This window comes from Salminus brasiliensis, chromosome 10, assembly GCF_030463535.1.
Source record: "Salminus brasiliensis chromosome 10, fSalBra1.hap2, whole genome shotgun sequence".
Taxonomy (NCBI): domain Eukaryota; kingdom Metazoa; phylum Chordata; class Actinopteri; order Characiformes; family Bryconidae; genus Salminus; species Salminus brasiliensis.
In genome coordinates this window covers 9,935,144-10,007,232 of record NC_132887.1, presented here as the reverse complement: position 1 = coordinate 10,007,232, position 72,089 = coordinate 9,935,144, and the positions used below count along the sequence as shown (strand labels likewise).

Below are 72,089 nucleotides of genomic sequence, written 5' to 3'. Positions count from 1 at the left end.
GTAATGAAGTAGTATGTGCTGGTAAACACGTAACAGTCTGTGTGAGGATATCTCAACTGATTCTACCGACTCAACTGATCAACTGACACAGCTGAATCAACCGACTCAACTGACTTGGTATGCTTTAAAGAAAAATATTTATATGAAACTATTTAAGATGTGATGCCACAAAGTTAACACACTTTCTAATTTAATAACTACTGTGTATGTAGCCCTAAACTCTCACCATGGCACAGAGTGGAAACTGTTTGTCACTAAATATGAATCCTAGTGGTAACCTAACCAGGATTCAGTTACTTGTAGGAAAACAGAACAGATGGCAGCCAAAAAACCTTTTTCACTTTTTGCCGATTTTCACTTTTTTGAGATAATTTGATTCTGGCAGTTGTTCTTTATGTTGTGTCAAACATTTTTATGATGAATGGACCAATGAATCGTTCAAGGAAAGTCATTATGTGGGCTCACATAGATGTAACATGGGCTAGTTGGGTTCCAGGTGGGCATGGGCTTTGAGTGAGTTTGTACATGTGTTATTACTGGGACCAAGTTGGGCTTTCCAAATGGGTCCCATTGTTACAGCGCACTTTAATCTCACATGGGGCTTAGATGATGTGCTGTACATGCAGTGTACACAACCCAGATGGTGCCCATGTTTCTACCTTCCTTGTTCCATCACTGACCCTGGTGAGCATTCATATGATGGGCCACCTTTCTGGTGTTCAAGACCATACTGGCCTTTTATGGGCGTGTTGTCTAAAAAAAGTTAAGATAATGGTTCTATATAGAACCAAGACAACTGAAAGACCCATTGGATGGTTAAATGGTTTCTTGATTGGTTAAGTGTTCTTTGCATTGGTGAAAAACCTTTGGTAAATATTTTGTAGAAGCAATTCTTCATTGCTTGCTAAAAGTTACAGTAAGTCATTGTTGAGATTTTTAAAGCATGAAATGTCTGGTAATATTCGAATATTTGAAATCCACTAATTTCCAGTTTGATGCTGCATTGATTTTAGACATCATTGAGAAACTCACTGCTTTCGGAAAGCTTGAGAAATGTGGGTGATCGGTAAGTTATTCTAGATACATTATTTTAGTGTAACTATGACAAAAGAGCAATTCTGTGATATTCTACAGTTTTATCCAATGTCACATTGTCCTTTTAATCTGAGATGTGAGAGTTTCATGTAGGCGTCATCTCACAATATCACAAACTTAATATCTGTGGAAGACGTTTGGTGCCAAGCCTGGTTTCTGTATGACATCCATATTAGCCTTCATTTTAACAGTGAAAAAAAGTGCTAATCTAATTATTTTCTTGTGATGCTCTATTCAGAGCGCCCTTCCCAAACCTACCTCAATTAAGTGTTAACTCATAGCTGTCACGTTTTAGTGTACACGAGAAACTAATCCTACAAAAAACAACTCTCCCACAAAGGCAAAACCACCAAGAATGGGCTTGTCTTAGCAACGCCTGCCAACTCGAGACATCCAAACCTCATCACCCTGTTGCTTGAGGCTTCCCTGATCTGGAACAACAGGCAGTCAGCTATGCTCTTAGAGAAATAATACTGAAAGAATGTACCCTGCCTTAACTTAAGCTGTGTACGCTTCTTCACACACGCTGAAATGCACTGATTTGCTGTAACAGTGTGACAAGCAGTGTAATGTACACCAATAGGGGTTTGGTTATGGTCTATATAAGTGATAGAGCAGTGTACTTGAATCAGGTATACACACACGTACACACCACACATTCCCCTGTAGGCCCATAACCATATCTGCTGGTTTCTTGTTTCTTGGTAAAGTTTGGATAGTAAAAAAAGCACACAAAAAGCATTGCCTCGTTCCAAATGTGAAAAGCATGAGACTTCACTCACACCTTCTACTGCATGTTGTTTGAAATTAATGTAGTTTAGGGAAGGAAAATACTTCAGTAAATACTTCCTTACTTATTTAGAATGACATTTACCCCATCCCTACCCAGAGTGGTGGGCAGCCATCACTGCAGCTCCCAGGGTTAAGAGCCTTGCTTATACAGCAGCTTGTCGAGCCCAGGTATCAAACCCACAACCCTGCCGTCAATAGCCTGGTGCTCTAACCACTGAGCCACCACTGCACCACAACTATGCTAATTTGCGTTTGTACAATCTTGTATATCTATGTCTTATTATTCATCCTTATGTTTCTATAATCATGGTCATAAAAGTGCCTCCTCAGATTACACCAGGGGTGGAAAAAAGTGGAGACAAAAAAAGCCAGAATTTAGACAGTTATCCCAGTTCATTGTTCACCATTATTTTCTTATGTAACACTGCAGGATGGATCACCTGTGTTTGTCATGTGAGAGGTCTGTGATCATTTACTGTATGTACATACATAGTGAAATATGTGACAAAGCTATAAGTGATTTAATGAATGAAAAGAATAGACGTTTACTTTTTACTTGGAGGTATTTTAATACCCTGGATGCTTTTACCTCTCTCTCTCTCCCACAGTGCAAGGCCAAGCCGGTAAACAACTATATACATAGTATGTATCTCATTGAGGCCTGAGTGTGGTAAAACCTGATGAAAAGTGCAGTGTGGAGCAAGGTTAACTAAACAATACCAGGAGATCTTTCTCATGCTTGGGATATCTACATTCCACCCAGGATGCCGCAGGAGCTTCATGCCAGGAATTCTTGTGTGAGATCTCCACGCCCATCCAATCAAACTCGCATTAATATCATCTCTGAAAACAAGGGGATCTCCAGAGCCTCGTCGGTACACAGCTATTCTGGTTTGCACTGAGCACTGAACTAGCTGACTTTCACTGATCACTGTTCTGCAGATTTGGATATGGACTGGTTATTATGTAGAGGGCAAATGATGAGATGTTATGTGTTGTGCTTCTGAATCTCACTGCGTTCACTATTCCTGCCACACTGGTGTTCTTCAGACAGTCTCTATCTGAGGGAACACTGATGCTGTATCACAGTAATTCGATCTATACTAAGATGGGTTGTATCAGCTCTGCTTCATTCCTCCAACATGGCAGTACTGTATTGGGGTGGACTGCCATTTACAGAGGGCGGGAGTTACATTGTGTTAACTTTTAAATTTCTGCATAAACCTCCTCATACAGTACATGCCGTACTGTGCAAGAGTCTTAAGGCGTTTTCTCACTTGTCCCAAATACACAAGACCGCACCTGGACTGATTTTGGACTTGTTCTGGGGAGGGGCTCATTATCACTGGTAAATAGTATGGCCTAGATACATCCATTTATTGATGTTTAATTTTTCATATTTTTCTCAAAGAGCAGCGTTTTTCAGCAGTCATGGCATTTCACCATGTAGGAACGTGTGCAAACAAGGACTCAGGTTTAGGTTTTTAGCTGGAGCCAGAGCTTCGTTAAAAAAAACATGTGAAAAAATGAATCAATCACGCAACCCCACTCACTGGGTCAGGAGAGGATAGCTTCCACACCTGCACCTTCCACATTTTGTTGGTCAGTCTTGCCCCTGCCTTTGTCTGTGTTCCTTCATTTGCATTCCCCTATGTGCTTCTCTGTTTATGTTTTGTTCCTTGACACCTCCCATTGTCTTCACACTAGCCCCGCCTTGTCATTAGTGTTTCCACCTGTGTGTCATCTGTAGCCCTGCTCCCAAATCATCTTTCCAGGTGTTTCTAGTCTAGTCTGGAGTATGCATGAGTAGTTTTTCTGTTTCAGGGTTCTCTTGTCTGGTCTTGTGTCTACATCCATTTCTGTTTTTTATATGTTGTGTTTTCTTTGTTTGTTGCGTACAGCAGTTTGATGAAAATCCTTACATTTACAAAGATGAGAGCAGATATCAAAGATATCAAATATTTATACAAAAATTCTTGTCTTGTGGGGTTTTTTTTGTGTGTGTGTGTGGGGGGGTGGTACACGCCCTCATACACCAATCAGCCATAACATTAATTAGGTGAAGTAAATTACATTGATGATCTGTTTCCAATGGTACCTGTCAAGGGGTGGATATATAGTATTAGGCAGCAAGTGAACAGTCAGTTCTATCAAAAGACTCCAGAGGCAAGCTTAAAGTCTTCTGCAGTGTCTGCGGAGCCAACCCCGGGCAACCGGACAGGAACAGGAGGCTGTTAGGAGGAAGGAGGAAAAGCATCAGCTTTTAAAAAGTAGAGATCTTTTAAAGACCTAGAAGCTGGGGATTGGTTGAGATGATAGTGAATGGGAAATTAAAGCCTCATAGCAAAACTTGCTCTAAAGCTTTTATTTATTTAAGGTGATGTGTTGGTAGCTGGAAAAATGGGCGCGCGTTTTGGTGGCATGAGGGAGACCTATATAAATTTGAATGTTGATTGGCTGATTGGTGTAAATAGCTTTACACATCATTTTCTGAGTTTCCAAAGACTTGATGAACAAGTCTCTGTTCTTCAGAGACAGATAAGAGCTTGATAAGGCAGAGAGGAGTTTTGAGCCGTGTTTTAGCAAGCCCATCATGCCTACATTAAACTGAAAGAACAGCAAGAAGAGTCTTATATGGAGATCAAAAATGTGAAGATACCAGGCATCAGTGACAGGCTGGCCAGTAGAGGTGACAGATTGAAATCCGTAAGGGAAAAGGGGCCGGGAGGGGGTTGTAGAGGAAGAAGGACGGATGGAGAGACTTTGTTGCTCTGTAATGATCAGATATCCCTCAGCCTCATTTCCTCTTCCAGCTGGATCAAGTAGATCAAGAGGAAAGGCCGTTTCATTCACACAAGAGCGGAAACTAAAGACATACAATGCATTTCATTTCTGGCTGGGGGAAATAGATTGTAGGACATGCCTGTCATGATTTACAGTCAGGTCCAAGAATTTGGACAGTGATATGATTTTTGTAGTTTTGTAAACCAGCTCAAAGGTTTTGAAAGAAAGCAATCAAGACATGATTGATGTGTAGACCTTCAAAAAAATATTGCACCAACAATTTAGGAATTATAGCCCCTTTTACATAGGGCTCAATCAAGGGTAATTCAAAAAGATTTGAAGCATTGCTGTGAGGTTTTGATTGCATTCAGCGACAGGAGCGTTAGTGAGGTCAGGATGTTAGATGGTTACCATCACACCTCCTCAACTAATCCCAAAAGTATTGGATGCTGGGGGCTTTACACCCCTCTAGCCCACGCTTGGCATTAGGCATGGTGCCAATAGGCTCTATATGAGTTTAGTTTAATATACACATGTGACGTTTGCAAGCATTTTATGCAGATCATATAATGACCACTATATTACATTTACGTTGATCTATTGTACAAGTAGAGTTTGGAGTTGGCCAGATGTTTTCAGCATACCTGCTACTCTGTGGAGAAACATGGCCTTGATTGATGTGATTTTGCTGAACATTTGGCGGGAGATCCTTTGTCCCCGGCCCACTTTTATCCAGGAAAAGTGTTCACATGTCATCATTAGAGCATGTCGCCCCCGGGCCCTCCTCCACAGCTCGTGGTTTTATGGTGAAAATGCTCACACACCAACCTGGCTCGATCAAAAGGGAAAGGATCTCCACATCCTTGCTGGTCTCCATTAACAAGCCCTGGAAATGGGCGCAGGATTTATTGGTCACTTTATGGAATGGAGTTGGGCTGCTGTTGAGCCTCGCAGGCCCTTGAGCAACATGCATAAAATGCCCTCACGACCTGAGTTATAGCACAGACCTTTTAACAGGCTATCATGTTGCAAAAAAGGCATGTGAAGCAATAATCACTTTTGGCTTTTTTTCAGAGGGATGACGTGTCTTATTGCTTCTCTGTTTCTTTCTTTCTTCATTTTTCATGTTCTTACACAATTCATTTCAATGAGCTGAGATATGGAAGGGTGACATGAAGGTCATCAGCATTTCGCAGTGGACATTTTTGACTTCTGGGGTCATTCACGCCATCTTTTTGCAATTGTTGTCTTGTATTCTCCAGGGTTTTGTAGACATCTAGGACATCTAGACTAGAGAAAATAAGGGTACTTCAGATGGTTCTTTGAGCATAGCCACTTTCGCTTCCATAAAGAACCGTGTTTGGAATAGAGATGAGTGTGAAAAAAACATTTGAAGGTCTAAAGGACTTTAACTAGACAAAGGTTCTTCGCACTCATTGTGTACATCTTTATCACAAACAGTTCTTCATGGAACCAGAAGTCAGAAGTGGGTCTTCTATGGCACTGCTCAAAGAACCATTTAAAGCACCATTATTTTTAAGAGCGTAGGACAGTATATTTCTGATCACTTCTGGAGTAAATTTTAATCACTGCTCTTTCCAGCACTGACCTTCTGTCCTTCTTTTCATTTCTGATCTTGACTCTTCCTCTTATCATCTTTCTCCTCCTCCTCCTCGCACCATGGCCCGTCACTCACACCCGGATTTATGAGCGGCTTTCCCCGTGTGATAAATAAACAGGCTTTTTCAACACATAATTAATGCTGCCATGCATGGCTTTAATGGCGGAGGGAGCCGTGCTTTAAAGCAGGTTGTTCTGGGTACCAGATGGCCGGGCTGAGGGGTCAAAAAGAGAAATATCAAAGGCCTCCGGGCTGTAATTTATTGTGCGGGCTGCGATCTCACACTGCTCCCTGAGCGGAATTTCACTGGTGTTTGGCAATTCCCTTACTTATTCCATATGGAGGCTTCTACTGACTGTCTCATCTGAGTCTGCTGGAGATGGCTGATCTTTACCACATCCCTGACTCTATATTAATCTGCTAAGTCTGCAAACTCCTTAACGTGGTCGGCATGTGTCTTTGTGTGTGCAAGCATGCATGCATGCGTGCGCGTCTGTCTGAAAGGAAAGATCACGGAGGCATTTTCGCTTCATCTCTTGCGGTTGCAAATGTTTTGCTATTCAAATGGAGTGAACTGGAAAATAAAAGAGAGCCTTTACCTCCAGGGTTGACAGAGAGTACACTAAACGGCTCATTTTCTGTAGACCTAATACAGATCCAGCTGGCATAAACCAAAACCAGAGTAGAGATAGGGAAGGGCTGATTGAAGTGGAGTGCTAAGGCATGAGCTCATTAGAATGAATGAAAATGTAGGTGTACAGTAGCTTTTTTGTGCAAAAGTCTGAGACTAGCCTTTAGTTCCAGTCTAAATAGCCATTACGTACAAGTTATTCATTTTTCAGGTGATCATTTTGAGGAGATTAGAGATCTCTGAAAGAGACGGAGGAGAAAATCAGGCTCCACTCTGGCTTCTGAAAACATCCACAGGTGGTTCTGGCCATCCTTCCATTTTGCAAAGATGACTTAACACTGTGAGTCTCAAAGGATGTGGAGCTGATCGAGAAGCTCTTACTGAGGAAAGCAATCAGACAACAAAGGAGGACATTTGCAGATCAAACAAAGTGAACAATAGACAGGTCCAAAGTCCAGACCTCAATATCTTTAAAAGTGTTTTGAGATGTAGAAACATCTCCCCACACCTCATCCCCAACTCCCCAAATTTATTCCAAAAGTATTGAATGGAGCAACAGCCATCATTCCAGAGAACACAGTTCCACTGCTTCACAGTTCAACGCTGGGGGGCTTTACACCCCCTGGTATCAGACATTGTGCCACTAGGTTCATACTCATCTGCTCCAGAGAGTCGTATTCTATTGCCAATACTAATCTATAGGGACTAGACAAGCCGATTGTGTGTATTTGCACATCTGTGTCAGCAATTGGTGCAACTTAAAGTAGCTGGATACATTCTTTAGAAGGGGTGTCCTCAAACATATGGACATATTTTATAATTAGGGAGTGACAATGGAATCAATCAATCATATTTTGAATTTCAGAAGGTGGGGCCAAGTTTGTGAGGGAATCAGCCCTATATATGTCACTGACCGAGAATACCAGCAGTAGCCTAACCAGAGGGTCTCGGAATATGGCAGAAGTAGCAGCACCTCTGAAATATCTGCATAACTGCTAATCTAGAACAGCCTACTTGTGTATTGCCGTATTGTGCATTAACATACTACTAGACTCCCATTCGAGTGCTAGATGAAAACTATCCTTATTTTTGCCTGAGTTTGTACATTTACCCTACTGCAGGCCCAGCTCTAATAGTACAAACAGTGTAAATGTACCCTGAGTGCTCCAACATGGCTAAGGTCCTGTTGTGGCTCCCTAAATTCACGAATCTGTACCTTTAACATAAATAAAACCTGAAGCTGAGACAACTGCAACCAAATAAAGTTCAGCTACACTATACGTCCAAATGTTTATGGACACCCCTTCTAATGAATGCATCCAATAAAGAAGTTGCACCCACTGCTGACACCGATGTGCAAAGCTTGTCTAGTCCCTTTAGAGATGCACTGTCAATAGAATAGGTCTAATAAACATGAACCTATTGGCCCATGCCTAATGCCAGCCAAGGGGTCTAAAGCCCCCCAGCCAATTGTGCTGTGGAGCAGTGGAACTGTGTTCTCTGGAATGATGGATGGTGCTCCATCCAATACTTTTTATCCACACAATGTATGCTCCCTTACTAAATGTGCAGAAGATGTAGCCTTGAGGACCCATGACACTGACAGCTTTCATGCAATAGCTTGTTTTCATGTAGGCCGAGCAAGAAAGAGAGAGAGAGAGAGAAATCTGGAGCGCCATTGTTTTTTCCAAGGTAACACGCCCTGCAGGGTTACCATACTTGTCAGCTATCAGGCCCAATCTGTTGTGAACACAGTGCCTTCATTCTGAAAATATGAACAAAGCACAAAGCATTGTCAGACATGTAATTTCGTGGTAATGCCTTGTGCAAAATTTTAATTGGCTCGGAAGTCATTTCCGCAATCCGGGCTCAATCATGTCCGAGACGTTTAAAACCAAAACAATAACTTCTTCACAGCCAGGCTGCTCCGCTGGAGTGCCGTCGTCAGTTGGATCTTGTCCAGTGCTGGGCTCCTCTCTCACCCTCCTCATGTTTTGAACCCAGTGCAGCACTGTGCTGTACGGTGATGATGTAAAGAGGAAGCAGCAGTCTTTAATAGAGACTTTACACACGGTGAGAGCATCCTGTTTACTCCAGCAATGTACAATGGTCCCGCAGGAAAGGTTCTGGAAGTATAGTGGAAAAAGGAGCAGGCAGGACAGCGGGTGGGCCGAGGCATGAGGGTGGGTGTCCCCTGACTTATATTATAATGTTCTCTGTTTGTTTTAGCTTATAACATAGAAGTGAATAAATCAAAGACCGTTTTTCTGTTTTGAAATATATGCCGAAGGTAACTGCATATGAAGTCTACAAAGAGGGTAATTAGTCTGAGCATTCACAGTGTAATTACCTCACGAACGCATACACACACTCAGAACACACAGGGTGACTAAGTCTTGATCTGATCCGGTCAGATGACAAGACCAAACAAAGAGAGTTTAGGATGGTAAGAGCATGACAGGGCTGTACACTTTCCAAAAGAAAGGTGCTGCAGCTCTTTGAGAGGATACCATAGGAAAACCATGTTCGGTCCCTTAAGAATCATGTGTCTAATACAGACGTGTGAGGGTGAAGAACCTTTAAACTGGATTAAAAAAAAAAGAAGCACATTTTCATAAAGTAAAGGTTCTTTAAAGCTTTCAAATGTTCCTCACACTCCTACTTTCTATTCAAGAAATGGTTCTTTAGGGAACCAAACATGGTTTTCTATGGCAGTGCTCAAAGAACCCCTTGAGCACCTTTATTTTCAGTAGTGTAAACTACTGTAAAATGTACGTTTTGTGATCTTGATTGTAAAACACTATATTGACAAAAGTATTGGGACACCTGCTCATTTATTGCTTCTTCTGAAATCAAGAGCGTTTAACAAGAGTTTATCCTGCTTTTGTTGGAGTAACTGTCTCTGCTGTTCAGGGAAGACTTTCTACTAGATTTAGGAGCATTGCTGTAAGGATCTGATTGCATTCTGCATTAGTGAGGTCAGGATGGTTGATTATCACAACCTCGTCTCATCCCCAACCCCCCAACTCATTCTGGAATGATGGTTGGTGCTCCATTCAATACTTTTGGGATGAGACTTCTGACTTCACTAATGCTCTTGTCACTGAATACAATTAAATTGAATCACAGCACTAAAATGTAGACAGTAACGACAGTTACTCCAACAAAAGGAGGCCAGCCTCTTTTTTAATACCATTGATTTCAGAAGAAACAATGACTTAGGAGGTGTCCCAATACTTTTGTCCATATAGTGTATAAAGATAACATTTGCAGTATAAAGACAAATTGATGAAAACATGAACCCAAAAGACGTGATTTATTACTGAAAAGCTCTGAAAGCGTGAGGGACGTGTAGCACCAGCTGTGTGGAGCCGTGCTTCATCACAAACACTGAGCAGGTTAAACAAAAGGAGTTAGAGACATGATGCCGCCTTCAAAAGCAGAGAATGACTGGAATGCATGTGTGTATAATGAGTTTGTGTGTGTGTGTGTGTGCGGGTTTATGTGTGTTTGTGGCGTGGTGTGTGTAGCTTTGAGGCGCCGTATCCCCGTCCACAAGCTTTCAAGCACTGCCAGCACTGGAGCAGAGCTGAAAGTGGAATGTAGGAGCTCAGAACAACGTTTCTCCAGAATACTAAACACACGCATGCACATCATGCACATGCACACACACACACTGCGGGGTCTTGATTGAACAGTTTTGGGGCATTAGTATACTAAGGGCTAAGGCCCTTAGTATACTAAGGCCATATGTCCAAATATTTGTGGACGCCCCATCAAATGAATGCATTCAGCTACTTTAAGTTGCACCCACTGTGTAGTCCCAGTAGAGAGGTACTGCCAATAGAATATGACTCTCAGGAGCAGATAAACCAGACGTAGCCTTGAGCAGCAAGTACGCAGCATTGAGCTGTGTACTTTCAGGATGACTTGAGGAGTTGAGGGGAATGAGGTGAGGTGAGGTGCTAACTATCTAACATCCAGACCTACTAATGCTCTTGTCGCTAAATGCAATCAAATCCTCATAGCAAAATCTAGTAGAAGGCCTTCTCTGGACAGTAGAGACAGTTACTCCAACAAACGCAGGATAAACTCATTTTTAATACCCTTAACTTCCAAAGAAACAATAAATGAGCAGGTGTCTCAATACAGGCCCACAGCAGTTCTGCATTCTCTCATAACTGCACAACCTGCACATTAGTAGACACTGAATAATGGGTCTTAAAATTACCAACCAGATAATGAGCTCAGGTTTACGGAGTAACGTGCCCTTTGCTCCTTTAATGCCACTCAACCTGCTTCCAGACAAGCCCTAACAGTAATTACCAATACCAGTAACACCTCAGAAGATGCAGAGCCGGGGTGTTCCCTTGCTTGTTTAAGGCATTTAACTAAGAATGAAAATGGCCTTAGTTAGCAGTGGCTCCATATGTATGGTCAGAAAGTCTACACTACTGCTCAAAAGTATAAGAACACCCTCATTTTTTGCACTAGTCCACTGGCAGTGCTGCATGGCCTGCTTTTCTTATTTTGCCATCTTAGTAATGACTTTTTAAGTGGTTAATACAGGCAAAAATTTAAACTTTTTCTGTAAATTGTAAACTTTAATTGCTATAGACCAGCTGTAAGTTGTTAATCAATGACCTGTTCCCCTTTTAAGAGTCTTTTTAGGGAAGACCCTTTCTTAACTGCTTACCTTTGTACCATTTCAGGTTAGTCACTGGACTGGAAGTGCTAAAATGTCAATAACTGTTCTAAAACTTTTGCCCAATAATGTAAATAACCTAATGTGAATCAGGAGCTGGACTGCAGGTTCCTCGTCTTTCCTTTACTGTATGATAATACATGAATTCGTCAGCTGGGTGAGTAACACTGTTCAGCTCCTGACTGGGACACTATGCAACAGAGGAAAGCCCCTCAGCTGGGAAATTTACAACAGTTATGGGAGTCATACATGTGATAAATTAAAGTGTAACGTGTGTCTGTTTGCTGTGTCTGACCATAGTCTGTAAATTATATCCACAACCCACACCATGCTCTGTTTATGTACTGTTGTGTATCATTGTTCTGTGTGTATCAAGCCTGATTTATGTGAGTGCTGGTCAGTGCTGCTGTCGGTCTGTTTTCATTCCTGCCCAGACAGGAACTACAGTTAAAAATAATTCTTCAATATTCTTCTTGGCTCTGTACTCCACATATTTTATATATATATATATATATATATATATATATATATATATATATATATATATATATATATACCTCTACCAATCTGATGATGGATAATTAAACAAATCCTATACCTGACTAAAAGTAGACATACCTTGTTGAAAATATTACTTGAGTAAAAATGGATGTCTTATTCTAGATATTATTCCACATAGTTATTTTATTATATATAAATATTAACATTAACATAACCTAAACCAAACCTACTACACCTAAACCCAGTGTAACCTCAACTTAACCTAAACCTAACCTAACTAGTGTTATTTTATTACTTGAACCTACACCTACATATAAACTTAACCTACTACAACTAAACCTAGTCTAACCTTAACCTAACCTAAACTTAATCTAATCCTAACCAGTGTTATTTTATTGCTTAAACCTGAACCTAAACCCAACCCACTACACCTAAACCTAGTCTAACCTCAACCTAACCTAAACTTAACCTAATCCTAACCAGTGTTATTTTATTGCTTAAACCTGAACCTAAACCCAACCCACTACACCTAAACCTAGTCTAACCTCAACCTAACCTAAACTTAACCTAATCCTAACCAGTGTTATTTTATTGCTTAAACCTGAACCTAACCCTAAACCCTACTACAACTAAACCTAGTCTAACCTTAACCTAACCTAAACTTAACCTAATCCTAACCAGTGTTATTTTATTGCTTAAACCTGAACCTAACCCTAAACCCTACTACAACTAAACCTAGTCTAACCTTAACCTAACCTAAACTTAACCTAATCCTAACCAGTGTTATTTTATTGCTTAAACCTAAACCTAACCCTAAACCCCACTACAACTAAACCTAGTCTAACCTTAACCTAACCTAAACTTAACCTAATCCTAACCAGTGTTATTTTATTGCTTAAACCTGAACCTAACCCTAAACCCCACTACACCTAAACCTAGTCTAAGCAATTTCGCAAAACAGCGCCACCGGTGGACGGGAGCTGTAGTGTGACACATGTGTGTAAAATATGAACAAAATATCACTTTTAGTTATACGTATATGTCCCAATTTTATGAGATCTTGTTGCTCACACAGCAAATACAGCTTAAGTGCGTTCAGCTGTCCAACGTTAGCATCAGGTTGTCAGGTTTCATGTGACTCGAAGGAAATACCTGCTAGCCTTCACCTTCCCAGCACTGGCTGCATTGTGTGATAGAGGGAGTCCTAGTCAGAGGGTGGAGAATGTCAGTAATAAAATTTGGAGGTGAAAAAAAATGATTCAGAAACAGGTTCAACAAACCTCAGTAGATCTTCTGTACTGCAGCATTACTCCCGTACGTTACAGCTGTGCCCTAAAGGTTAGAGAAGCAGACTGGAGGCAGAACCGGAAGCTGGCTGGTTTGATACTGGTTTGATAGAAAGTGGAGTAGAGAGGAGCAGAGAAACAGCACTTTCCTGTCCCTCAACATTTACAACCGATGTGCCCTTGAGCAAGACACCTAACTTTCTTTTGCTTCCCCTGCTTTGGGGTGTGAGTCGATCGTGGGAGTGTGTTTGTGAGTTCACTGCCACAGTGAGGTTCAATGTCGGGGCTGAATATTGTTAAACTGCTGTGGGATGGCAGTACATAAAGGATGATCTTAAGGTGCAGTACAGTCGATTCGTGTTTGTGAAAGGTGTGGTGTGACTGGGTTGTTTCAACTGGAAACTTGGATCCTTTATAGGCCAGGGTTCTCTTTACATTAATTAAAGTGATCACAGAAGGGACTGGGGTAGATGTAGGACGGTTTACTTTGAAATGTATTTGAGTGAAAGTAAAAGTAAAAAAGAAAAAAGTATTGGGACACCTGCTTATTTACTGTTTCTTCCAAAATCAAGGGTTTTAGAATAGAGTTTGTTCTGCTTTTGCTGGAGTAACTGTCTATACTGTCGAAGGAAAGCAAGGAAAGATTGTGGAGCATTGCTGTGAGGATTTGCATTCAATGACAAAACTGACATTAGTGAGTTTAGGATGTTGGATGATCATCTCCAGTTCATCTCCAACTCATCCCAAAATATTGGATGAAGCACCAACCATCATTTCAGAAAACATCATTCCACTGCTCCACAGCTCAATGCTAGGGGGTTTATACCCCTCTAGCCCCTCTGGTACTCTGGAATGATGGTGCTCCATCCAATACCTTTGGGATGAGTTGAAGATGACGTTGGGGTGGTGATCATCCAACATCCTGACCTCAGTAACACTCCTACAATTGAATACAATTGAATTCTCAGAGCAAAGCTCCCAAAATGTAGACAGTAGACTCCTACAAAAGAAGGCCTCTTTTTTTTAATACTCTTGATTTCTGAAGAAACAATGAATTAGTAGGTGTCCCAATACTTTTGTTCATATTGAATCAGGGAGTAGAGAGCCATTAAAGACTGAGTCAAAATTATGGCTGGGAATTTTCAGAACAGTGCGATACACAATAACCCTGGAAATGAAAGAGAACCCTTCGGCAAAGCCATTGTGTCTTCTCCAGCACTTCGCAGTGTGAATTTGTCGTGCTAATCTCATGTGTCAGGGCTCGAAATTTATGACCGCTGGAAAAGTAAGCCTTGTAGCTGAGAACAGGCTGTCCAGCTCAAGCTGTTACCTGTTGAATTTCACAAGTTCATGGGGTCTGGGCAGAGGGAATATGATGATCCCCTCACGCAGACTAGAAAAAGAGTGAGTCCAGCAGCAGACACTGTGATAAAAGCCGTTTAGTTGGGTGGCAGCCAGCAGCAGAGTTGCATCATTACATTGCTCCACTGATGGCATAGTAAGATACTGGTGAGATGTCTTGGTTTTACTGCCATAAACACACACTTCCCCACACATTTACCACACTTCTTCCACATTACAGCTATGCTGAACTTACACAAAAGCAGCAGCAGCACTATCGAGATTTAAATGCCAGCAGATTAACCGTCCCAAATGAGTCCCTTATTGCATAGAGCAGTGTAATGTCCTTTAACTGCCCATCTCTGACAAACCACAGAATTCCTCTCCTAATACTCCAGTCATCTAATACTGGATTCTCAGCTCCTGGGCTATCTGAGATGTGACCCTTTCAGGCCAGTTCTCTCAGCCCCAGTGAAGTGTGGGAAAGACGCATGAACAGACGCTTTGTTGAGAGGGCTACTTTACATGGCCTCATCAAAGGCAGACTTATGCTGGTGAAGTCCAGAGTTTCAGCACTTCTGCCAGCTCTCAAAGGAGCTTTCATGTGTCCGGCAGATGAAAAGAGCGGAACCCAACAGAACTTCATTCTTGATTGGATGTAGCCGTAATCAAGTGAACAGCAGGTCCAGAGAAAATAGGCCTGTTTTACAGTTGCCTCTTTGAGAGAGATGTCTCTAGGTAAGGCCCTTGAAGGCCAAGTTCAACTGGAGTTAAGTAACACTGCCTTTTCAAACACTGTGAGTCCTCAGTAAAAGCCAGCTGCAGAGTGATCAGAGTACCTTTACCACTTTGGCCAGTTTACGTCACGCAGCTTTGGCCAGTTTTCTTGTTATTTCTTGTTATTTCCATATGTGTTACTGCAGTTAGTGGACCATGTTCGACTCCTGGTTAATAAGGGTCCTCCATTATTCTCAATCACAGTCCGTAAGTCATTTATTATTTTAATTCTTCAACCCAAGTGTTCCCCTCCAAGTGTTCAAACTCTTTCATAGATTGAATTGGTGTGTTGTAGGATTGGGGTTGGGGTAGGATTGGGGTATTTCAGGACCAACTGAAACAATCAATGAGCTTCATGTCACGGAACACTGTTGTAGGGCTCTAATGCCATCTAGTGGACATGTCATCGAAACACTGTGACTTAAAGGTGGTTTAATTGATTGATTGCTTGCTTGATTGATTGATTTACCAGTCCAAAAATATACAATACATGTTTGGGACACAACATATATAACAATCAATAAACATAATTATTATACTGCCATCTAGTGGATGTGTTTTAGAAACACAGCAATTTAGGTATGAAAGAAACATTGTGAACTTTCAACCTTATACTTTTAAGCAAATTGAATATTTTATTTGTAATACTATCCACCTATCAGTCATATCAGGATTAAACATGGCCTTATATGGTATATGGGCCCACTAACTTTCATTCCGGGTTAACAGATTATTGTCGAATCGAGAATCGTAAAATTTAAAATGAAAATATGTTTTGTTAGAAGACTAGATCTGAGAATTGAAATTCTCATTGAATTGAAAATGAATTCAATTGGAAATAAATTTGTTTATTTGTTGTTACTTAGAAAAAAAATTATAGATTGATAATTAGGATGATTGGCTCCACTTTCCACTCCCCCCAGGAAGTTTATAGGATAAGGCATGTCAAAGGCCTTCAAATATTCTCAGATCCAGAGCCGGCCCAAGGCATACTTGACTTACACGGTCGCTTAGGGCCCCAACGCCACCGGGGGGGCCCCAAGAGCACCAAGATATCATGATAAAAATATATATATTTTAAAAATTGAACAACCTATTGAATAAAAAAAGGAAATGGTGTTACACAGGTGAAACTTTCATAGTTGCACACCGATACTAGGTTCACCAGTTTCTGCTGTTGGCTGCTGCCACTCTTGGCCAAATGCAGATATGGGTGGTCGTATTGCACAATATCTCTTTCCCTATGAAATGATGAAGCATCTGATGCTGAGGTAGTGGTATGGGGGCCCCAACTGAAAATCTGCTTAGGGCCTCATAAAGGCCTGGGCCAGCCCCGCTCAGAGGATGTTCTGTAGAACACCCTTAGACATAAATAAAAAATTTGTGTCATTTTCACTGTGGAAAATTTCCACTAGATGTCCTCAGAGGACTTCTTTAAGCAGCAAACATGGACTGTATGAAAGACTGGCAGATAACAAATAGATAACCAGCACAATATCAGCACACTTACCATATGGTGAGATGCCATCGTAATGTCACGTCAGTTTGCATTACTCTGACTAGATGTTTACTGGGACTTACACAAGACAGGATCGAATAGTGTTCAATAGAAAGTCCTACATTCTTTATAAAAGGGGGGTTTGCTTAAGTGATTTGTTACAAAAGGAAGTGGTTCTATATAGAACCAGTTCTTTACATGGTTTAATGGTTCTTCACATACAAGCAAAGCTGCTTATAGATACTTGTTTCTCTGTCTGAGGAGAAATTAAGCAGATCTCAAAATTGTTTCAACAATTCAACCTCAAAATCAACCTCAGCACTTAACTGTGAGGGGTTTTGGACACAAATGAGAAAAGCATGAGATTTCCTTCTGCCCTGGTAGACTGCCGAAAAAGCTCTGAGATGTATACTGCTGATGGACGTTAGGAGGTTCTTCAGTTTGAAACTGTAGAAGAACCTCATAAGGTGTTTTGAGGAACCTTTAATAACATTTTTAGAAGAAAATCATGAAGGTTCCTTAAAGCACCTTAAGAGGTTCCTCCACAGTTTCAAACTGAAGAACCTCCAAAGGTTCCTCAAGAATCTTGTACTTTTCACAGTGTAGAAGAGAGCTTCATAAGAAATGAGGAGATCTTACCCTTGTGTTATAGGAATCTTGTTCATATCAGAGACTGAGCTGAGATCAGTCCGAGCAGACCGAGGTTAGGCCCCCTGTGAGACATTATTTTGAACCCAAGGGCTGTTTCTCAGGAGCTGGATTTCAGAAACAGGAAAAAGGGCTTAAGTCTCACACTGGTCTCATACAGGAGAAATAATGAGAAATAAAAAGAGTAACTTTTTTCTTTAATTATTTCTTCTGATCAGCACCAAAAGAGAGTTATCTACCGTTAGCAGATAACCAGATGTTCAGAGATTTAGCAGAAAGGAGCATGCCAAATATGGACATGTGTAACTACTTGTGTATGCGAGATGGTATATAACCAATACATTTAAATACTGTCAGATTAAATATGGAGTGACTGATTATCTACAACCCAGAGACAGACAGAAGTGTCCTGTTCAGCTCCTCAGTGTTTGGATGGTGTCTCAGTTTTAGCTGCTTTGGCTCTGTCCGCCAGCAGATTGGGTTTGAAATGAAGAGTTTCTGAGAACAACACAGTATCACCAGGGGAGATGCACAGTGTGTGGTCATGTCTATGGATCACAGACTTCATGCAGTCATGTAATAACCATGAGAATTTGAAATATATTTGGGGTTCATTTGTTCAATAATTTATTGGAACAACAAAAAAAATGTGTCAAAGCAGCTTCATACAGCAGGAGAAGGTACAATCATTAAAGGATCGCAAGCATTTTTAAATAGGGGGAAAGAGATTGGGGGTGGGGGAAAAGTTAGGTGGTTGTCTTAAAGCAACACCTTCATGACCCCTTAAAATGAGGACTATGAAAAAGAGGTGTGATTTGCCTATAGTACATTCCATATTGACCAATAATAAATATATATATATATATATATAATATTTGGTGCCTTTTAATGTCCTAGTCTTTGTTTAATTGCAAGAAAAAAAAATAATAAAAAAGGTGCACTGAAAAGTATTCAACCAAAATTAGGTTTATTAGCAAAATGTACAAACATCCAGCTGTTTGCAATAAACCAATCAAACAAGGTTTAATAAGCTAAACACCACTAATTTAAGTAATTTTATCTCCAAATTCACCACAAAATGACACTTCTGCAGTCTCAGAATTACTCAACCTCTTAATGACAAGTGTCTTTAGTACTTAGTAGTGCTTCATTTTGCTGTTTGACCTTCTGCAAGCATGATGGATAGCCAGACACCAGCTTCTGGCAGCGTTCCTGAGAAATCTTAACCCATTCCTTATGGGCAGTGCCCTCCAGTTTGCTAATATTCTTGGATTTGCTGCTGCAAACACCCCCTTCAAATCCCACCAAAGATTTTCTATGGGGTTCAAATCAGTCAACTGTGACGACCTCTCCAGAGTCTTCCAGAACTTCTTCTGAAACCAGGCCTTGGAGGACTTTGAGGTATGCTTGGAATCACTGTTCTGTTGGAAGATCCAATGACGCCCAAGCTTTAGTTTTCTGCTAGGAATTCCTGATACCTGATTGAATTCATCTTGCTCTCTACAAGCTGCAGGTTTCCAGTGCCAGAGGAAGCAAATCAGCCCCAGAGCATCACCGAGCCACTGCCATGCTTTACTGTAGGCAGGGTGTTCTATTCACCACATGTTTTGTTATTCCCCTCACGTCATACGGCCTTACTCGAACACCATAGACAATCTTTGTTGGGATTTGAAGAAAGTGGTTACAGCAGCAAACCCGAGAATATTAGTGTACTGGGGGATCACTGCCCTTGAGGAATGGACTAAGATCCCTCAGGAACGCTGCCAGAGCTGGTTTCTGGCTATGCATCATGTTTGCAGCAGGGCAGAACTAAGTCTGAGACTACAGTACTCATTAAAAGTGGCCTTTTGTGTTGAATTTGGAAAAAGCTTCAGTTAAATTAGTGCTGTTCAGCTTTTTAAATTGGTCTTGTTTGATTGGTTTATTGTAAACAGCTGAAAGTCTGTATGTTGTGCTAATAAATTATTATTTGCAATGAAAGTGCATCTTAATGATCATTGTAAAACATTTAATTAGGAATAAAACCCTACACCATGTTGAGGTTCTTTGGACTAATGCTCACTCAACTCATTTAAAAGAATTACTCTTTAAAGAATCATTAAGTCAAGGCTCTTTACAGGACCAGCAGTGGTTCTTCACTCTAAAGAACACTCCTTAGGCCCTAAAAAACCTTTATTGTTAGCAGGGAATGCGCTGGAAAGCACACTACAGATCTCAGCACATGCTACTAAAACTTTTAAATAAAAAAAAACTCAATTGAGCTGTGAAGAGTCCAGATCCCTCTGTACTCCTACAGTAATGATCTTCTCCTAATAAAGCTACCATATTCCCCTGACGAATTCTCTAGTGGATGGTTCCAAAGAACATTTTGCTGGTATTGTGAGGAACTACTGCTGCCATGGACACAGAGTCTCCTGAGATACATTATATAACATGTATTATGTAGCCTACTTCTTCCATTAACCTGCTCTATTAAAAGAAATGGTTTCAGGTCAGACCACTTTTGGGGGCTCTTCAACTGGTCTCTGTAGAGAAGCCACTTTTAGTGTCAGGAAGGTCCTGTTCTTAGACGTACTAGAAGGATTCATCACTGAATGTACTAAGATGTTTTTAAACAGCACATGGAAACCACTGTTATTTTTCTGTAACAGGTTGTAGCATGTCTACTTCAACCGTAAAGCTCGAAGCAGGGCTGGGTTCCTGGGGGCGTTTTGGTTATGATACAATGACATAATGAAATAACTGAAAAACAGTGAAGGATTAAAAAAAAAAGTGAGAACTACTTAGAAGATCTACCCAAAATTATTGTTATTGAATTCTAGTATCATTCTGATAAATGTTGTACATGCATTCTGCCATATTCATATTATCCACATAATGTGCCCCATCTATCCATTGCACCCATTGCTGACATAGACGTGCAAATGCACACACACACACAGCTTGTATAGTCCCTGTAGACTAGTATTGGCAATAGAATAGGACTCTCTGGAGCAGATAAACTTAAACCTAGTGGCACCATGCCTTATGCCAGGTGTGTGCTAGAGGGGTATAAAGCCCCCCAGCACTGAGCTGTGGAGCAGTGGAATAACTGTGTTCTCTGAAATGATCAAGCTCCATCACGTATGTTTGGGATGATGATTTGAGAGTTTGAGAGTTGTGGAAGAGGTGGGATGGTGACCATCCAACATCCTGACCTCACAGATGCTCTTGCTGCAGAATGCAATCTAGTAATCTAATCTATAGTGTATCTATCCATTCATCCTTCCAGCCACTCACACACCCAAATGTCAGTGCTATTGCCAAACACTATCACTATCACAAATCACACGACAGTTAATCAGTATATATATATACATATATATATATAAAATAAAAATATTAGATTAGATGTAGATTTTTTAAATAATCTATTATAACCTACACTGAATCAGTGCTGCTAGAACAAAATAAAGAGGTCAAGAATCAAGTCAGGAGTCATCTTGTCTCACTCCATCACTGTTACTCTGAGATCTAGCCTAACTGACTCATCTTGTAAAACAGTCTTACATAATTCATATAGTTATATAGTTATGTATTCATAAAATCATACATTTAAACCCATTCCTAAAATTATTCATAATGCTGTGCCATGCAGCCTCATGTTTATGAATGAATCACTTCTACAGGAACTGGAGACAGTGACAGGGTCATTAATTTAAATGTAAAATATATAAACTTTATATATGTGTGGTAATATTGGGGGAGAAATACAGAGGGTTTATGAATACATTCAGCACAGTGTTCCAGAGCATCTCAATAAATAAACAAAAATAGATGAGCTGTACAGGTATAACACATTATTGATAATAATGATGATGATGATGATGATGATAATTGTGAAGAGGCTGATGAGGATGATGATAATAATAATTGTGAAGATGATGATGATGAGGATGATGATTATGGTAATGAAAAAAGATGCTAAATTATGATAAATACGAAGAAAGGATGATGATGGTGACAATAATGACGATAAAGAAAAAATACGCTGAAGATGGTGAAGAAGATGATAATAAAGGTAGTGATAAAGAAAAAGATCATTATCAAGATTACAACAATGATGAAAAAATTGATAATGAGCAAGACGATGAGGATGTTGTAAAGCATGGAGAAAAAACGATGAAGAAGAAGGGAGTGAAGATGATGATGGTGATGATGATGGAAAATATTGTTGTGTTGTGAAGCATGGAGAAGAAGAAGGAAGAAAAAAGGAATGATGATGAGGAAAGAGGCTGAAAAGGTGATAATGATAATTGATGGAAGAGATGGTGTTGTGAAGGATGGAGAAAAAACGAAGAATTCGAAGGGAATGAAGAATGATGATGATGATGATGATGGGAAAGATGGATGATGGATGAAGATGGATGTTATAGATAGTGTTGATGAGAGGAAGCAGAATCAAATGAAAAATAAAAACTATGAAAAATAAGAAACGATGATGATGATGATGATGATGATGATGATGATGAAAAAAGACAAAAACTATAACGACAAAGGAGACTCAGAAATTGATCTTCATATAATTAAGATACCGATGATGATGATGATGATGATGATTGCGTCACTCCCATTCTCCGCCCCCCCTGCCGTGGCGTCCATTCAAAGTTGTGGAGCTCGGGCTGGTGGTCCAGCGCTGGGCTGAGCGGCTGACTGGAGGTCTGTCTCGGTTCTTGCTCACAGGTGAAGCAGAGCCGCTGTATCAGACCGGGGTTCAGAGCCGCTGAGCCAAACCGAGAGCAGCCCGCCCTGCCAAGGCGCTTCTCCCACTTCCTCTGGCTCCTCTCTGCAGCTCAGGCGGATTCACGCTCGCTCTGTTTGGGCACTTTTTTGTTCGGACTTTGGAGAGGAAGATGCGCTCGTGTCCACGGCTAGTGTAGGCTGGTGGAGGCGAGGGGGCTCGTATGGGTGTCTGGACGCGTCTTCTGCCTTTCATCGACTTGCAGCGCTCAGAGAAAGTGAACTTGTGGACGGTCGTAAGTAATCCATTCCTCTTCTCGCGTTTTCCTCTCGCCAGTCGAGGTTAGGATAGGGGCTGGCTGTTCCTGAACACTCCTTGTTTTAGCTGCAGGCGAGAATTTCCTCCAGCTGGTGCAAATGTGGAGGTCATGAAAACTCTCTCTGGACACATGTAAGTCTTGTCTCTCCCAGTTTCTTCTGACTGGACAACTGGAGTGTCCCTGGGACGTGTTTTCCAGGCTTCCTACCTTGCAGTGGTGGATTGTAAAGTGGGTTTAGTGGTTATCATACACATATTAACATAAATATGTACAGGAAGAGAGTAACTGTGACTGAAGTGTACTGTAATATTACTTACTTTCCAGTACTGTGATTTAGTTTTCTCCTTTTCGTTTTTATTGTTTTGTTGCAAAATATCTCAGAAAGGTTGTTCAGGAACAGACCTACCAAGTTCTACCAAGAACATACCGGCAGTCTGACCCCTGTGTTAGAGTCAGTCCTGTATTAAAGGTCCCATGTTTAGTGAGTATTTTTATTTGCTGTTCAAAGTTTACAAATTTGACTTTGTTTAAGCCGAAAAATGTACAGATCTCATTTAGCAAACCGATTTACCACCCTGTTGTTTTGCCTCAAGATGAAACAGGCCTGCTTTCCTTTTAAGGAGGACTTCTGGGGGACAAAACAGCACTATGACGTAGAGCTGAGCAATATGACAAAATAATGTATTGTATCGTGATGCATTTTGTTATCATGATACACAATAACTTTTCTAAGCATATCGAGGATATCGGCAGTGCTTAAATAATGCTTACACAATGCACTTTTTTTTTTTTTTTCACAAAAGGTGTAATATGTCCTGGTTCACTGGATGAAGAGCAGCACATTTTGTTTTGTGCGGTGGTAGGTGTGGCGCAACAGGTAAAACCACTAGCTGCCAGTGAGCTTTTACACCATGTTGGAGACCAGGGTTCAATTCCCAGTCTGGGTGCGCTACACCAATAAGAGTCCTTGGGCAGGACTCCTAACACTGCATTGGCCCTCCTCTGTAATATGAGTACCCATGGAAGTCGCTCTGGATAAGAGCGTCAGCTAAATGCCGTAAATGTTTTAAATACATTTTTAAATAAAAATCAGCGTTTCAGTACTAGGTTTTAAGAGTCTGTGGCCACTGATGCATTTTTTCTGTAATCATGTGCATCGTGATTAATATTGTGTATCGCCCAGCCCTACTATGACTGGTTCACAGAAGCCACATATTATAGTTTTATCACTAAAATGATCAACTCTTACCAATGAATACTGTTGCTGTCCTCTCATTGTGTCCTCTCAGCGCGATGTGCTGTTAGCAAGCTGAAGAGATCATAGTCGGTTATCTTCATGGCCTTGCCCCCACTTACTTCCCTGGCTTTGGCTTATTTGAGGCTTACCAGTGTAAAATAAAATGCTGGTACTTTCCCTTCTGGTGTGTGTTTAGCTCCAGCTTGGTTCAGCTGGGGTAATCCAGTGTGTTTAAGGAAGAGACAAGATGGTAAAAGCTAGCATTAGCACTCGGCATGGTGCAGCTCCCAGTTTTTTACTTTGTTGTGTGTCAAGTCTGAGCTCTATGTTTTGCGGACATGGTAGAAAGCTGCAGTCCTGTGCTCTCAATTGAGTCTGGAGGTGATGTGCTGCTCTCCAGTATCAACAACCCCATTGTCACGTTTTACTGTTCCTCCAGAGTCAGGTCTTTTCCCCAGAGTTTTTTTAGGTTTTGCAGTTGGTCCTTTTTCAGCTCTGTTTTGGTTGTCCCAAATTTGCTTGTGTAGGAGGTTCATGGTTTTTCACTTCCATGCTCTAAAATCTATTTATTTAACTATGCCAACATCAATACAGTATAACCTTCTAGGTAGTGTTGGGCAATATGACGATATTTTTGTATCGTGATAAAATGCGTTATTGTGTAAAACTGTATGCTTTTCAAAGCATATTAAAGATATTGTCAGTACACTGATCAACTAAAAGTTTCATTACAAACAGTGTAATTATATGTGTTTAATTAGAAAAGGTGCAGCAGCTGTTGAATATAAATCACTGTATTTAAAATGGTAAAGTATCTAAACAGTAGATTTTAAGATACAGCCACTGCTAAAGTATTTAGTCTGTGATTACATGTATCATGACAAATATTGTGTAACGTGAAAATGTCTTTAAATATTGTGATCTTAAATATCGCCCAGCCCTAATCCACCAGGGCACCTTTTAAAGGGTGTGACTTGCCATAGATTGACCTTGGGGTCAGCAGCAGTGATAGCGCGAACAAACACATGCCCGGGTGATAAGCTCCTGTTACATTATACTGGAGTCTTTATCAAACTGGCATGTAATCAGCTGCACTGTTTCTGGGTACTTTGCTGTTTGTTAGGTGGATGTCACTTTTGCGGTCACTGCACATGGGGTCTAGATGGCACCAATGTGAGATTAGGATGGCCTGTAACAATGGGTCCCAGTTGGGAAGCCCTGGTAAAACCACATGTACATGCTCATACTCCCATATTTTCAGCAGCTCACGTACACACCTCTAAGGTCACACAACCTTGATCTCGATCACGGGGGGCAGCTACTTCCCACATTTGACCTGCTGTGGCGTTTGTGTCATATTTTGTGCTCAGTATGGTGTGGATCTGGGTTGACTGTTTCTCAGAGCTCTGTACAGGAATGAGCACAGCTCTACAAATCCAAAAAAGCATGGGTTTTTTTTTTGTTTTTTTTTAAATATCAAAACAGAGCAATCTCCCAGTTTTGCCGTTAATGGCATGCCTTTTTTTTTTGGATAAAGACCAGCCAGCATTGAACACAAGCCAAAAAGCAGTAATGACGCAGTTACCGGGTTTTTTGGCTTGATTCGCTTGGGATAGCAGTGACCAAGCCTATTAAGGTCCATCTCTGCATGGTTACTGTTGGCCTGTTTTATATTAGCTCATTGTTTTATGATTTTTGGTTCATCTATTGTTGGAAAAGGAGGACTGTTCTACAGTTTTTGGACTCCAGTTCTAATTGTAATCTTGCTGTTGCAGTATCAGCTCTGTATTATTAACTTACTGAGGCAGTAGGGGCTGAGTAGAGACTGGGGGACCTCTGGTTTGGATTCTTCTGATCCTTTAACACTAGATAATAGCGGTGGAACGATCATGATCAGGAATGTTGTCTGGCTAGCTTAGTTGTTAGAGCATGAGGTTCTTAAGGTCAAGGTGGTGGGTTCAGGGCCTAATGGAAAGCTCTTATAGTGGGAGTAGTGTAGTGTAATAGGTAACAACACTGCCCTCACAATGTATGGACTTTGGTCTAATTCCCTGGCTGGAAAAGCACTCCATGCTATACAAAAGAGTACCTGGGAGTCCTGTGGCTCCGTTCTCCTATCTATGTAACATAATTAAAATGTAAGTCACTCTAGATAAGGGCGTCAGCCAAATGCTTTGGTTGTAAATAAATAAATGAATGATGACTTGCTATGCTGAATTTTGTGTGGATGACTGGGATCCAGTTGTGGCAGAATCTGACATGAGCGTGCTGGAATAGGTTGCTGTTTGGTGCTGGTTGGTTGTAGAATTAGTGTAGTACTATTCAGGAGGTATTTCTGAGACCGTTAGATATAAGCTTATCCACTAGCATTAAATAAAAAAGACAAGTCAAAAGACACCACATAAACAACACTTTCAACTTTTAGAGGGAGGAAACAAATCAAGCTGTAGATCAGACTAAAATCTTAGTGTTCCTTTCCATCCCTCCACTGTGAGAAGACAACTAATCACTGTGGGTCTAAAAGGATGTTGAGCTGATTGAGAAGCTTTTACTGAGAAAAGCAAACAGACAGCAAAGAAGGACATTTAATTAAATCTAACAAAGAAGCTGCTAGTTTCCTCTACGTTATGGCTTTTTACACCTGGCATTTCTCATCCTTTGTATCTGGATAGTATCTGGATCTACTCTGACTGGATTCGGTTTACGCTGTATCCCCAGTGAGATCAGATCCCATTAGACTTTTCTGTGTAAAAAGCCACACCAACATGTACATCATTTTCACTTCACTTCCTGTAAACAACAGTTTCTCATCAACACCGTCCTGCTCCAGGAGACAGTGAACAGTTTAGAGGAACGGTGGGGGTTCTACAACGTGGGAGAGCGAGAGAGATTGAGCAGCAGGGAGAGAGAAGCCAAGATCCACAGTAATTATTACTTGCATTTACGTTTCTTTCAACAGGCGTATTTTGTATTTTTGAGTGTCACTTTTCACATTTGTTTTTTTTTGTTTTTTTCATTTGACCTTTTTGAGTTTCATTCTGTGACCATTGACTGACTTCCTTATTGTTATGGAGACAAATAAGAAATAGGGGTAGCAATAAAAGCAAGATCAGCAAACAAAAAGGCATTAAAGAGTTGCTGAGTAAAGAGTTTCAGCTGTAAACACTGTCTCTGCTCTGTCTGCATGACTTATTTGTCCCTTTTGTGCGTGTCTACAAATATAAAAGTCCAGTATTCCAACTTGAATGACCAGCCAAGGCTGTTCTAGACATTCTCATTTTCTCATCTTTTTGAGGGACATTTGAGGGACATAAATATTATAGCATTTCTTTTTTCATAATTAATAAACAGATCAAGGTTACAGATTATGCATTTTTAAGGGTATGAAGAAAAAGTTCTCTGTGACTCTATAGAAGCCAAGACTGTCTGGATTTGCAACCAGTTTGTACAGTAGAGACCAAAGGTGAGGCTCATTTGGTAGACTCGCCCCTTTCTCACAGATCACGCATCTCAGACCGCCTTCATTGAGTTTACAGTGCAGCCTATAGGATCATACGCAAAGCAGGTTTTCTGCTGGAGACCCAGTTTGTTCAGTAAGTGTAATGGATTAACAGAAAAATTGCGGTTCATGGATTTTATTACAGTAAGATTGACCTCAATCACACAACCGGAGCTCAGCTCTGTTTGCCTCTGAGACGAACCAAAGATACTATGGTCTGGTTAAACCCCCAAGCTACAGGCAAGAGAGTCAGCTCACATGGAGAAAATTAAGGTTGTAAATGGTGTTTAGACTTGGTCCAGACCAGAAGATACTACAAGATACTACTAGAATACTACAAAACAGAGTACAAATACTACATAATCCAGCTTGTCTAACAACCCTATCGTTAGCTGGCTGGCTAACGACTTACTCTGTACAAAGTTCATCTAATATCTGTTAATGTGACCAACAGCACAACACCACATGATCAGTAATACTATGATTGACTTGCTTGCTAGCTTGACTACAACTCAACTCGGCACAATGCAGGTCCAGCAGGCAGTCTCTTCCTGACAAAGCTGTCAATCACTTAATTCCTCAGTGTTCTTACGATAGAGCAGAATAAGGGGGTAAAATCTGATTTCTGGGGGGAAAGGAGAAATGTTTGCCATTATTAGCACAGGAAAAACTAACAGTTGGAATAAGATTCTGGAGATGGAGGAAATTTAAATGGAAAATGGGCTGTTTAATCTTTGAGATAAATGGGGAAGGGCAGAATACTGCAACCAGCCAGCAAATACATCAATGGAGACATCAGCTGAGGAGACGGTCACAGATGACTTCTCATGGCCTTCTCATTTAGATGATGCCATCCGTAGTCACCATGTTTATGTAGTTAGATTTAAAAGATGAGCATATAAATATATATATATGTGTGTGTGTGTGTGTGTGTGTGTGTGTGTGTGTGTGTGTGTGTGTGTGTGTGTGTGTGTGAGAGAGAGAGAGAATTGGTGAGGTTAGCCTCTTTTTAAAGCTCTCCTCATTTTAAAACGTTATTTTTTTGTCACCCATCCTCTAAATGGAAAGCTTAGCTTTAATTGGGCACAGTCTTGAAGGGAAGAGTGTAAGTGGATGGATGTAATGGGAAAAGGACAAGTCGAACGGTCAGATGCAGAGCGAGAACGAGTGCAGTATCTTTGTAGGAACAGATGTGCAGAAGCCTTTTTAGCTTTAAGGGCTCTCATGAGGAACTGACGAGCTTGCAGTCGTACCTCATTTCTAAGGCATGAAATCCTCACACAATAGGGGGAATTTTTTATCGGGCCTGCATTTAGGAAAACCCGTTACTGCAAAATGTGCCATGTGTCTTTGGTCTGTTTCCTCCGGCATAAAGGTCCGTCCAACTGGAGATTCTCAAAATTAGGGATGCTGAGATTAGTAGCCGTAGTCCATGACGTTGTCACTGAAAATTGTGTTGAAATCAGTATTTTAAGCTGACGCATCATTTTAACATTTTTAATTTCTTATTTTCAGCAGTTTTAGGTCTCTAAAACTCTTCATTACTGCTACGTAACTGCTTCATGAGATCAGTTGTTTCTGACTCCAGTCTGGTCAGCTCCGTTCAAAGCTACAGTTTAAAAAAATGAACAGTTGGTGTTGCTGCAGCCGAGTTCGACTCCCAATTGATCCCAATGGAATTCCCAATGATCCAAAGCATCGAAAAACACAAAACAAAAAGGAGGTTTGTACATAGTTTCAGCACCTGAAGACCAAACACACAGAAGCTTTTCTGTGGATCGTCAAAAATGGCAAAACCACTGTAATTGTTGTCTAATCATGTTTAAGGTTGGGTCATACCTAGTGCACCATCCGACTGTCCGCATTGCTTGATTATTCATACCTCTTGCCCCATCGATCCTGTCAACTGCATACTTTGATGCCAGAAATGTTTAGCTGCTCTTTCCTCTCACAGTACGAATGAGGAGCAAAGTAAACCGGCAGGAAAACAGTTTATATGATAAAAATTGGAATTGCTTAGTTAACTGAGTGAAGAAGTTAAAAGGAGGTCTGCTTTTCTTAACAGGTCACATTTGATAGCATAAAATCACATGAATGAAAAGGTTTGGTGACACATATCTTGTACCCGTTTTGAGGTTGGCAGTGGCATAAAAGGCACCAGCATGAATTTAGCGAACAAACGCTTGCGTTGCGTTTGCATTACAAAGAGGGCTGAGCGTGTTTCAGTTTTCGAGTGGAGAATGTGCCCTCACACCCTATCTAATGAATGCGTTTGGCTGTTATTACATAAATGGCATAAATACTCTAGATCACACACTTTGATAAGGGGTACAACCACCCCACTGCACTGCTGGCTGTTATGCTAATGTTCTTGTTTAAACCTACAGTTTTTCACTTAATACTTAAATCTTTTATTTACATTTTTTGACAAAAGAAAGAAACAAATGCTCAGTTAAATTAGTTTGAGATAATATGTTAATTGTTTAGATTAATCAAATATTTGATCAAATAATCAATAGATTAATCCAAAGACAAATGGTCTTTAGCGGCAGCCCTACTTAGAGTACTTGGTATCCAAGGCAGGGATCCGCAGTACTCCTCGCTGACTTGGACTCTGTAGGACGTCATTTTTTTAAGTGTAAGAGAAACGTATTGTCAATGTTGCACAAAAACCTAGTCTCTCCAAAATGGTAACTTTACTGAAGAAGGGAAAAACCTTCCTAAATATGAATGCAAATGGTTGAATGTAAAATTTAATGGTCGATGTAAAAAGATATCATTCCAAGTAATTTTGTAGCATTTCTATTGGTCCATTCATCATGACATTTTTATAGAATGTAAGGAACAACTGCCAGATTCACATTGTGTCAAAAACTGAGAAACGGCAAAAAAGGAAATAGCAATGACTGCAACTGCTCCTTAAATGATGTCTTAATTTAAATGCTGAATGGGCCAATAATAAAGCTCCACAATAAATTAAATACTGAAATACTTTTTTACATTGACTTTTATTGACCCTGTTTTGTTTGTATGACGAGAGGTAGGAGTTGGTATACTCTCCTGTAAGCCTACGGCAGATTCTGAAGTGCCACCCATCACACTATTAATCATGCTAATGTACTAAACCTTATCAGTTAATTAAAAGTTCATTTTGACAATGTTATTTATTGCTATTCCACTTCGCCACAGTATTTCCAGAGACAATTTCCATAACGTCGTGAGCCTAATTCTCAAACGGCGTCTTTAATTTAATTCCAAACAGTCGAGGACTAGCGATTTGTCATGGAGTGACTCGACTGTACACTTGTTTGAATTCATTGTACCTTGAATAATGGGTATGTTTTTTGTCATGCCCTTGCACCGTACCACACAACCCTTCCCGAAGGCACCTTAAGTCACATGAATTTTAATGGACAACATGGGAATGGATTACGTTTTGAAAAGAATATTCCCCTGCAGAGCCGAACCGACAAAGTCATTTGAGTGATGGACAATCGCTGAATTTCACAAACAGTTGCACCAAAGGAGCCGAAGGCAAATTCTTTGAAACAGAAGAACAAAAGGCTGAATGATTTATCAACAGTTGGTGTCTCCTCAGTAAAGCCTGTTACAACCACACCTGTCAGGAGATGTGAAGAAATCAAAGAACTCAAAATTCCTCAAAGAGAAGAACCTTGTTTGATCTCACTGTTTAGTTTGAGTTTACCTTGTTTTCTAAAATCGAAGTTTATAAGAATGTAAGCGCGATGACTCAGCCAAGGCAATGTTTTTAGCAATCAAGAGAATTTGTTTTGCCCCTCATTTGCATTTTTGTACATGGAAGTGATCAGACTTGCTTCACTTGGTTGCCTAAAGAATCTGTAGTTCGATGTGGAAAAGGGCTGCAGGACATTGACAGAAATTTGGGGTGTCTTTGTTGAATCTTGTTACTGAGGTGGGAGGTAATATGATCAACTGCGATTATGTGAGCTTGTACATTATTTAACGTTAAAATTAATATTTAACAATATTTAAAAAATTAGTTCTTTAAATCTTTAGTTTCGTGCTGATTCCAAGAGTGACCAATGAGGCACCCCAATATAACTGTTAAATGTACAAATATTTTATTGGAGAATTTTTATTGGTCCATTCATGATGAAAGAACTGCCGCCAGATTCAAATTATGGGACGTACCTCTTAATACTCCATATTAATACCAATGTATGTGTAAATAATTTTGCGTATGTGTATGGGGTATCAAAAAGAGTTTACCCTGCTTCTGTTGCCCTGCTGTGAGGACTTTAATTAGTTTCAGTTTTGAGTGTTAATGAGGTCCGGATGTTAAATGACTGACCACCACAACCCCTCAACTCATCCCAAAAGTACTGAATGGAGCACCAGAGATCATAGTTCCACTGCTTCACAGCTCAATGCTGAGGGTCTTTACACCCCTCTAGCCCATATCTGGCATTAGGCAACATAATGCCAGTAGGTTCATGTGTATCTGCTGTATTGGCAGTACTTCTCTACAGGGACTCGACAAGCTGTGTGTGTATTTGAACATCTGTGTCCAAAAAAAGTGTCACTTAAAGTAGCTGAATGCATATGTTTCGTGAGAAGGGGTGTCCACAAACATTTGGACATATGTATATTTGGGGGGGGGCGGCACTGGAGCATGTATTCCTGTTTTAATTGTTTGTTTGTAAGAGTTTGACCTGCTTGATTACCAGGAACAAAGCAGTGTCCTGAAATGTCAAGCAATGTCACCCAAACTGCCTGGAGATATGTAGCCGTCAGGAAACCGTGTAGATGTGTGTGCGGGTGTGCATGTGTGTATGCTTGCTAATGATTAACCACCCTGCCTGACTGCAGTGGGGGACTACAGTTCTGGACAAAGGGAGTCTGTCTCAAGCCTGCTTCGTGTCTGTCAGTGACATTTATTCCCACTGGGCCATTCTCTCATTCTCCAGCTATTCTGGATCAGCCTCCCAGGCCAAGGCAAGGCAGGGCTGGTTCCCAGTCCAGTGTGATGGGGTTTCATTTGAGTGCAGAGATGTTTCCAGTGCTGGAGGAGAAAAAAAGACTGGCATCAACAGTAATTATAATCCGCTGTAACGTGAGAACATCATATCTCTTCTGTGAGTTCTCAGCTGCTAATGTTAGCAGAGCTAGGGCCTTTGGAGAAACGTGTGGTGTGAGGTGTGAGGAGAGATGAAGAGAAAGCAGACCAGAGAGAAAAGGGGGCACTGGATCGAGGGATTCAGATGGAAGCTGATTAAATAATGAGAGAGCAGAAAACAAAATGATGGCAGGAAAAACAGAGTGATTCAATAGCCGTGCAATAACTGGAGAAAGCTGAATGATATGCTAATCTCTCTCACACACACTCTTTTATATACACACACACACACACACACACACACACACACACACACACACACACACACACACACGCACACACCAGACTGTTTCACACCTCATATAGGAAATCTTCCATGCTTAGACAAGGCGCCACTCTTCCTCTGTCGGGGTTTCCGTGTAGTCATTTTTAGACATTGTGCTTCTGCATGCCTCTCTGGCAGGAAATGGGGAAGTTCTCCTCAGACACGGCTGAATTTTCAAGCGTATTGTTGGAAACGGTGGGCAGGCTTCTTCTGAGAGGTGCTGATCAACTCCCAAGCAGCACTTTGCGTGTGCTGTCAGCCAGCTTGGTGGACGGCTGCTCTGTCAATCAGTTTTTCAGTAAAACTGCCTTTTTTTTCTAGATGCCATTTATGTCTACTTATCATATATAATACACTCTATGTCCAAATGTTTGTAGACACTCCTTCTAATGATTGCATTCAAATAGGACTCTTTGGCACAGATAAACATAAACTTATTAGCTCCTTGCTGTCTAATGCCAGGCGTGGGTTAGAGGGGTATAAAGCCCCCCAGCATTGAGCTTTGGAGCAGTGGAACTGCTGTGTTCTCTGGAATGATGGTTGGTGCTTCATCCAATACTCAAGCCCAAACATCCTGACCTCACTAATGCTCTTGTTGCTAAATGCAATCAAATCCTCACAGCAATGCTCCTCCAAAATCTAATAGAAAGCCTTTCTGGTGTGAAAGGAGGGTAACCGAGTCCAGAGAAACAGATGGACTACAGTCTGCAATTATAAAACACAGTGCTTCTTTATGGTAAGTGGAGGCGATATAATAAACAATAAGTGTAGAAACACAAAGGTGGTGTTAATGTTATGGCTGATCGGTGTCCATCTCCCATATTATTATTATTATTATTATTATTATTAGTAGTAGTAGTAGTAGTAGTAGTAGTAGTAGTAATTAAAAGTTCATTGCTCTTTAAAAGGGGGTGTTTTTGCATTTTTGCTATTGCTATCAATATATTAGTGCCATACAATGTCCTTATAAGGACAACAATATTGCTTATGGCAGTTATTTCTGGGACAATATATAGCCCAAAAAATACTTAAATGATCTCAGTGAAACTAGTTACATTTAGGCCCTCACGAGCAGCAAGTATCCGTCCAAAAATCGTGTCCCTTCATAGTCCTATTCTAATCTCGCCGAATGTTGAGTTAGTCAGCAGTGATTATATGGGATGAGCTGTGTTTTAATCAGTTGTGCAGGCCAAGATCAGCGGGTGGTTCAGTTCAGAGCTGTTGCGTAAGAACTTGTAGAAGGTCTTGAACTTGATAATTACAAAGCTGTTTGAAGACCAATCAGAGGGGACGTTTTGAAGCTGGTGTTTGTAGATTATTAGGACTAAATCTCTGGCCTCACAACAATTCAACTTTGATTGCAGGTCATTAATAATCATTTAAACACATTTTGGTTGGATTTAATTGCTTAGCACTAATTCAGAATGCACTGAATACGCAGTAGTGACTGGAGGAACATTTACATGTGTGTTTCCATATTATTTAAAAACTACCTGAGCATTGAATCGAACAAAAATACCTACATTCACACACTGGGGTTTAAAAACTGATTTAATTATGCAGACAATAACTCCTAACAACCATGCAAAACCTGGTAGACCACCAACATTGCCCTCATCAGATAAACCATACTTAAAATAGTCAATAAATGCATTGTGGCACATTTAAGTTGGTGTTTATGTATAAATAGTAAGTATTTGACTTTAGTTTGGGTGAAAAAGGCTTGGGTGCAGATTTACAAGCCTGTTTACCACCCTGTTATTTTACAGCTCACAGTCGCATTGCCTAGCTTAACCCTGTTTGTAGACCTGTAGCAAGAATTGTAATAATACTGTTTCTGTGCTGGATCCCCTCTATGTCTAGCCGGCATACTGTGCAGTTAGCTAGCTAAAGAGATAATGGTAAGGTCTGGTAACGTTGGCCTTTAACCCAGAAGCTGACTAGAACCTGCTCCCTTTACTGGCTCTTACCCGAATATCACTCATGGCTCTCCTCTTACTGTGGCACTCCCGCTGGTCGGCTGCTGTTAGCTTTTAGCCTTTCAGCCTTGCTTCCATATCCTCCTGAAGAAGCCGTTGCGTTTAGCCTTGGCATTTGACATTTGCTTGTAAGGGTGTATGTTTTATATTTAAGGCAAAAATGTACATCGGTTTTCTTCTCCAGAGTGACTTAAAGTGCTTGACTGTTTAATCAGAAAATACCCCTAGCTAGTTTGTATCGACTATGATCCAAGTGATCCCTCTAATACTACTCTACCTCCTGAACACTACTAAATGCAGAAGTCAATATGGAGACACCCAGGGGAAGTTCGTTCCACCACTTCGGTGCTAATACTGGAAAAGGCCTGGATGCTTGTCTTCTGTGTATCCTAAAGGATGGTGGGTCAAGCCGAGCTGTACTTTAGCTGGAAGGACTCTTGGTACACATCAGGTTTTGACCATCACCATCAAATACGGAGGGGCTGGTCCATTCTTGGCTCTGTAGGCCAACGTCAGGGGTTTTAATCTAGTGCTGGCAGCAGCTACAGGAAGCCAGTGAAGAGAATGCAGAAGAGGAGTTGCATGGCTGAACTTAGGAGTATTGAAGACAACCTGTATAATTTGCTCAAATACAACAGGCCTGTTGTGTGTTCAAGGTTCACAATATGTCCATATACTGAACTCTCATTATTCAGCTATGCCAAGATAAATACACTTTCCCATTTAGGGCACCTTTTAAAGCTTTAGTTTTTGTAAGAGAGCAGAAAATCAATCTCTGAATCTCTCTGAAAAGCTCTGAGGTGTAAAAAAAAAACATCTCTGCAGATTTCTGTGGAAACGCTGATGGTGAATCTCCTGAAGAGAATTAAGCCGTCATATTTTGTTTTTGAGCTTCTGTGTATTTTTCCGTTGAGTGTATATCTGAATTCTACTGAAAATTAAATAAATAAAGGGAGATCTCTGGTGTACACCAACAGTACATCCCTCAAAATCCGCGGAAGACAAGCATCCAGGCTTTTTTTCTGTCCTGGCACTGAAATGGTAGGACGAGCTTCCCCTGGGTGTCCGAACAGCAGAGTCGCTCGCTGTCTTCAAACGCAGACTGAAGACCCACCTCTTCCGAGAATACTTGGAGGAATTGCAGAGTACTATGGTCACCTTATTGACTTGTGCTTAGTAATGTCTAAAGCTTAGAGGTATCTTTGAACTATTAGTCTATTCTAACTAGCTGAGGTTTTTCTTGGGTAAATAGCAGAGCACTCTTGTAAGTCGCTCTGGATAACAGCGTCTGCTAAATGCTGTGAATGTAAATGTACTGTGCAAAAGTCAATCAGCCATAACATTAGTGTGAAGTAAAATCATTGATTATATTCATCTGCAGTAGTGTCTGTCAAAATGTGAATATATGAAGGAGTCATTTCTAGTAGGTGATGAGAAATAAATAAATAAGCAAGCTTAAGAATCTGAGCCACTTTGACAAGAGAATTTGACAAATTGTGATGGCTAGATGTTCTGGGTTACCCAGCATAGCATTATTGATGGTTTTCTTTGTCCTGCTGTGCCATTGTGGTTTATCTCCTTGCAGAACTTTTGATGAGTTTTTATTGTATGGCTGAATGACTTGCTCAGTCATTTCAGGTTAACACTGCAGAGGATTCACCATCAGCCACATGAATGTGAATGGAAGCTCTGCAGAATAGCCGGCGTATTTGAGTGATGCGTATGACCCTGTAAGGTTCACAAGCTCTTCTGCCTAGCTAAGCTCCGCCAAGGGGATGTTCACAAGCTGTCAAGCTGACCAGTTTTTTTCTAGGTAGGTCTACACACAAACGCTAATGCTACAAAGATGGTTACATCACATCATAGCCTTCACATCATACATACATCAACCGTAAGAATTGGCACCCTTGGTTCCGTCTGTTTAGAAATTCCATTAATTTAAATTCTTCCCACTAACCTGATGTTCATGGGAGTTATTTAGATGCTCATGGGTAAATATAAATAGTCATTCCTTAGTCTCATCAGTGAAGTGTGAGGGAATGAGATCTCTCTGCCGACATGTGGGAAGGAACTGACAGAAGAAAACCTCCTACAGTCCTCAGTCTACAACAAGCAACACCTGGAAATTGCTAAAGCTTGTTGGACCTTGAAGTGCAGCCTGGTTCTGTGTGAGGGAGAGACGCGAAATTACGCTTGCTAAACTTCATGTCAGAATAAGGACGGCCTTTTAAGTGTGAGGGTGTTTGTGATTTACAGCCATTTTGTCAAATATGGAGATTCTGTGTAGAGTAATAAGGAATAATAAGGAGTAATAAGGCTTGATCACTCGATCCCAAACATTCGAGCAGTGCAGAATTCTGTGTATGTATTAGATGTTCATTTTTACTTCAGTTGTTTTAGTTAAAAAAGTCCTTTACTTACTGATATGACTGTCAGTGTGACACAGCAGCAGATACTGGTCTTAAATAAAATAAGGGCCACTGGGGCCAGGGCTGCACATGAGGCTTAGCAGGTTTGGTTTCTTGTTGCCTGTTATTTTTCTTATTTTTCATCAGTTCTCTAATTTTTGTAAAATATATTCAATCTCATTCTGAAAGGTGGGTTTGGATACATTTGACATTTTTCTTTTGAATCCCCCCAAATCACTTATTACCACATATAGTATGTTCATTGACAGACATTTAAATTGTGGCTTGTCAATATTTGCTAATATTATCAGCCAGCTGATTTCTCATCACATGAAACATCTCTGATATGACATGGAATATCCCATATGTATATCTCACTCTACATAATGATTTGGGAATCGAGAGATTATAAAGTGCTTATTGCTTGGCCAGTGCGTGCAACATAATCAACTCAGGGGTGCCAGAGATTGTGACATACAGATCAGCCATAACATTAAACATGACCTTAGTAATAATGCTGATTATCTAGTTACAATGGCACCTGTTATGGGGTGCAATGCAGCAAGGGAACAGTCAGTTCTTGATCGTGATGTGTTGGAAACAGGGGAAATGGTCAAGCATACGAATCTGAGTGACTTTGACTAGGGTCACTTTGTGATGGCTAGAAGACTGGGTCAGAACATCTCCAAAAGGGAAGGTCTTATGGGGTATTCCTCATGCGTAGTGGTCAGTACCTACCAAAATTGCTTCAAGGAAGGACAACTGGTGAATTGATAACAGAATCATGGGTACCTAATGCTCATTGATTGCACATGAGGAGTAAATGGTAGCCTGTCTGGTCCTACAGAAAAGCTACTTCTCAGCACAAACTGCTGAAAAAGCCAATGCTGTTAGGTCTTGTGGAGTCCATACCTTAACAAGTTAGTGTGATTTAATGACATGAGGGGGGACCGACATCATCACATCTGGTTCAAGATATTGGTGTCCTTGAACCTAGGCCTGCACCGTTTAACAGGCCTTGCCAGGCTTCAGGGCAGCCAACAGGAGGCCAATCAACATGCCAGGATGTTCCTCCAACCTGGACGAAAGGCTAGTTTTTCTTGGCTGAAGAAAATATTCGGCAGGTTTAATTCCTCCCACTCAGTCCATGTAAACATTAGCAACATAAGCGAGCACCCTGAACACCACAACTAGCAAAGAGACATAGCCTTGTATTGCTAAAAGAAACTACTCACTAACATCTTTAGTGCTGTAACTAAAGATACAGCACTGCGGGGTCGGCTTCTCAAGGAACCCATTTAACACTACTATTTACTCTTCCACATTAATGAACATGTCTACAGTCTTTATTAGGAAATAGTTTTTAATGTTATGGCTGATTGATGTATGTTCTCCAGTGATATACATCTGTAGGACCACAGGAAGGCTGTAGAATCTATCCCACCTCATGCATGTGTGCCTGCTGGTGGTGTCAGGCGGTCCATACACCATGTGGTGTAGTTTTGAGGGCTGGTCAGGTTACCCACTCACTGCATTCTGAGACCTGGTAGAGAGAATACCTTAGAACATGCATTAGTGATGAGAGCTTTGACTGCGTTTTCTGCATCTTGTAGAGCTCCCTCTCTCTCTCTCTCTCTCTCTCTCTCACTCTACCATTGTTGTTTGATCTGCACATATGGTTGGCGGAGTCCATTGCTTGTATTCATGTTGATGGATATGTGCGACTCAGTTGGATAGAGTGCTGACCGTTCAACAGGAGTTTAATAGGGTACAAAAGCTCTCTGTGACTGACAAATAATTAGGATACAATGACCTCAGTTGTGCACCAATATCTGATATTGTAGTAAGTGTTTATTTCCTCAGTAAAACACTAATATTAGAATAATTACTAAAAATATTCCTACAGAAAGTTGTGGTTTTCCATCGCTGTGTTCATCTGCAAAGTTCTCCTCATGGCAGTCTACTATTATTAACTTATCAAGTTTGGTAAATCAGTGCTTCATGATGGTAAATCAGGTGAGCCGCTGGCTGGGGGGGTTCAGAAAAAACCTGGAACCAAGCTTTGTTCTTCGGACTAGCTCACAAGATCTTCTTTCTTCAGAATGAGAAATTCTTGCTTCTTGTTACTGTATTACCTGCATCTCTTATCGCTGAGATAAATGGGTTTAAATAGTGTTCTTAGGTGCCACAGTACTGGATCTGCTAGTGTTGATACATTTTAAACAATCCTGGATGTTTAGAAATGAAATCTTATGTTATCAATCTTGGTGATTTCCAGTGCCATAGGAAGCAAGCAGACCTTGCAACAGAATGACTATCCCAAGAATACCTCAAATTCCACCAGGGCTTAGTTTCAAAAGAGGTCCTGGAAGATTCTGGAGGGGTCATAACAGTCGCTTGACTCAAACCCCACACAAAATCCTTGGTGGGATTTGAAGAAGGCGGTTGTAGCAGCAAACTCAAGAATATTGGATGAACTGGCGGTTATTGCACATGAGGAATGGGCTAAGATTCCTCAGAAACGCTGCCAGAAGCTGGTGTCTGGCTACACATCACCTATGCAGTAGGTCATAACCGCTAAAGTGTGTTCTACTAAGTCCTGAAGACTCAAGTTAAGAAGGCGTTGGATAATTCTGAGACTGTGGTAGTCATTAAAAGTCACTTTTATGGCCCAGGGTTTGCGGGTTTAAATCCTGGGACATGCCTGGCAATTACATCTGCAGCAGTTCGAAAAGAGGCAGTGGTCTGGTGTCGGGAGCATTGTTAGTGCTGAGGGAATGTTATGAAATAATGGGTTAATTGTTAGAACCAAATTAGGAGAAAACTGGAAAAATACCAATAATTGTGTTGAATTTGGAGAAACCACTTATTAGCTATTATGTAATTATTAGTGTTGAGATATTTAAATTGCTCTCATTGGATTGGTTTATTGCCAGCAATTTAAAGTCTTTGTAAATTTTGCTAGTTAACCTAATTTGCACTGAGGGTTGACTAATTTCAGTTATGTCTATTATAAGCATTATTCTATTATAAAGTGGTTCCCCAATGTCTTTGCTTAAAGAACTGTTTTAATAACCCTTATTTTAAGACTGTAGAGAATAAAAAGACTATTCAAATCCATTCATGTGTTTGTATCTCCTAACACTTTGCTGTAATTCACTTGGGTTGCAGCTCATTCTGTGTTTCTGCGCAGTACGGAGTGAAGAAACAGCTGATGTTCATGCATATGCGAGCTTCTTCTGCAGTCACTGTGTAATTCTGCAAGGTGTCAAACCTGCCTGAGAAATGAAAGAAAAGGTGAGTGATTGTGTGAAAAGAAAACTTTTAATAAACGTGCTGCAGCGCGGCCGGAGCTTCTCAGACGAAGGTCACACATGGTTGATGAAGTGTGAGGAGCTGAGCGGGAGAGAGAAGGAGAAAAGGCGGCCGAGTTGACAGCTTGGGTTCTTCGTGTGTGTGTGTGGTGCAACAGCCTGTGTGTGGGAAGGAGTTCACTGCCACAATGAAGCGGCGCAGAGGGAGCGGAGTGTGTTTGAAGAAGTGGTTAATAAAGACAGAGAGCCGGGGGAATCCATGCATTACAAAACCAGTGAATGTAAGATTTCTACATTTAAGAAATGGCTTTTTTTTTCCTCTACTTGCTAATGATTCTACAGGCCGCTATGGACTGTGTAGAGACAACTGGCCCTTAAAATGTCACTTATTTGTGGTTTGGGAAGTCTAATTAAGATTTAAAGCTTTTGTTTTTGATACTAATGAAGATACTTTGACTTTAAAAATGATACTTTTTCCTGATTCCTTCTTTAAAAGTTGTGAACAGATAACGGGCATGGCTTAAACCAAAAATGCATAAACCAAAAATTGCCAACTTTGCAGGACACAGACAAAATCCTAACATTTACCTGAACTCAATGTTAAAAGATTTTACTTTTGAGTCATTTTGGAACGAAGTGGGACAGGAATTGACTGTTGACTAAATCCATATCCGGGCCTTTGTTTTCACCGCTGTGTTGCTTTGTTGGGGATGCCATAAATAGACATTATTCATGATAAAGCAGCAGTAAGGCACATTTACCAAGGAAATCAGACAGTCCACCTCTCTCATTAGTCTGGGGGTTCTCCTGCATATTGATAGGGGCTCCCTGATGCTTGCCGATCATATACAGTATCTTTGAAATCTGGACATTGTACGTCAGGCTTGCTTAGGGAACTGAAAGGTGAAAGGATGGGGATAGTAGAGCAGGAAGTGAGACAGACAGACATATGTTCACATACCTATACAGAGACCAACAGACACGCAAATACATTTATGCGTATATGCAGATCAAAAACTGTGTCCAAGCTACTGATGGAGTAAAAGAAATTTTGCATGTGTCCGTCCAATAAAGGGCACCGGAGCTGATCCTTCCAGAGAAGGTTTCAGAGGGGGGTGGAAAGGACTGATGCATCACTCTACTCCCTCAATAGACAGCTGGGGGTGTGCACCTCTAGAGGAGCTCAGAAAGGGAGGACACTGCAGTGTTGGAGATGCAGAGCGGTGTTCTGTGTAGTGCTCTGCTGGGAGACTTTGCGATTTGTGAGCAACAGACGTAACGAGAGTGTGAGACAGGGAACATCCCGATTGGTCTTTCCTTGTGCTAAGTAGTCCAGTTAGTGAACTCAATAGACCTGTCTGTGTTCTCTGTTGGGGAGTGGGGAGTTACACTCAACCTCTTTCTTTCAGAGAGAATCAGCTCAGTTCACATGTATCACCCTTACTTTCATTAGAATAACTTTTAGATATACTGGCTGCTGGCTGTGCTGCTCTTTTCATGTACTTCATGATGAGGCCAAACTCCCGGTCAACTTGCTTTACAGATTAGACAAAATCAGCAAAAGTGTAATGTAGGAATGAATATGCCTTTTTTATGCTTTCGGTGACCATAACCGATTGGGTAGGAAGGGAAGACAGCGGAGTCTTATTTTTGCAGCCTTGTGGACGGTAACTGGTGGACAGTAGACCAGGGAGGTCAGTTAAACTGTACAAGTTTTACTCCAACTTACTCCAGTATAAATTGGCAGCCTAACATACACTATATAAACAAAAGTATTGGGACACCTGCTTATTTCATTGTTTCTTCCAAAACCAAGGATATAAAGTTTACTGTGATTTTGGTACCGATCTCTACAGTCCAGGGAAGGCGTTCAGGTCTTTTTTTTATTAGCATTGCTGTAAGGATTTGATTGCATTCAGTGACAAGAGCATTAGTTAGGTCAGGGTGGTGGATAATAACTTCTGGGGGACTTTATACCCCTCTAGCCCATGCCAGACTTTAGGAATGTTACCAATTGGTTCATGTTTATCTGCTCTGTTGACAGTAGCTGAATACAAAGGGGTGTCCAGAAACATTTGGACACATAGTGTAGTTTACCCAAGTTTAAGACTGTGTTTTCTATGAAAACAGAAAGATCTGATTCAGATTGGTATCTGCTATTGCTCAACATCAGGATACTCAGATTAGATTCACGGTGTGAAAAAAAAAAAAAACCTGTATCCCTGTATTTATTATTTATTTATGTATTCTTTGAACAACCAATTAACAGAAATGAGAATGCTCATTGTCTCATGGAGGATGATGATGATGATGATGATGATGATGATGATCACATATTGAATTTTGAGGCCCAGCTCCAAGCCTTGCCACAGAGGGACTTAGCAAAAATACAGATGTTCTTGTCGACCACACTGAAAATGTCTATGGAAACAGGAGTGTGTGAGTGTGTTACTGCTATGCCGGAGGAAAATGGAGCTGGAGGAATGGAACCGTGATAGACTGAAAAACAGCAAATCGATTCTTTAGTTTAGAATCAGTTCCTTGGGGGGAAAAATTCAATTCTCCTGCTTATTTTGTGTTGGCAGATTGGTTTCGTGGTGCTCATATTGTCTGCACATCACCACATTTTTATCATTACTGTAAGCCACAGGGAGCGTCGTGATATGCAGCTGAAATATCAGTGAACTGTCCAGCCTTGTTTCATTCTTCATACATACACAGTCCCTATAGTATTTACCCCTCTTATAAATGGTAATCTTGGCCAATATAATTAGATTTTTTTACAATAACTTCATTGTGAAATCAGATTTCTACGGTAATGTCAATTAAATAAAATATATTGTATAATAAGTGTCTGCATAAATGTTCACCCACTTTGAAGTGACTGACCTAATTCAACAGAGGTAACCAGGCAGCTGGTGTTAGTAGTCTCACAATAAGTGAAATGGAGATCACCAGAGTGCGAATGTCTCAAGTGATTGGACCTTTCAGAAAGGTGTCTTTATGCCACAGTCACTGGTTAATCAGTCCTCCTGGCTACAAATGAAGACCCCATGAAGACAAAAGAATACTTACAGAAAATCAAGTAAAGTCTGCGGACGGCAATCATAAGGTTCCTGACCATTCCCTGGAGTTCAGTTAAACCCATCATTAAGAAATGGAAGAAATCTGGCACATGTATAAATCTGCCAGCAGGCAGTCTTATTTTTGTAAATTCTTGTATAAAAAAAAAGCTGCATTTATACTGACCATGATTCCATTTCTAAAAACAATAAAAACAAAAGAAGGGCTACTTTTTAAAGGCCTTGTTTGTGTGGCTATATGTGGCTGAGTATGTGTGTTAATCATTATTGTAAAAGTGTTTTTTGCAATATGCAGATGAGACCTAAAACAAGTCATGTCTTCAATACAATGTGATGGGATAATCGCAGATGAGTGTTTGTGATTGATCAAGATATTCATACACACTCTATATAGCGTGGTTCTAGAATATAAAACTGTGTTTACAATGAGAGTTCGATACATGGAACTGACAAACCACTGCTGTTCCTCCTTCTGAAGTAAATCCAGCAGAACAGAGCTGGAAAACGGGCCCCGAACCCCAAAACTCTGGCGTAACAGTCTCGACTCGTAACTTACACCCACAAAATTGACTGAAACCCAACCCACTAGCGACAGCCCTACTCAAAGCTGTCAGAGCAGCAAAACGTAACAATGACTTCAGGAGAATATGGTGGTGTTCATACTGGAGAGCAGCACATAACTAGCAGAGTCTGAAGGTGATGGGAGTAAAGGTTGTTATGGGAACCAGGCCTCATGGATGCAGCTTTTTCTGTGCTAATGTCTGTGGTGTCTCTCGATACGGATTTACGCTATAGGCTCCAGCCAGTGCAACCTTTTCATCCTCTCTTCTCTCCGTTGTCCACAACCCTTGAAAAGAAACTAGACCATCTTACTTGAGCTAAGCTGGAGCTAAACACTCATCAGAAAGGGAAAGTATCTGCTTATGTTTTTACCAGTAAGACTCAAGAAAGCCAAACCTAGGGGGAAGCAAGTGGGGGCAAGGCTAAAAGCTAACCAGTTACAATCTCTTCAGCTCGCTAACAGCACTTCTTATTGAGAGGACATGACAAGAAGACAGCAGTGCTATTCGCCATGTACTATCAGGAATGATTCGTGTTTTTCTTACAGTTTTGAACATGTTCTATAATATGTAGCTTCTGTGAGCCTGATGTAGTGCTGAAAACCAGTAAGATAATAAGAGCAGAGCTTGTAGTTTGTTTTCCTCTATAAAAGGAAAATCTGTGTTTTTATTCGGAGGCGAAATAACAGGGTGGTAAATAGGCTTTGTAGGCTGTTGCTTTGTAACCAGTAGCTGGTTGAGTATGGTTGACGCGTAGCATTCCTTCTAGTAACCACAGAGTCCACATGTAGGTTTAAAAATGTTTACTGAAGCAAGGTTTCGTCTTACAAGCAGGTCATTTAGAATGATTCAACAGGATATCCACCAAAAAAGGGGTAAAGTTCGAAGCAATGCTACGGTCAAAAAAAACGTGTGCTCCATTTTCCAACCAAACCAAAACACTGTTCTGAATCTCCCCCTAGTGAGCAAAAAGATCCAGAATATTCTTTCCGCATTCCTTAAAGAGACCGGATACAAATGACAATTTCAGTGCAGTCAACAGCAAAGAAAATGTATTACACTACGCGCTCTGCACGTTTTTCATCATGCCCAAGAAATCAGACAAACTATACAAATCGAGGCAGTCCTTCTTGGCACCTACAGGCTTGTTGTACAACATCTGAGCGTTTTCTTTCGTTTCAACCAAAGCCACAAATGTACTTATATACGTATTTGTACACCAGAACTGATCACAACTCAAAATACTTCAATAAAGGTGCTACAAAGGGTTCTTTGTGCAATGCCAGAGTAGGACCACCATTGTTTTCTTAGAGAAACATGTTTGAAGATTTGTTCAGAGCATAAAGTAAAGGTTTTGTAATGTCCTTGAATTTTTAAATGATGTGTACTTTGAACTTTAGATTCTTTCTCCCCACTCGTGTTTTATTTTCAATAGTTTTTTTAAAGAACCATCTATTGAACAAATCTTTAGGGAACCAAAAACCATTCTCCTACATCACACAAAAATATCTATTAGGCACGGTCCTTAAAATGTCACATGATTGTCAATAATGTCATTAATAGTCACTTGCATGATTTGCCAAGAAATACGTTTAAATCAGAATCACAGTATATACAACTGCAATCGCAAGCCATGCCGAACTAGCGTGCGTGTGTGTGTGCAGTTGTGTAACACTTTGGGGGTGTAACACATTTTCTTAATCCTTCCCTTGCAGACAAGCACACGTTCCCACATCACCATTGAAGTACAGTCATATTTCTCTCTCATGCTGTGTCTGGTGGGAGGAAAGTGTCTGCCTGCGGTCCCCAGTGCTTACTGGCTAATGCCATAGTACCATTTAATAACCATATTTTTAGAGATAGAGAAAACCCACTCTGGAAAGGATCAGCAGGAGGAAAAAACACCTCACACCGTCCCCCCTGTGAGATTTATTAAGTGCAGTGTTTTCTAACTTCTTGAGAAAACTTCTGTAGGAACAATTCTCCCCATCCACTGAACTCACCATGATGCAATATCCCTTCATAAACCGGCCTTCTGGCCTTTTTTCACGATCCAGGTGAGCAATTAATGGCGACTTTTATTGGTACCTTTGGATATGTATGTATGTATGTATGTATGTATGTATGTATGTATGTATGTATGTATGTATGTATGTATGTGTGTGTGTGTGTGTGTGTGTGTGTGTGATTGGTGTATATCCTCTTGGAGGTGTTATGATCCCTGCTTACTAACTCTTTCCTTCCATGGAGGAGTTAGTGACTTAAGCCAAGTCAACAGCAGGAAGATGAATGGCCTATTGTTGCTCATAAACCCACAGGATATTTGGGATGGGAGGTTTTTTTTTTTTCACTACATCCTGTTGTTCTTTTGCCCTGTTGTTCCATTGAACATCTCTTTGGGGACAATCAAAGTGATTTATAAACCAAAAAAAAGCTAATCCATCAAATGTTGTGAAAAAACTGTGAGTACAGTGCATATAAAGTTGAAGGAAAGTTGAACTAACAGCTACTTTTTCGTAGCGATGTCAGCTGTGCTGCTCTATTAACGGCTGGAAGCAGAGGGTCTACTCTTTCTATTTTCCACTATTTTCCATGTAATTATGCAGATAACAGGTGGCACTCATTAAATCAGAATGTCTCCAATAAAAGCAGCAGGTAGTGCCGAGTTGATTTGTAGCTTAGATGCCGTTTTACGCACAGTGTTTTTTGTGAAATCATGGTTTGCCCACTGTTCTCTGAATTACACCACAGAGCTATTACCATCATTAGCCTTAAGAGCTTTCGACGGAGCGGAGCTGAGCTCTGTGCAATTAACTCCATCCCCCTGGACACATCTCTTCCTCTGATCGATATTTGCATTTTCTCCCTCTTGATTTCCCATGGCAGGGGATCAGTAGGCCGCCGTGGAGCTTTGGCTTAATCTCTGGCAGGCTTTAGCGCCACCGTCTTCGCTCTGTTCCTTTCCACACTGTCAGGACCATTCAACTTTTTAATAATTCATAACGCTTTCTCATTCTGAATGTTTTCTAATGGATCGTGTGACATGAAAACAGGTGATGCCGACTGATAAACATGGCATGGAACAGTCGTCATACGTCACGCTCGCAGACACTCTGAGAAATTGGTCCGGCTAGCCTCGAATGTAGCCAAATTTCAGCCATTGTAATTCACAAAGGAGCTATGCCTGTCTGTCACTGGTGCAGGCTTTGCGTGCGCCTGGAACGGTCTGCTGTGTTTGCTTTGTGTGTGGCAGGTGGTGGGCATTCTCTCACCATGAGGAAAGAGTGAGTGTCAGATCTTGGCATGCTACTTTGCGATCCAGAAGGAAGCAGCATCTGCTTTTTGGAGCTTGTGTGATGGGTTTATGCGTTGTGTCGCATGTTGTTACGAGCTCTGTTCTTTTAATTATTATTTAATTAAAGTTTTGCAGCACCTGCCTTACTTGGAAGGACAGGAAGTTGCCTCCTAAAATCAATTCTTAGTTGTCACACCTGTAGCAGCAACAATGCTTCATAAAAACTATTGTGGCTAACACTTCTTAATTCATCCAAGGGGGAACTCCAGCACAAACTGCCTTTTTAAGGTCCTGTCACAGCATCTCCATTAGATTCAAGATTCAAGTTGAGGAGGCATCTCCAAACTCTTCATTTGGTTTTCTTTGAGCTATTCAGAGGGTGGACTTGCTCTTGTACTTGGTTTGTTGTCTGGCTGTTTAACCTAATAGCGCTTGAGCTCCAGATCACAGACTGATGATGGCTGATTTGTCACCCTGAAGCAGCAAAGCATCTCCATACCAACAAACTACCAGCACCATGTTTGACAGTTGTGTGTGACGGTGTGATGTTCTTATTGTGGAAAGCTGTGTTGGTTTTACCCAGGATGTAATGGGACCCTGTGTACCCTAAAAGAATCACTTTTGTCTCTACCCTGTTTTTACCCTGTTTTTTCAATGAGGGAATCTGGATTACTGACCCAGTCTGAAGTGAGTGAGGCTTGCAGTTAGTGTTTTGCTTAAGTAGGGCTGGCAGAACTCCAAGCCTGGTTGTGTCTGGTTTAATTTACCCGAATTATCAACTAAATTTGAGATTGAGTAGCTAATCATACTTTTACACACCAATTATTTATTTATTTATTTATTTATTTATTTATTTATTTCGGTCAGTTGCAGTTAAATAATTAAGATCTATATGCAAACAAAAGCAGATACATTAGTATGAAACTGTTGATAATGAGTACCTTAAGTAACCTGGCCTTCCCATTGGTTTGTTTACCAGGCGACTGGCTGGCTTTTTCTGTGTAAATTTCAAGTCACATGTGATCTACTGGCTTTCTGTGGTCTCGATTATTGCTTTAATGTAATGTATTCCTGTCCAAATGCTGCTTGGTGCTCTGAAGAATTGAAAAGTCCTTGGAGTGATGACGTGCATGCATCGGCACACAGTGCCGGGCGCATCCGTTGTGCAGTGAGCTTTACACTATGTTGCGAATGTTCTTTTTTTGTTCAGGATTGCACTGATACCAAGATTCAAGTATCTGTCGATACTGAACACCGATACCAACTCTGACTTAAATACTCAATAGATGTCTATAAATCCAGATATTTATAGTATTTAATTTTTTATAGGTTTTGCTTTTTATCTTATCCCAAATACTGTATAATAAGCTTGAAAAACGTGGTTTCACTTTAATGCGTAATTAAATTTTATGTATTGAAGTCTTTGCTGGTTGTACCATCCCTCGAGATACTGGCGTTACAGATTTTGCAGCAGACATTTTTTTTCTATTGCCCGTATCAACCAAGAAGTACTCCCACACTGTGGACATGCTGTTGGCTTTAGTCAAGCATCAGTTAGTGGTGTTCTTGTGTGTCAGTAAACTTCATGGTAGCCATGCTCTCTATTGTCAATACTTCTATAAATTCGTCAACCAATGTAAAAAAAAAACAACAACAAAACAAACAACAACAAAAAAAATTCTAAGTATTTTAAGGCATCGCATCCTCACAATCATATCAGTAATTTGCAGTGTGTGAATGTGGTCAGATCCCTCCACTCGTGCACATTGAAGAGGCAACGTCTGCTGTTCTTTGTGATGGTATCCATGGCGACCTTACTGTACCTGTCGGAGGGGTATTAGAGGTTGAGAAGTGTGTGTGTGTGTGTGTGTGTGTGTGTGTGTGTGTGTGTGTGTGTGTGTGTGTGTGTGTGTGTGTGTGTGTGTGTGTGTGTGTGTGTGTGTGAGAGGTCTGTGTCAATAGCACCTGTTGGTTTTTGGTACAGTTTCTGGTCTTTAATAGAGCTGGTCAATTCACTTCAGTCCCCACATCCAGGGAAGGAGAAAACACGGCTGACCAGGATGCATTTCCTTACCTGGAATCATGATTATTCATCAGTTTTTGGGTAAAGCTACTGGGGTGTCTGCCACTCATCACCTAGCCTAAGCGATGTGTAATAGACTTGCCCTTTCAGCTGCCATGGCAGCTTGTTAATGTGTAAGCAGTGGTATGATCGTAACATCAGTTGCTCATTGCTGCTCTCCCTGCCATCTCTGTTTCTTTCTTTCAGTAATCAACCTACTGATTGCAGGTTGTGCTAATAATCAGCAGGGCAACAGGGGCAAGTAGCTACACAGTACAAAATGAGACCTCATTGTAGGGTTGTATGATCTGAAGTTATACAAGTATTGTGGTTATTAGATGCACTGATGAAGAGAATTCTTTGTGAATGGTGATACACCATATAGACAAAAGTATTGGGACACCTGCTGTTTCATTGTTTCTTTGGAAATCAAGGGTATAAAAATGGATTATCCTGATTTTGTTGGTTTTGTTCATCCTTCCAAAGAAAACAGTTCCACTGATTTATAGCCTAATGCTGAGGGGCTTTATCGAGCATTAGGTATGGTGCCAATAGGTTAATGTTTATCTGCTGCAGAGAGATAAGCATTCATTAGAAGCGTTCATTGGAAGGGGTGTTCATAAACATTCGGACACACTGTGTGTGTGTGTGTGTGTGTGTGTGTGTGTGTGTGTGTGTGTGTGTGTGTGTGTGTGTGTGTGTGTGTGTGTGTGTGTGTGTGTGTGTGTGTGTGTGTGTGTGTGCTGTATGATCTGCAGCACAGAAGCGATGTATAGAGTGTCTATGCATCACTAGGCTCTGCTTTTGCTTGTAGCGCTCATCCTCTGATGGAGTGTGCTGGTAGGCAGCATTTCTGTTGTTGATGGGCAGAAGCTTCCTACATGTTGTTTTTTTTCCAGGTGTAAAATTAAGGCTGGAAACTCTCAGGGGGGAAAAATGAACATGGTTGACTCAAATGCCATACAGCAGTGCTCATTCAGTTATACCAGGAAATGGGCATTTTTGATAGTCACGAGAGAGTGGCCTGTGGAGTACAGATAATTTCACCACAGTGGGAAAGGCAATTTGGAACCCGGCTGCAGTCGTCATTAAGCCTCATGAGCTGTTCGCCTCTCTGGGCTAATTTTCCAGCAGTTGTCCAGCTGCGTAAGAATATTATGAACAAGGAAAACGTAGAAAACATTGTTGTTTCTCTCTGTGGTTAGAGCTTAAACGTCAGTCAGTCAGGTAGAGCATTTCACTGCAGAATAAATAGACTTATAATAAAATGTGAACTGTGAATAGAAGCTCCTGGAATCCTTTCTGAAACCTACTATTAAAGGTAATAACCTATTCTTTTTCTTTTAAAGCGGCATTTAAAATCATTTAAATTAAAAGCAGTAGTGTTCTGAGTGGGGAGGGCTGAGAATATTGTAATAAAGGTATCCGTGTGCTGCGTGACCATCCCTGCACTGTGTAATCTGTACATATTAACAGAGTGGTCTGGTAGGTTTTCCCGGGAGTGTTTCTAGCCACGTCACATGTCTTTTTTTTTTTTTAAGTACTTCCGTCACATACACAGCCTCTAAAAGAGGGTCCGGTACAGTTTGCCGGTTACCTGAGCAACCATGGCACTGCTAAAGGTGCTCATACAAACAGAGCGGCTACTGAGAGAGCTACTGCAAACGTGGATATATCCAAACAGCAAACGTAGTCTTCACCTGCTCATTCACCCACTGTCAAACCAAAGGAACGGACTAAATGTAAACTTAAATGTAAAAATGTTTAGATGAATTCGCTCTGAAAGGAGACCGCACCACAAGGCACATTTTAAAACTTCTCTTCCGCCTGCTCAGTGCAATAACACATTCTCACCAGAGAGGTCTCTAAATCCCCAACGCCCCAAAACTTGCAGACTGTCGCTTGAAATAAGCATTAGTCAAGATTGAAGAAACAGGCCCTTCAGTGGTTAAGAGACGAAGAACACAAACACTGGAACAACACTGTTTCTATTTCATTCCTGGCCATTATCACAAAGCATGCCTCTAAAATCTCTTTTTCAGAGTAATTTATCATCTAATCATGCTTCCCACGTGCACATACCATTCCCCACATTTGGCTGGAACATGCATCAGACTCCCGTGTCTGAGGAGTGTGATAGTGCTAGCATTTTACCATGAAATGTGGTGCTGCTCTACTTTCTTGCTAGTGAAATTTTCATTTGAATTTGGCTTGTGACGATTTGCTGCTGTGAGAATTGTCATGGTCTCTCACAGAGTTTATCAGTGACCGCCTGTGTTCGCTGGATAGCATCTTTAGCTGCAGCAGACCAGTATAACCTATTTCTCTGAAGGAGGTTCACCCAAAGCTGCGCTTTACTCAGCACAGCTGTAAGTGATAGACTTATCTACTCATTGATTATGTAAAGCCTGTCACTCAGACAGTCCAGTGCAGTATACTGATTGTGTTTATATATGTTCAGGAGGAACTGAGCTAATTCTGTGTCCAGTGTCCCCTTCTGCTGTAGTCATTCTCTCCACTGCGTTTTATCACATTTCTAGTCTAGACATTGATTTGGCAGCACGGCATGTTATGAGTTGGTTGGCTTCAGCAATGTTGTTTCAGCTGAACCGACGTAGATGGGGGTGAAGTAATGGGGCATTGAGGAGATGGTGGTGAGATGGGGGTGGAGCTACACTGCATTAAGGAGATGGGGGTGAAATGGAGCTCCACATTATTGAGGAGATGGTTTGAAGTAATGGGTAATTGAGGAGATAGGGGGTGAAGTAGTTGGGGGTGGAGAAGTGGGGCATTGAGGAGATGGGGTGGAGTAATGGGGCGCTGAAGAAATGGGGGTGGAGTTACAGGGCATTGAGGAGATGGTTTGAGTAATGGGTAATTGAGGAGATTGGGTGAAGAAGTTGGGGGTAGAGTAGTGGGGCATTATGGAGATAGGGTGGAGAAATGGGGCGCTGAAGAAATGGGGGTGGAGCTACAGGGCATTGAGGAGATGGGGGTGGAGTAATGGCATCATTGAGGAGTGTCTCTCAGACTGACAGAAGATCAGCGTAAACACAGGCAAGGAGTCGGTCCAGCAGCCCCGGTTTTGTGAGTCACAGGATATGCAGGTGCTGATTCCACTGATTAAAATATTAATAAATATTTTACTGATTTTAGTCATTATTAAATTTTAATAATTATTAAATTTTGTAATTTATGTAGATGTTCTACATGTTTCACAGTTTTGAATCCAGGAAAACCAGGAGAGGAAATTTACCAAATGCTCTTTTAATGGTTTGAATTTACATAAATGAACTTAAATTCCACTGCACTGATTTTCTGATTGGATATTTGACTTGTTTTAAATACCTCAGGGAACTCTCATGGGAGGAGGGATTTGAAGCAAGCCAGAACCGTCTCCAGATTTCCATTGTGCTTGCATGTGTAATGACTCAAGAGCATCATAATTGTGTGATGGGAGCAAAAGTAGCATTTGCTGTGTTTCTTAATGGTTTCATTAGGGCTTAATTTATTTCTTGACCCCTGGTCTTCAATATGGTAATGCCTTTTGATTAGTTAAATATTAAAGTCTATTTTAGATTAATGAGCCTTGACTGAAGCCATCACCCTTGTACTGTAGCAGCAGCCATCGTTTCTAGGCTGTACATTCTTTGCCATTTTCAGGCTGATTTCCATTGGAATGAATCTGGACTGATAAATGATCCAAATTCAGATCTTTTGTTGAGTAGATTGGCGTCTGTGGTAGAATCAAAATCATCTCCAAAACAATTTATAACCAACCTTATGTCTCCCGATCCCACAAGATAACTCCCTCTCTCTTTCTCTCTCTGTTTCTCTCTCTCTCTGCCCCTCACTCTCCCTCTCTCTGCGTCTTTCTAACACACTCTTTCTTGCTTGCTCTCGCCTGTCATCTGACAGAGTGCAAGGTCTGAGGAGATAAGAGGAAGAGCTGGGAGAAAAGGAGCAGGAATACAAAAGATCACCGTGGGAAGAGGACAGACTGAGTGAAGAAAAGAGGAAAGCCTGCCTGTCTGCGAGGGGATCGTTTATTTGGGCACCATGGGAAAACAGAACAGCAAGCTGAGGCCTGAGGTGCTGCACGACCTGCGGGAGAACACAGAGTTCACTGACCACGAGCTGCAGGAGTGGTACAAAGGCTTCCTGAAAGACTGCCCCACAGGCCACCTCACCGTGGAGGAGTTCAAGAAAATCTACGCCAACTTCTTCCCTTACGGAGACGCCTCCAAGTTCGCCGAGCACGTGTTCAGAACATTCGACACCAACAGCGACGGGACTATTGACTTCAGGGAGTTCATCATTGCGCTCAGCGTGACGTCACGGGGGAAGTTGGAACAGAAGCTCAAGTGGGCCTTCAGCATGTATGACCTGGATGGGAATGGGTACATCAGCCGAGCAGAGATGCTGGAAATCGTTCAGGTGAGGAATCTCAATGTTTGGTATCTTTCAGAGGTATGTTCTCCTGGTGTTCGGGGCCCTCCAGAAGTATAGTCACCATTGATAAAGAGGAGGCTTTTTCTGACACATGCTCAGCTTATTGTGCCACGCCCACTTTCAAGAGTTTCTTCTGCTTTTGCGTAGAACTTTCAGTCATTTCCTATCAGATGGTTTATGGTCGTATCGTGTTCCCAGTGAATGCAGTCTGAAGTAGGCTACTGCAGTGGACAGCTATGCTAACTCAACTCTCCAACCGGCTATTTACCGTTATGTAGAGCCATCTACAGCAGAGCTAACTACCTTTGCAACACAACGCAAAAAGGGCAGAGTGTTGTGAGGCACCTATATCCAAAGAAGAAGATCGGATCTGAAGCTCGGGTGAAGTGGATGTGGCCAGTGTTTGTGAGGCTGTCTGGTAGGACGTTAGCCTAAGAGCCTTCATACCCAGGCCATTTCTCTTGGTAAGGATGTTCTGGTGTTTGTTTTCCCTCCACAAAATTGTAAGAGCAGACGTAAGGATAATTTTGTGGATGTTTTAAATTTCGAACCTTCAACCATAGACAAGGGTCCTCTTCTTTGGAAGGCTGTGGATATAATTGAAATGGTGACCCACAGCACTCTGATCTTTTTGTGCTGTGTTCAGAACACAGTTGTTCAGGTAAAACTCTCCTCTTCTTCCAGAGGAGAAGTATTTTGTTTTGTTTTTAAGGTTTTATTTACCATTATTTGTCATAATTAACTTTTTAATTATGTAATTAACTGCACTGTAAGTTTAGTGAAGCTGGCAGGACCACGCTAAAAATACATGCACCCAAGTTCTATTCATGCAAACGTCTGTAAAAAAGAGTGAGGTTACATTCCTCTTCTAGTGTCCTTGATCTTTCCCCATCCTAAGCATACACTATATGTCTAAATGTTTTGTGGACACCTCTTCTAATGCATGCATTCACTACCTTAAGTTGCACCCATTTCTGACACAGATGTGCTAATGCACACACACAGCTTGTCTAGTCCCTGTAGAGAAGAGCTGCTAATAGAATAGGACTCTGTGGAGCAGATAAACATGAACCCACGCGTGGGCTAGAGGGGTATAAAGCCCCCCAGTATTGAGCTGTGGAGCAGTGGAAGAACTGTGTTCTCTGGAATGATGGTTGGTGCTCCATCCAATAATTTTGGGGTGAGTTGGGGATGAGGTGGGGTAGTGATCATCCAACATCAATCAAATCCTCACAGCAATGTCACCGTGGTGAGTGTAATTATAATTGCTGTGTTGTGCTTCTTTTCACTGTCCTGTCCTGCACCACATGTAAGAAGCTTTTCTGAGGCAGTGAATAAAATCAGTGCCTGCATATGGAGATCAGATAATCAGGGAAAATGAGGCATGCTCAGAGGAGTTCCACAGGCTCACAAGAGCTGGGGGACCCGTCTGGAACATCTTAGCTTGTTAAATCTAATGATGGAAGGGAGTGAAAGTGGAAAGAGAGAGACGAGAATGACTTTGTGGTGCTGGCATTTAAAAATCCTGTTAGAGACAAAAAAATTGAAGTGTGTTGAAAGGGGTGTTTTAAATGATGAAGGAGAATATGAGGAAAATATGACTGACATATTTGCCCTGGCGAATGATTTCTTCTGTATAGATGATTTTAGGCATCATACCCTGCCAGGAAATGTTTAATGGTACAATATAAACACTTTCCCAGGAGAATGTTAAATTTATCTATCCATCTGTCTATCTATCTTCCAATCATGTATATGCTGGGTGGTATGACTGTTCATTCAGTGTACTGTTTTAAAATGTCAACCTGTTTTTGAAGACCTATAAGATCTTTGAGAGAGGTCATCAACCTCAGCTACATTCATGCAGTATATTACAAAAACAGAGCTTTAACTCACTCTCTGCTTAACACACTTACTTGCAGGGTGCTTTCTACATACCCTACAGTTTTGTTGAAAAACTAAAGGCTTTCTGAGGTAAAACTGAACATTTGGTTGTTAAACTTTCAAAATATATTCTTTAAAGAAAATGCAGTAATGACCAGTTCAGCCTGTGTATTGTTTAGTTCTGGTTTGCACAATAAATATAATTACTGTTGTAATAATTGTTAAATATGTGTATAAGTAGTCTAGTAAGCCACTATTAACCTAGAAAAAGTAGACCTGTCTTTATAACATTCTAGTTTAAAAAGAAGGCAATTCAGTTGTCAAGTTTCGAAGTCTGTTTTAATGGCATAAACTAAAAAATATATTAATAAATTAAAACATTGTTATTTTGTAAAACTGAAATCTGTAAAATTTGAAACACCGAGATACACATTTTTGGTCAAACCGCCTGGCCCAAACACTTTGCTTTTACAACCCGATATCACAAAACAGAAATAAGACAGTAAAAAAAATAAAGAAATATAATGTGTAACCCTAAGTGAGCAAGTCTAAGACCATACCCTCAAAGCTGGACGAAGAAACTTTGGTAGGAACCAAGAGGGAACTCTGGTCAAAAGCACACATACATTAAAATAAATGGTCTAAAGTCACCTTAACACCACATACGTCTATGATTATGTATGAGCGTACTGGTACAATGATAGAAATGCTGAGCAGTAATTGGCATAATAAGGCAGAAGTCCCATCAACTGCAATACAACCAAAGGCCTATAGGAATGTAGGAAGGTGCTATAGTCTATATTAAGGTTCTGAAGACAGTTTAGTTCCTCGTATTTGTGAGTAGATGACGCTGCACTGCGTTTAAAGAACCAGATGAGTTAAATGAAATCTATAGGGCTGAATGGGCCGATCTAAGTATTTACATGTGACATCACGACTATAATGGATTGAAAATGGCCTCTCTTCACAGCTATGTTTCCACATGTGGACTGTCTGGACTGTCTGTCTAGACTCTGCAGTACACGGTATCATTTGAAAGCTTTACAGAAACATTTTAGTATTTATTATTTTTGCTTTATCAGGCAATCTATAAGATGGTTTCTTCTGTGATGAAGATGCCGGAGGACGAGTCCACTCCGGAGAAGAGGACAGATAAGATTTTCCGACAGATGGACACCAATAACGATGGTAAAAATGAATCCAGTTATTGCTAGTACAGCTATTTATTTATTTATTTATTTATTGACTGCTTTTGAATTACAACCTTGTATCTCCAAAACAGTAGCCTTTTTTAGGAGAACCTTCTAAACTCTTAATGGAAGTCAATGTAAAAAGATTTTTTTCAAGGCCATTTTGGAGCATTTCTATTGGCCCGTTCATCAGTTCACAGTGTAAATAACAATAACAATGGTCCGATTTCACATTTTATCAAAAAGTGAAAAACAACCAAAATGGAGATGCAAGGTAAGAGACCAATGCAAAAGTATCAACTGCATTGTAAATGAATGAGGCGTGTATATAAATCCCTGTCTGCTCGTTGCCATTAAAGATCTGTTTGACATGACCGTGTCACGCTTTGCTGTTGCAGGCAAAATTTCTCTGGAGGAGTTTATCAAAGGCGCCAGGAGTGACCCCTCTATTGTCCGCCTTTTGCAGTGTGACCCCAGCAGTGCCAGCCAGTTCTGAGCTTCTGCCAGTCTCTGAGCTTCTCCCCGCTCTCACAGCACGTTCTAATAGTGTTTGTTTGAGTCTGAAGTGCACACAGTAAGTGTTCATGTAACTGTGTAGGAGTTTTATCACTGTAGTCAGTATGAGAATCACTGTTCCTTCACAGCGTTTCACTGAACCTGGCATCTGGCTCGGTAGTAGGGACCAGTCTGTGAATATGAATATGAAGAGGGTTCGTTGAGCTCGGTCATCAGTGCTAGTATCACTGAATAATGCTTTAGAGTCCCATGTGTTACGGAATGAGAAATGTGGTGTTGTGTATTTTTTCTGTACTCGTTTTAATGGTTAATGGAAAAATAAGGGGGGGGAGAGCATGTGTTTAGTAAAAAATAAAAAAGCAGCACTGCTGAGGACTATTATGTTCATTTTGCTGAGCAGTGAAGGTGTGCATGGCCAGGTATAAGACCTGCGGGTTCAATTTTAAGTGGAGAATGATCTCAGTCTTGCTTTTATTTTAGCTGGACTCTGTTTGTTTGTTTTTATTAATTAATTCAAGTATTTTATCAAGTTTCTGCTTGAGGAAATGCATACCCTCTGTACCCTTTGTACCCTTAAGCTTTCTACCACTGGACTGCATGGACGATGGTCAGTGTGCGTCTGTGATTGGCTGTTCTTTTATAAAGGCGATGGATTTATCCTGTTCGTGGTTCTGCATTTTGTCAGACGCTTTATGCTTACAGTCTTGCTGTTGCATGTATTTCTGACCACGTTTTTATAGGAATGTTGTGGTGATGGAAAAGGACCGTACTGATGTCCTTGTTTTGTATTCTTTGCCATTATTGTTGTTAATGGTGCCCACTATAAAATACAGTGAAGTTCAATGTGAATGCCTTTTTACTTTTTCTTATAACCCCTCTACTTTCACTCGGAGTGTCATATAATATAAACTATATTACTCTGCCATCTACCTTTTCCTCCATCTGTGCCACAGACTGCATGTGTTCCTGCAATCCTGTCAAGATAGCCCATTACAGTAATGTAAATTACACATATGGGATGTTATCATTTTCCATTCACATCACCATAGAAACCATGGCTTGTCATACGATGCAACTTGACGGAGATACTCATGGGGATGCTTCTGACCTCACGACCAGCCTTTTCCCCAAGCGTGGTCATTAGCACGCCATCAGGAACATGTCGAGCTGAGTGTTACAGGAATCTCCCCTGAGAGTTCTCGGCCGTTAAGTAAACACATCTCATTAAAGAGAAAGAATAAAGGAAAATCGAGGAGGAATTGGGATCATAAACATAACATTTAAAATCCTTCCATGACAGTTATGGCCTTGGCACCGGAGCGGAGCATGAAACTCACTAACCTTGACATTCTTTGTTCTGAAACACTGTTCCTGGTTATAACAGATGTCTTGCAGTATTTATAAAGGAAACTGTAAATGTGAGGATACTACGATGGCTCTGGAGTGTAACTGTGATAATTCTCCTTTTGTTTCCATTAAAAAACGTTGTGCTTCCTTTTTGGGTTGAAATTATGGTTGCAAGTGTTTTTATTACAAGTCTTACAAGCATGACCTCTGTGTTTAACAGAGTCAGAGTCCTCAATTACTAAAAGAAAGACTCGTTTTGACATTTGGATTATGAAATCATAGGAAAACAAGACATTTCTTTTGTATTTTTTAACACAATTAAACATATGAACATATTTGCTCGTCAATTGAACAATACTGAGAGGTGGAGGTAATGTACCTAAACACCTACAACTGAAGAAATTCAGTGAAGGAACTGAAGGAAAAAGTTAGGACACCCCCACATTTATCACTACTTAACATGCCTAAAATTAGAATCTGGTGCAGAACATCAGCTGCAGATGATTAGAACATGGTTAGAGAAGATTCTGGAGGAGTCTGTCTTATTTAAATCTCAGACGTTTAGTCTGATTTGCTCTTGATTGTTGAAGTGACTGGTGAAGATCACCGTGGACATCCAAAGAGCTCTCTGAGGCCTTCAGAAACACTTAGAAATCAGCCGTTCCACTGTCCGCTAAATCATTTATAAGTGCAACAACTGCCAACATCAGCAGGTCAGACTGTCCTAGCAAGTTCAGCCTAAGAGCAGATCACAAGATCCATGAAGAAGACTCAAACAATCCTAAAGTGTCATCACGTGATCTACTATAGGAAAGTCTGCAGAGTTAGGCACTGGTGCTGGGGACCCGGCACTTTCCTCCGAGCATGTCGGCTGCCTGGCAGTTCAAAAATAGGCGGTGGCTGGCTTAGCATGTGTCGGATGAGGCAAGTGTTAAATCCTTACACTCCTAATGTTGGGAGTGTTGCTAGTGCTAGGGGGAGCTACATTCAGGCAGTACTAAACTGTGAGGGGGAAATTATAAAAAAACATCAGGCAGAGACTGTAGACACAGGCACAGACAGTCATTGTTTTGACTTTCAAAAAATCATACTAACTCATTTTACAGGAGATGGTACTTTTAGGCCGTGTTTCCTATGTTTTCATTCACCCCCAGATAGCTCTTTTTTAGACGATGTGACAAGAGATGAATGTTCTGCCCATATGGCTCTGCAAAATGTGATGGTTGTGAAGAGCCTTTCTGTTCCCTGAGGATTATGCAGCTGCATGCATTCCCCGAGCTACCAGCAGCACGCCGTATAAACAGTTGCTTATCATGCTGCTTAATTAGCCAAGGTGCAATGTTGAATGCATCCTGCCTGCAGCTCCTCAGGTATTTGATTCCCTGATAATGGCAAGAGGGGGAGGAGAGGTGGGATATCGACTGGGCTGCCCCCTTCAAACAAGCCTGAGGAGCAGGAGTGCTCACACTGCGAATAGAGACAGGAGGAGCTGTGTGTGGAATTGATGAAGCACAAATTGAACAAGATAGTAACAATAAATAGAACTGGAGCAAATTTCCACCTCGGCCTCTGCTGATTGGCACACAGCCGTGAGCCATGTCCAACTCTCAGTGGCTGGAAACTAGTGCTACAGTGATGGGAGATCACTGTGAACTGGAAGCTCACTGGACTTGAACATGTTTGAATGGGGGACTCACTCAGCGTGTTTCTGCGTGCCTCACTGTTGACATGCTAACGAAGTGTTACGAAAAAAAATCCATGGCCCTTTCTTACATGATACAGTAACAGTTTAACACTGCAATACATGTCATCCACAGTTACCAGTCATTCCACATCATCAGTGAGACATAGAGAAACATCGCCACCTAGCAGCAGGGCTTGAAGCTGCAATCTAAAATCAGAAGGAGCTTTGCCAGTTTACATGTTAATGTTGAATAATAAGAAGTGTGGGAATTTAGTGGTTTAAAAGAAGTACAGTAGAGGTAGAAGTACACCCTTTTAAAAAAGATGTTCCTTGAGGGTTCTTTATATAAAGGGCAATGGTGATACTGACTGACACCTTGCATAAATATATAAACAAATATATGTAATAAAAATATGTGCTATTCAGTAATACTATTCTATTGTAATAGAGAAACATTGCCACCTAGCAGCAGGGCTTGAAGCTGCAGTCTAAATAGAAATCTGTGGCCTTGCATGGCTCTGTTAGACAAATACAATAAATGTGATCAAAATATACCATCTCCATCTTCCATTTTTTTCTCCATATTCCAGTTTTATACATTATTTGAACCTATTCTTTGAAATGTGCCAATTCTATTAACCAATGGACCAATAGAAATAACTCTAAAGTGACATGGAATATATATTTTTTTACATTGTCAGTGACTGAAAAGCACCGGTAATGGGCATAAACCTATTGATTGAACCCCTTAACTTATCAGAAGGCTTCCATTTCACTCCTGTAACATCAGAAATCATCAAATGAAATGAAATGTAGCTTTACAAAATCCGTAATCAGTAAGAGGACCGGAGATCAACAACCTTAGAGCCCCAGTGAGCAGCCAAAGGTGACAGTGGCAAGCAAAAACTTCCCAAAGAAACCTTGGGAAGAACCAAGACTCATGTCCTCTGATCAGAACTACTTATATAAATTATTGATGAAAGTCACCGCATAAGACTATTTTCCATGTTAATGTTGAATAATAAGCCTTAGGATGTAATAAGTGTGGGAATTTCAGAGGTTATAAGAAGTACACCCTTTAAAAACAAGGTTCTTAATGGGTTCTTTAAGTAAAGGCTATGGTGATACCGATTGACACCTTGCATAAATATGAACAAATATGTAATAAAGGAAATGGATGAAAATATGATATACATGCTCTTCAGTAATTCTATTTATTCCCAGTTATTCAATGACTAATATCAGTTTCATAGAAACACAGGCATCACAATGACTTCTCTGCAGACACCTCTTCTCTTCCAAAGATAAAGCTGTTTAATACTTTCCAGAAAGCATTCATCCATCATTTCAGCGCAATTTAATGAAAGCTCCCAATGCACCAGCTTATTCCATCATCTGAAAGCGCTCCTCTAATGGGACAGCTTCTTAAGGCTTCAGTGCTTCGGGGGATTCTGATGAATGTATCTGCTGAAACTGGGCTGTTGAACTGGCACAGTTGGCTGCCGTTGTAATGTAAGCTGCCTTTTGAATTTCTTCACACCCGCTGCCTTCAGTTACATATTCTGTCCCTGCCAACTGGTAGCTAACACAGCATATCAGTGACCTAAGGACAGAAGAAATACGAGAGTTTACGGTGTTCCGCGTTTGCAAATAGGACTTTAGTATTCACATTAATGACAAGAAGACAAGAAACCCATATTCACCAGTTGTGTTGGACACTGATGGAATTTGACCTCCGCCTTTTAACCCATCCGTGCAGTGAACATATACACAGTGATAGTGAGTACACATGCCCGGAGGGGTGGGCACCCGGGGAGCAGAGAGGGTGAAAGGTCTTGCTCAAAGGCCCAACAGTGGCAGCTTGCCGAGCCGCTGAGCCACCAATGCTGTTACAAAGCTTTTTCTCCCCGAATCAAGGCCTGGTCTTTCTTGTTACATACTTACCCTTATACTGATGAGGAAAGAGATTTGACAAAGAGCCTGACTCTGTTTTGGCCATCTGGGAAAACTAGTTCAATATTCAGACATATTGAATATGCCTTAACATATTTAAGTTGAAGTGAGTTGTAATATAAAGTGTCACTTTGGTGAAAAATGCTTAGATGCAGTTTTACAACCCTGTTATTTTGCCCCACACTAGTTACTGAGCATTCTCTGCTCTTTAGCACTGGTTGCTCTGATTGCAGGCTAAAGTAAAAAGCCATGCATCACTCATACTATTCAAACTCCAGGAGCAGCATCTCAGTATAGGTTCTTTTTATGGCTCTATAAACAGCTACAGTTTTCAATCTCCAAAAAGAATTTAATTGAAAGAACAATTTATTACAAACAAAAACAAGGAAGCAGACATATTTACAGCTGTATTTTATTTATAAAAAAAAATACAAAATATTAAAAAAAAAAAAAAAAAAGGTTTCCATAGGAAAGCAGTATGAATCGCAATCCCATCTCTTTCATATCCATTTTCAAACGCATCGTCATAATTAATGGTTTGTTACTTAGCAATAATTATTATTAACTTGCTTAACAACAACAACAAAAAATAACTTTGTTTAATAGGAGAACCAAAGGAGGAATGTTTTCAGTTCTTGTGTGCAGGTTAGATCTGAGAACTCATAGTGAAGCATTTCCATGTCCCCTTAAAGTTTAATCAAAGTGGTCCATTGTAGTGGTTGAAATGCATTCAGACAGCTCAACATGAATAGCTTAAAAGGGAAGGATGTTTAAGAGTGTTTCCACAGCAGAAGACCCTCATCTAACATAACACTTATTGCTCTCTCCCATTCTCCTGTCAAGTAACTGGCATCAAATATTATAATATAGGTACAAAATATAGGAAGTAATGACATTTAAAAAGAAAAAGAAAAAAAAAATCTGAAAAAGTCAACATGTGCGTCTACAACATTACGGGAGTACGCACCATGGATCTGGCACAGGTAAGAGCAGACACAGTGCTTTATCATGCACAATGTGTATCTACTGGCACAAATAACCCTCATAACACAGTGAGTTTCAGTCATTATTGAAGAACCAGGTTTGTTTTGACTTGATGAATGGCTATTATCTGTACCAAATCTATGGTAAGGTGGCAACTCAGAGCACACGGGTGGCGCATGGCTTAGCAGGCAGCTCCAGGCTACTTTCACGCCCGCAGTGGGATGGCATGTTGCCAGGGCACTGCTCCTCCGTTAGAGCCGGCATCCCCTGGGCATGGATCTGCTGCATGCACTGCCTAAAAGCGAGAGAGAGGGGGCAAACACGTCGCTCAGTACACAGCATTTAAAAATTATACTTCTGCAACCTTTTATTTACACACAGGAAGACCTACTGAGGAGAAAGAGGCCCTCTGAATATGCCAAGTTTTCCAAAAAAAAAAAAAAAAAAAAACTAAGTCAGAAAACGGGCTCTCACCATGCTGCTCGGGACATGATGTAATGGATGTCTGGTTTCTGAAAGCCGTTGAAGGTAGAGGAGGCAGCCACTGTGTAAGCGCCCATGTTTTCAAACAGCAGCCAGTCTCCCACCTGCATGTCAGGCAAGGAACACTGCTCCACAATGCGGTCCAGTCCGTCACAGGTAGGCCCCCAAATACTGCATGGGTACATGCGTTCGTCCGGCTTGGGCTTCTACAAAGTAATGCCAAACAGCGGCATCAGCAATACGTTCAATGAAACAATTGGAAAGATTAAGTGTTCTACAGAATAACAACAATATATACATACCTTGTGCAGAACAGGCATCACATGTGCATGATCATAGAGGATGCAGTTGAAAGATCCATAAACCCCATCATTTACATAGTACATGAGGGTTCGGTCACTGGTCCCTTCGTCTTCCTCTGCAAGTTAGAATAAAAAAAAAGGAACAAATCGTTAACGTTCTGTTTTGTCTGAAATGTTTTATCATAGAAAACTTCAGAAATGGTTCTTACCATCTGAGCCAGACTGCTCCTTCATGATGACCTTTTTGGCGATAATGTTGACAGCTAGTGTGTATGCAGAGGCAACATAGTATCGGCCAGGCTCAGCAATGATCTTCACACCAGAGTCTGCAGGAAAGTACTTATCCAGTGCAGGGTTGATCACAGAAGTAATCTAAGAAACAAAAGATGAAAAACAAACATTTAAAATCTTAACTGAGGTTTGCATTTTTATTAAAATGGAAGGGGAAGGGCGTGAAAACATACATCCTCAAACTTCAGCTTGGAATCATCAGAGCCAGGGAAGCCACCGCCGATATCCAGTAGGGTCATGTTGTAGCCCAATTCAGCCTATGAGACAAAGTAAAGATCAGTAAATTTCACTGTTGCAGTGGCGAAAGTACTAATTTGCACCATCAGATGTGTCCACACTCACCCCCATGTCAAAGACGCAACGGGCATCTGAGATGGCCTGACTGTAAGTCTCTGGGTCAGTGCAGCCACTGCCTACGTGAAAGCTGACTCCGATGACATCCAAACCCAGCTCCTGCGCCCGCTCCAGAAGCAGCCTGCTGCTCTTCAGCGTAGCTCCGAACTTGACACTCAGTCTGCACACTGCCTTAGAGTCATCAGTAGCAATACGCAGCACCAGCCTGCAAAGATAGCCAACCTGGGTTACAGACTAAAAACAAAAAAACGTTATAGGCCTGAGATAACCAAGGATGGTGTCAAGCTACTTACTTTGCATTGTCATGGCAACGAGCCACCTTCATAAGCTCCACTTCACTGTCAAAGGTCATCATTTGCACCCCATGGGCAGAGGCATACTTGATCTGGGACACTTGCTTACAGGGGTTGGCATAAATGATCCTGCTGGGGTCCACTCCCAGAGACTGTACAATCTGGATCTCAGTCTACAAGGAGATAAGAGTTGTGTCAGTTACTACTTTTTTGTACATCCCTGAAGAAATGAAGCTGTTACCTTGACAGACAAGTTGTGGGAAATAGGATGAACATTACGAAGAAACAAACCTTGCTTGCACAGTCAAAGCCTGCTCCCAAAGACGCCAGCGTCTTCACGACAGCCCTGCTGTCATTGCATTTGACTGCATAGAAAGGTGTGACACGAGGCAGGACCCGGGCCCACCTAAGGTGCTTCTTAAGGACATCCCCCAGGTCTGCCACATAGAAGGCATCCTTGTCATCCTGCAGCACCAAGGAAAGTGGGGTCAGAATGGAGAAGACAACACCCAGTAGCAAGTTCACATCACACGACACCACCATTCATAATTGTTTAACACGCAGAGTAAACTCACAGAAAGGGATGACTCATTGATCTTCTGCTCAACGATGTCCCGTGCACAGAATCCCTCCTCCAAGAAGGTGAAGTCAAAGTCGGCGGGAGCGATGGTGTTCATGGTCACAATTCAAGAATTGATAGCAAAGGAAAACTGCAGAAAAGAGGAGCAGGGCGTTACAAAACACACTCTCTGGGACCCCCCCACCCCAACTACAGTCATTATCTGTTTATGACAAGCACGGCCTTGTATGCAAGAAGCCACGTCAAAGCTGGCCCTTATCTTCTTGGGAGTAACAGCTGCATATTGTACAACGACTATTCCCTGATAAAAGCACATTTATGAGCTATTCCACAAGGCCAAATAGACCTACACAATCAACAGAACAATTTATGCAAAACTTATCGCTGGCAGTTAGCCATAAACAGCTACTGCGCATTCATTCAGTACATTTATTGTACTCGTTAGCTTGAGCTGCACAGACACTTTACATTTATTGGTCTGTGAAAGTGTCCCACATTGACATAATTTGTGAGGTCTTATAAATCTAATGCAGTGGTGTATCTGCTCTTCTTTTTTGCTTTATTGTGCTGCTGTAATGTGTGGCTTTCCCCCCTGGGATTATCTGTGATCTTTAACTAATTGGCTGATGTAAGGAAACTGAACTGCATTTCTAAAGCTCAAATGTTGCATAATTATTTCATTTCCTGCTGTTCTGTGATACAAAATCATACTCACTTGGATAGAAAGAGATGGAATTATAAAATGTCTAAGGCCAGGCGAGTTCAGAGCACCCAAGGCGGCTCCCCAGTGAAGTTGAATCCTTTTAGATAAGCCTCGAGGCCAGGGCCAGCGTAGCCAGTGTGCGCTTTTCTCAAGCGAGTAGTCTGCAGGAAGAGAGCACGGTGAGTGACAGAGGTCATTATTTGAAACGGATTTATTCAGAAATGCCATAAATTATTCATTTAAATAGGACTTACTACTACTTGTACTACAACCAGCAATAATAATAATAATAATAATAATAATAAGTCTAGAAGAATGACTTGAATCAGAAAGAAAATGACACTTTTTATTCCTTCATTAAGCAAGACCACCCACATTTGGCTGACTACAGAGTCAAAGAAAGGCCGGCTGGTGTGTCCCCCCTCTAAGGGGCGCTAGAGTGCAGTTGCCCAGCCTGAGATTAAACACTCAGGCAGCCAGATTACAATCTACAATCTAACGGGACTCGTGAAAAAGCATGTGGCACAGATCGGGTCATGTCCTGTTCATTGATTTGGGGGTCTGTAGAAGAAAGCCCTCCAAATTCAGCTGCTGAAGCTGCTTCTAGTCAACTTCCAGCTACAGCTCAGTGCCGGCGACATGGTTCCTGTCCAGCGACCGGCCACGTGGATCGAGGACGTGTATTTCAGCCCAAGCGAAAGCAGGCTAGCTGGACATTTTCAGCCAGTCAGCTAATGAGAAGGCCGTTTATTCAGTACTGACTACTAATTCATGCTGAAAAGTGTGAATCTCTCATTATGTCCCATATTAATACAGGCCTCAGCGCTGGCAGTCCAACTTGATCAGCTTCCCGAAGCTAGCTAAGCTAGCTACCAACCAAATGCGGCGTTACTGCCGAGCTGAAGGAGGAATAACGACAGCTGGGGTGATAGATTTTCTCATAAAACGAGTTGTTTGACGTTTAAGCTGTAGGAAGTCAAACAAACTCCAAGCTAAGACAGCTAAGCTAGCTAATGCTCGTCCAACCCCGCCGCCACGCAGCGCCTTCAATGAATGGACCCGCCGCTAACATGGCTAAGCTAGCTAGCTGCTAGCTAACTTCGTCGCAGTGCTAAGACAACCCGGCTTCTCTGCCCCGCAGAGCGTCGCGTAAAGAGCTGGAAATCCGTCTCACGTACCTTAAAAAGCATTTACAAAGACTTTTCCCATTAGACCAGGATCCTGGAAATGAAAAACGGTGGGTCTTTTTACGCTGGCGTGCGCTCCGCTCCTCACCGGCAGCTCAGAGGTGAATGAAGCCGGCTGCGCGGCCGCTGCTACCATATATAGTTCAGGCGTTTCCACGGCAACACGCCAGCTGAAACCGGCCTTTGCCTCCGTGTGCAAACCGGTTTGGGCTTGTTATCGGCTTCGCCTCGGGTTGGGTGAGCGCCCAAGAAAAGTTAGCACCTCTTACACACGAAAGGGGGTAAAAGACGAGTTAGGAAGGATAAGCCTATATTGTCCATATCAGGGCATTTGCTTTGTGGCTTCACACACACACACACACACACACACACAATAAGACATAAGAGCCTCAGTCTCTAATCAAATCCAACAAAATAAATACAAATAAATATTTTAACAATGTTAAAATTATTATTTAATGTTAAACACACACTATTTAACTGCATAATCAATTTAAGTCCAATAAAATATATAACAAGTATATATATAAAAATTAATAAACTCATAGAGATGTTGGTATGTTATATCTCACTATTAAATATACACATTTAATGTAATATAGAAAATGTAAACATTTAAATAAGGTAAAATGTTTAAAAATGTGGCCCTTGGTACCCTATAGTGTCTATCAGAAGGGCTTTTTAGATTTATTATAAAATAAATGTGCCTAAGTGCAATAAAATATATAATATATACAAATTAATAAACTCATAGAAATGTTGGTATGTTATATGTCACTATTAAATATACACATTTAACGTAATATAGAAAATGTAAACATTTAAACAAGGAAAAATGTTTAAAAATGTGGCCCTTGGTACCCTATAGTGTCTATCAGAAAGGCTTTTTAGATTTATTATAAATGTTATTGTAAATGTGCCTAAGTGCAATAAAATATATAATATATACAAATTAATACATCATAGGTTTATCTAATTATTAAAAATACATGCTTAACTTAATATAGAAAAGGAAAAAAGTAATACATTTAAAGAAATTGATTTGTTGAAAGTGTGGCCCTTGGTAATGTCTATCAGAAGGGATTTTCAGATTTGTTAATAAGTAAATGTGCCTCAGTGGAATAAAATATATAATATATAAAAATGAAGAAATCATAGTTATATGTGATTGTTAGATATACACATTTAAAATTATGCACAAATATACACAAATTTAAACTTCTAGATAGTGAAAAAAAAATTGATTGTGTGATAAGAGTTGTTGAAAATGTGGCCCTTCGTACCCTAAAGTGTCTATCAGAAGGGCTTTCAGATTTGTGAAATGTGAAAGGTTTGGATGTTTAGTTGTACTTTAAAAAGGAATTAGTCTGACTTTCTTATTGAAATAAACTCTACTGTCAATTTGCTGATGTGGCTTCATGGTTGTTGCAAAACACACTCGCACAACAATAAGACAAAGCACCGTTAATGTCCAAAAAGTGTATTTGAAGGGTTTGAAAAATCAGCTGTAATCCAGAGAGGAATTCTCCTGATTTTATTAATAAACCTTTGTCAATTTCAGAACATTTCATTATGTGGCTTCAAATGTGGGTTGCAAAACAACCCAAAACACACTCATGACAATAAGACAAGGCAACTTCAATGTCTAATTAAGTGCAATAGAATTTATCAGAATAAAATGTTGATATTTAATATATTGAATATATATTAAACATGATTATTAAGCCACAAACACACAGAATATATGCAAATATAAACATTAAATAAGGGAACCTAACCTGAGAGAGTTAATAAGATGATGTGACAGGTTTCAAAGTGCTTTTGTACCTTTAAGTCTGTTTTCAGCACTTTTGCATAATGCTTTGGTTCAGATGTAAACAATGTCTTTCGGAGTGGTTTGATGTGAAATGGTGCACTGTAAACCTACCAATTTCTTTATAGTGGTGGTGAACAGGGCTGCAATGTTGACAACACAAATACAGACCTTTTTTTACTATCCAAAATAACCAGTGAAGCAACACGTGTCTTCTGAGGTTTATTATATAATGTTGACAACACAATAGTGGTGAATAAGAAAAAAAAACTTGACTTTGGCTGCTTTGCCTTATAATGGCCTGCATGTACCTGCTCCTTTAAATAGATTTTAAAAAGTACATTTTAGGCCAAAATATTAACTCAAAACTACCAGATGATAAAATGGTCTTAAGCATCAGATGTATGTATAACTATTTCATGTAATAACTTGGCATTAAATGCTTAGATGTCTGGTTCGCAATTCTGACTTGATGAACTTCTCTAGATTCTCCAATTTCTCATCACGTCACTCTAAATGACATTGTTCACAAACCTAACAACTCTGGAAAATCTGGATTGCTCTTTAACAGTTCTGACCCTTACAGTTACATTGGCCCAATTCACCCCTGGCTTTAACTTTGTATCTCAGTGTAAAGTAAAGGTGTGAACGAGGTCTATTAACTTGGTTTACATACACACCAAAGCCCATTTTTAAATATCTCTGGCAGATATTTAACATGACTGGTATATCTTCTCTGAAATCTAAAGGATCTTGAAAAGGCCAGTTTAGGCCTAATTAGGCCTAGGATAGACTGACAAAGACCTTAGTCAGACTATGAAAATGACTATAGCTACGAAACATGCTGTTTACATCATCACAGTTAGTAGTACCAGCATGTTAACAAACTTGTTGCGATCCGATCACTTAAACCACTTTTCGAAGTGATCAGGGATATGGCCTATGACAGTCTACCTCTGCTGCACAATGTTATTTATTTCTCCTAAAGCAAATGAAAGAGCTTCATATGGATTTGCTTATTAGCCAATGATGTGACTCAGATGCAGATGGACTACAGGACTGGAGTTGAGAAATACTGGAATAGAGTTTTTTTTTCTAATTGTCTCATTACATCATTGGTCATAATGTGTCATATGTGTTTTTGTTGTAGTTTCTGTTTGGTCATAGACATGACCCAGGACTTTTAGCAAATGATAAGCTACAGAGATTTGAAATTTGCCCATTCTGTAGAGCACAACGTTCTGCTCTTCTGATTAGACACTGCTAAATGCCGATGTTAAGAGTGAGGATGTGGGAGTTAGACAGTGGCCGTTGTATCAGAAGATGTGCTACAAAGTGATGGATTTAGCAAGACAACTTTAAAAAGCATCAGTAAGGGATACTAAGGCCCTGCCCATTGACTCAGATGTCAGAAGTCTATGCCCAATTATTTTATATAATTTATCATTTCTAATCACAGAACCTGGTCTTACATATATAAAATAATGAGGTACAAGTAGGCCTATTTACTGATTCCAAGTGTTGAATTTGAATTTGGTAGCTGTTCAAAGAGGTGTTGATACAAGTGAAGGAGGCCAGAAACTTCAGGAGAGAGCAAAAACTTCAGAAGTGGGGAAATCAATGATTTGGTATGTTTTAAAAAAGAAAGAATGCACTTACAAGCAAAGAAATACCAAAAACCTGAAAGATAAAATGAATGATAACAGAATTCTGTCCTTGGTGAAGAAAACCCCTTCACAACATCTAGTCAAGCCAAGACCACTCTCAAGTGGAAGTAGATGTGTCATTGTCAAAGTCTACAATAAAAAGATACCTTCATACAGAGGGTTTACTTCAAAATGCACTGGTAATACTGAAGAACACCCAAGAACAGAAAGGGCAGATAAGACTGCTTGAAAACATCTTAAAAAGCCTGCCCAATGCTGGAACAAGTTTCTTTGACAGAGAAAACCAAAAATATCACAACTATGGAGAAGGAAAGGAATCAGTTCCTGATCAGAAGCAATTCCACATAATCTGTCAAACATGGTGGAGGCACTGTTAATGCATGGACATGTATGGCTGCCAATGGAAATGGGTCACTGGCATTTGCTGATAATGTAATTGCCAATAGAAGCAGCACAATGAATTTTGAAGTGGATAACAATTGATCTGGTTACAGATGCAAAAAATAAAAAGTTCTCCTAGCTGAAGAATCACCCAAATAGTCCTACCCCAGTCAACACACTTATGTGAGACTCACATGGGTGGGCCATGGACTAGGTGTGTTCCAGGTGGGCTGGGACTCAAATTGGCCTAGTCATTACAGCCCACCCTAATCTCACATGGGGTCTGTAAGGAACTTCCTTTTGAACTTGAGGTTCTTCCTTTTTAAACTGTAGTGGAACCTTTTAAGGTGTTTTGAAAAACCGTCAAAAAAGTTTTTTAGACGAAAAAAAGTTCCTTGAGCCTTAAGAGGTTCCTCCACCATTTCAAAATGAAGAACCTTCAATGGT

General features: G+C 40.8%; 2 protein-coding genes across 2 annotated transcripts; one reads left to right on the top strand and one right to left on the bottom strand.

Moving 5' to 3' along the window:
- The first annotated feature begins 22,321 nt into the window (after nucleotides 1–22,321).
- LOC140564069 (hippocalcin-like protein 1) lies at nucleotides 22,322–59,129 on the top strand. Its single transcript, XM_072689144.1, has 4 exons — nucleotides 22,322–22,694; nucleotides 53,497–54,015; nucleotides 56,997–57,102; nucleotides 57,503–59,129. The coding sequence occupies exons 2-4, from the start codon at nucleotides 53,638–53,640 to the stop codon at nucleotides 57,598–57,600; spliced, it is 582 nt and encodes a 193-aa protein (XP_072545245.1). The 5' UTR covers nucleotides 22,322–22,694; nucleotides 53,497–53,637; the 3' UTR covers nucleotides 57,601–59,129.
- A 3,861-nt stretch (nucleotides 59,130–62,990) lies between these two features.
- On the bottom strand, nucleotides 62,991–67,901 carry odc1 (ornithine decarboxylase 1). Its single transcript, XM_072690287.1, has 11 exons — nucleotides 67,773–67,901; nucleotides 66,607–66,755; nucleotides 65,887–66,021; nucleotides 65,603–65,776; nucleotides 65,312–65,484; nucleotides 65,007–65,223; nucleotides 64,838–64,921; nucleotides 64,583–64,745; nucleotides 64,374–64,489; nucleotides 64,063–64,277; nucleotides 62,991–63,883 (listed from the first exon to the last, which is right to left on the bottom strand). The coding sequence occupies exons 3-11, from the start codon at nucleotides 65,986–65,988 to the stop codon at nucleotides 63,745–63,747; spliced, it is 1,383 nt and encodes a 460-aa protein (XP_072546388.1). The 5' UTR covers nucleotides 65,989–66,021; nucleotides 66,607–66,755; nucleotides 67,773–67,901; the 3' UTR covers nucleotides 62,991–63,744.
- Nucleotides 67,902–72,089: the final 4,188 nt, after the last annotated feature.

What these genes read in the sequence shown, in the direction of transcription:
- odc1 (XM_072690287.1), bottom strand. Translation starts at nt 65,988, where the DNA reads ATGAACACCATCGCTCCCGCCGACTTTGACTTCACCTTCTTGGAGGAG. An exon ending in GCTTTGACTGTGCAAGCAAG is followed by an intron (nt 65,485 to 65,602) that starts GTTTGTTTCTTC and finishes ATCTCCTTGTAG; the next exon opens with ACTGAGATCCAGATTGTACA. An exon ending in GGAGCAGTCTGGCTCAGATG is followed by an intron (nt 64,490 to 64,582) that starts GTAAGAACCATT and finishes TCTAACTTGCAG; the next exon opens with AGGAAGACGAAGGGACCAGT.
- LOC140564069 (XM_072689144.1), top strand. Translation starts at nt 53,638, where the DNA reads ATGGGAAAACAGAACAGCAAGCTGAGGCCTGAGGTGCTGCACGACCTG. An exon ending in AGATGCTGGAAATCGTTCAG is followed by an intron (nt 54,016 to 56,996) that starts GTGAGGAATCTC and finishes TTGCTTTATCAG; the next exon opens with GCAATCTATAAGATGGTTTC. An exon ending in GATGGACACCAATAACGATG is followed by an intron (nt 57,103 to 57,502) that starts GTAAAAATGAAT and finishes TTGCTGTTGCAG; the next exon opens with GCAAAATTTCTCTGGAGGAG.